The 60,948-nt window shown below is 40.8% G+C and overlaps 2 protein-coding genes across 6 annotated transcripts; one reads left to right on the top strand and one right to left on the bottom strand.

The window, feature by feature from the left end:
- The first annotated feature begins 407 nt into the window (after nucleotides 1-407).
- On the top strand, nucleotides 408-15,167 carry LOC115062104 (cohesin subunit SA-2). Of its 3 annotated transcripts, XM_029530723.1 has the most exons (33): nucleotides 421-544; nucleotides 648-765; nucleotides 1,492-1,588; nucleotides 1,704-1,791; nucleotides 2,311-2,469; nucleotides 2,915-3,011; nucleotides 3,119-3,195; nucleotides 3,273-3,344; nucleotides 3,871-4,075; nucleotides 4,179-4,330; nucleotides 4,412-4,485; nucleotides 4,581-4,704; nucleotides 4,855-4,953; nucleotides 5,867-5,946; nucleotides 6,021-6,128; nucleotides 6,212-6,332; nucleotides 6,485-6,593; nucleotides 7,019-7,122; nucleotides 7,283-7,375; nucleotides 7,502-7,588; nucleotides 8,292-8,492; nucleotides 8,898-8,974; nucleotides 9,067-9,154; nucleotides 9,266-9,346; nucleotides 9,641-9,733; nucleotides 9,813-9,987; nucleotides 12,620-12,756; nucleotides 13,219-13,320; nucleotides 13,419-13,570; nucleotides 13,668-13,796; nucleotides 13,878-14,068; nucleotides 14,148-14,223; nucleotides 14,310-15,167. In XM_029530723.1, the coding sequence occupies exons 3-33, from the start codon at nucleotides 1,539-1,541 to the stop codon at nucleotides 14,443-14,445; spliced, it is 3,537 nt and encodes a 1,178-aa protein (XP_029386583.1). In that variant the 5' UTR covers nucleotides 421-544; nucleotides 648-765; nucleotides 1,492-1,538; the 3' UTR covers nucleotides 14,446-15,167. The 3 variants fall into 3 exon arrangements, with proteins under 3 accessions (XP_029386582.1, XP_029386584.1, XP_029386583.1); XM_029530722.1 differs by lacking the exon at nucleotides 648-765 and having other exon boundaries at nucleotides 408-544; XM_029530724.1 differs by lacking the exon at nucleotides 648-765 and having other exon boundaries at nucleotides 408-544; nucleotides 8,292-8,500; nucleotides 8,906-8,974; nucleotides 14,148-14,225; nucleotides 14,300-14,445.
- An 827-nt stretch (nucleotides 15,168-15,994) lies between these two features.
- Nucleotides 15,995-34,522, bottom strand: ppp2r3b (protein phosphatase 2, regulatory subunit B'', beta). Of its 3 annotated transcripts, none has more exons than XM_029530903.1 (14): nucleotides 34,350-34,522; nucleotides 33,525-33,910; nucleotides 24,582-24,767; nucleotides 24,101-24,204; nucleotides 23,331-23,433; nucleotides 21,882-21,956; nucleotides 21,683-21,769; nucleotides 20,965-21,121; nucleotides 20,307-20,355; nucleotides 20,082-20,171; nucleotides 19,306-19,481; nucleotides 18,328-18,446; nucleotides 18,148-18,254; nucleotides 15,995-16,409 (listed from the first exon to the last, which is right to left on the bottom strand). In XM_029530903.1, the coding sequence occupies exons 2-14, from the start codon at nucleotides 33,870-33,872 to the stop codon at nucleotides 16,271-16,273; spliced, it is 1,740 nt and encodes a 579-aa protein (XP_029386763.1). In that variant the 5' UTR covers nucleotides 33,873-33,910; nucleotides 34,350-34,522; the 3' UTR covers nucleotides 15,995-16,270. The 3 variants fall into 3 exon arrangements, with proteins under 3 accessions (XP_029386763.1, XP_029386765.1, XP_029386764.1); XM_029530904.1 differs by having other exon boundaries at nucleotides 16,283-17,319; XM_029530905.1 differs by lacking the exons at nucleotides 33,525-33,910; nucleotides 34,350-34,522 and adding an exon at nucleotides 27,577-28,076.
- Nucleotides 34,523-60,948: the final 26,426 nt, after the last annotated feature.

The raw sequence follows: 60,948 nt of genomic DNA, 5'->3' as shown, positions 1-60,948 counted from the left end.
GAGATGAGCCAATGGCTCCCCCTGCTGCTCGTCTCCAGCAAACATGTGAGATGATAAAAATGCCATGACAGCTCCCTGCTGAATTAACAGCCACTGTTTAATTAAATTACAGAGGAAGGGGCCTCCGGGCCGGATCTCCAGGACTCTGCACCGAGCAGAGACCGGGCAGGCTGGTGTCAGTGTACATGAAGGACGGTGTGGAGGTCCCATGAACTCTGTTTTCATCTGAAGTCTCCTCCAGATGTTTACAGATGATATTTGAAGGAAGCCAAACCGGACGCTGTCCGTCTGTGTCAGCCGGTGAGGGGGTGGGAGGGACTTAGCTGTGAGTGACACTCCAACCAAGCCAATCACATAAACCCGTCTAGGTTGGCCAGCCAATCAGAAGGGGCCAGGCTGTCCGACGACTTGCCTGTGAGAGCTGGGGCGAAAGAAGGAGGATAAATCCACCGAGGTGTTTGTGTCTGATTCATCCGACAGCTGCTGGACTTTACAAAACAAACCAACGGGAACAGGAAGGAAGGATGAAGGCGTGTAAAGAAGGGTAAGTCTGGGAAGTTTTTCTCGGAGCCGCCTCTCAGCTTTGATCCACACACCTTCAGGAAATGACGGCTGACATTTCACTCTCCGTTTACACAAATACACAGTCTAACAACGACGTGCGACAAAAAGCCAACCTGCCCAAGTGTCCTTGAGCAACCAAAGACAGCTCCTTCCAGTAAAAGGGGGCATTTAGCGTCCTGTCTGCCCCGGACTGCTGCTGATGTAAGACAACAAGTCTTTATTCATGAGCGTCTCGTTTTTATGACAAACCTGTCAAATACTGACTGTTCATGGCAAGATACTTGTGCCTTTTTCATTAACACACAAATATTTATTAAAAGGCATCTTATTAATCAATCGTCAAAATAACGGCAGTCATGAGAAAGTATTTGGACAACCGTGTTTGTTTATTCGTTTATTTTATTTTTTTTTTCTATTTTCTCTCATTTAGGAAATCATATTTACATACATTTGCAATGAAACAGGTGATGCTGGTGCAGAAGAAGAGTGTTTGCTTTAGACGTTTATAATATAATTTAATTCCCTCTCAAATTTCACTGGATGTTTTTGGTTTGTATCAAATTATAACTGGCAGTATGTTATAAAAATGTTAATTGATACTTTGTTATTTGTTAAATCAGATTGACATTTACAAGGTAACAGCTGATCACTGCACACAATGGTGCACAGAGTGTGATTAGCACTGTTTTTGTTGATTCTGGCATTGATACTCACAACAAGACTTAATGAAGTGGTAGCAATGCTTTATGGGTAGATTGGCCCCTCCTCATTAGCTGGTTGTTTTTGGCCAGCTAATGATGATCATGGCAACCTCTTCTCTTTATGGAGGTCCAGGATTAACATTGATCAAATATTCCTAGTTGTGGTTGTACACAATTCCTGTTTTCAAACCCTACATCTTCTAACTTCACTGTGCTGTATTTCCAGATGCAGAGACACACACCTGAGCCCTGTGTGAAAATCTGAGGAGGGAGATGATACCAGATCCCACAGCTACAGCTGCATCCAGGCCTTCAGAGCAGAAGTGGGTGTCTATGATCAAAATACAGACAGCTCATCTTGCTAATTGATAAGGTGCCATTGAATAGTAATTTATTTTAATATTCATGTTATCTAATTTGATGATTTTGACTCCCCAGGAAGAGTTCTCATGATGAGGCAAACTCCTCTGGTGCTGTCAATCATTCAGAGGATGAATCTGGGAATGAGAATAGACAGAAAAGTGTGGTAGGTTTTTCTCTTGTGGTCAGATTACTGTAATAGCACAATGGTCAAATGTACATTATACACAACCTTATGATGCCTTTATGTAGACATTTTGTCAACATAAAGGCATATATCATATACACATCAAAATATATTTTACATGGGTGATTTGTTTTTATCAAAACGTTGCAGAGGATATTATCTTTTGTCAAAAGAAAGACCTGCTGGGATGGGATTGTCTAGGTGTTTTTAAGATTTATCTGTTAAATTATTTAATTACTTTAATAATCACAAAATTTCATGGCAAACATTATTTCATTTCGGCTTCTCCAATGTGACAATATGATGCTTTTCTTTGTCATATATGAGAATAGTCTGTATATATTTAGCTGGATAAAACCAGGAATTTCTAATCTTTTTTTTTCAGTTTAGAAGAGTAGTTTATTATCAGAAAAATTATATTAAGGTTGATTTACGATGAATGTAATAGTTAATCAATGTGCTTTGTTTTATATTTGTTCCATCTTCAAAAACCTACAGAGAAGAAGGAAAAGAGCACACGATGGCTCAGAGAACATCAAACACAAAAGTGCCTCAGCCAGTCGCAGCAGTGTTTGCAGTGGCAGAGGAAGTAAACAGAGGCATGTGGAGGCCGTCACCCTGTTTGAAGTGGTCACCATGGGCAGGAGTGCCATGCAGGTGAGGTACCAAGCCTCAGAAACTGCCTCTTTTCATAAAACAGTGTCTTGGAATGAGATTACAACTGTGGATTCTCAAAGTTTTCAAAGTGTTCATAAAGCTCCAAATCCGTTCAGATTAGCTAACCTATGTTTGCCAGTGAAACTAAAGATGAAGGGAAACTGACAGTTTGCAAAGTAGATTTTTACTTATTTTGTTTACTCAACTAAATTTCTATGCAGTTTGTATATTTTTGTAAATGGAAAAAAATTGTAGATTTTGTTAAAGTTCAACATAAACTTATCCGGAGTTCCCTTGACATATAGGGATACACTAGGCTTTGGATATTCAGCTTGTGAGTAGCTGCTCAACATAAAAACACTCAACAACACTAGCTGGAATAAGATGAAGATTAACATAAACATCAACACAAACCCACTTTGACTCTTGTGTGATGTTGGAGCAGGCAGTGATAGATGACTGGATTGAGGCCTATGTGACCGACAGAGACTCTGCTCTCCTCGATCTCATCAGCTTCTTCATCCAGTGTTCTGGGTGTAAGGGTAAGTCATCACTACACATGCACACTTGCCAACACGCGTGCACACACACATGCACGCATATTCTCACATGCAAAACAGACACACTCACTTCCTTCTGTCTTTCTCAGGTGTTGTCACGGCAGAGATGTGTCAGAGCAGAGAGGACAGTGATGTGATGAGTAAGATGGTGGAGAAGCTGGATGAGGTAAGAGGTCTTCACTCTTAAGTCCTCTCCCATTTTTCTCTCACACTTTTGCATCACTTTGAGTGTGTGTGTTTCAGGCTGCCAGTCTGCAGTATAAGAAGTTTCTGGCCTTTCCATGGATCCTCACAGTCACCTGGCCGATGGATACGGTCAGTAGCTCTATCTGTTATCTTCCAGTTCTCAGAGGGTACTAATCATTTCTTTAAATATTCAGTAATGATGAATATATCAGTTGTATTTAATGATTTCAATACAGACTGATTGAAATATTCAATACACATAAAAATGTCAGGACATTTTGTAGTGATTTTCATGAACAAATTGAAGTGACCTGACTTGGCCTCTCTGTCATGTCATGTCTGTAGGCCTGAATGTGACCATGAATGGTTAGTTGTCTCTGTATGGTTCTGAATCTGAGTCTTGTGGTAGACAGAAAAGCAGCATAGATAATTGAGGAATGGTTCACTGGGTATGAAAGAGTTCACCATCTTGTACTAATTCCTTAATTAGTACCAGTTTTCCATCTTTTGTTTTTGTTTGCCCTCCTGTCTTTTTTCCCTCTGACTGTACTGCTAACAAGCTGGTTTAACCTCCTTCACCGTGTCATCTCTGAACCATCAATAAAGATCAGAAATATTTGAGTGACTGGCCTCTCCCTCCTTCACTCCACCTTAGGACAGTGTGGAGTATCCTCTCACGCAATCCGGCCCGCACGGTCGTTGGTTTCACTCGGAGTTCTGTGAATTTGTGTCTGTGCTGGTGGCTCAGTGTCAGCACAGTGTCATCTTTGATGGTTACTTGATGAACGCACTGATCTCGCTGCTCACAGAGCTGTCAAACTCTTATATACGAGCCTTTCGACACACCTGTACCCTGGCAGGTAAGGAACATGAAAAGATGGCCCCACTTACATACAGATTTCAAAACGTGTTGAAGAAACTCATTTGTACTCTGGTTTGTGATGTGTGTGACTTCTCTATTAGCGATGAAGCTGCTGAGCTCTCTGGTGGGCTTAGGTCTGAGCCTGAGTGCCGGGATTGAAAATAGTCAGAAGCTGTACAAGGTGCAGAAGACGAAGAGCGTGAGGCAGAAAAACACACCGCAGCTAGAGAAGATACAGAGGAAGATCACAGAGGTAAGAGACATTACTCTGTAGCTGACTATGTAAAGGGGAATTGAGAAGATATTTCTGAGAAGTCTCCTTGTGCCCCTCCAGTTGCAGGAGAGGAGGGTGGAGATAGAGAATATGATGGATATCATCTTCAAAGGAGTTTTTCTCAAGAGATATCGGTAAAATGACTTCACAGTTTCATGACAGTTAATGTTCATGGCAATATTATCTAAGTCATGTTGAAGATTAAGTATGTGTGCGTGTTTCTGTACAGTGATGCACTTCCAGAAATTCGTTCTATCTGTGTGGAAGAGTTGGGCTTGTGGATTAAGCTCTACAGCTCTGTATTTCTCAGTGACAGCTACCTCAAATACATGGGCTGGATGATGTACGACAAAGTAAGTACCATCAACGACAAAACACAATGCAACCTAATGTGATATAACACAACGCTGAACATTGTTTTGACACCCATCCACTGTAATGAGCCTGGTAAACAGCTGAAACTGTATTTGCTTTACCGTGCTGGTGTGTGATTCATCTTTCAGATACCAGATGTGCGTCTTAAGTGTGTGTTAGGTTTGCAGGGTTTATATGGAGAGGCTGTGCTGCTCTCCAAACTAGACCTGTTCACCAGCCGATTCAAGGTAACCAAACTCTCTTAAAGATGCATCCAGGGATTATGGTCACCAGGGGGCAGGAGAACAAAACAAACACAAGAAATTCCCAAATAGAAGTCCAATATTCACTAATCATGAAGCGCTGTTTCAGATTAGTTAGAATTTGCATTATGGTTTGTAACAGTAGTCAACATCATGGACAAAGTAAGAGAATAAATAGATACATAAAACCGTCAAACACACAGTAGATTTCTTTATGTTCGGTTTTCGTAAGATATTAAACACTAACAGGCCAATGACTTGCTTCAAAACTCAAGTGCTGAAGGGTCAAATGGTCTCAGATGCCTGTTTGATTTGGCTCATCTGGGGAAAGTATACGGCTGGAGCCTTTGCATATCGGGGCTCTGCCAAAATGACCTTTGCCCTCTGAGTGGCTATAACTTAATAAACATGGCTGAGATTATTCAAGTTGGTGCCAATGATCTTGATTGATTTCCCAACCTCTATCTGTTTCCAGTCCATGCTAAAATTGACTTGATACAAGATGAATAAAACATTTTTAAGAGTGGTCTGGCAACATTGAAACCCCTCCACTTTCTCAAGAAAAACAGTCTCTGATTGGTCTTTTTGCAGATGAAGTCAATGTTGGCCTCTAAAGTAATTTTATCATCCAGAATGGTGCCCAAGAACTTATGGTTTTCTTTTCCAAGAACTTTCTACTAAGAATATTTTTAGATTAAGAAAACTGAAAACAGAGTCCATAAAACCTAAGCTAAAATAGGATAACAAGCTCACTAGAGCTCAGTGTCACTAACTGCGTAATAAATCTTCTTACACTGCAAGTAACAAAAGTAACCTGTCACGTCATGCAGAGTTGATGTTTATCGTTGGTAACTACTGAAATGTTCTTTGTTCTTCTAAATTATGTTTACTGTTTTAGGAGCGAATGATCTCCATGACACTGGATAAGGACAATGAAGTGGCAGTGCAGGCCATGAAACTACTGGTTCTCATATCCAAGTTAGTCACCAGCAGCTTCTTGCAGCCGTTCCTTCACCTTACTTGCTGTTTGCTGAACTTCTAATGGTTTGCAGAACATCTGATGACGTGCTCAGTCCAGGGGACGTGAAGCAGCTGCTCCAGTTTGTTTACTCTTCGCAAAGACCTCTTGCAGCCACCGCAGGGGAACTCCTCTTCTCAAGGTACGTTTAGCTCCATCACTTGAAATAAAACGAACAAACATTTCAGTGTGAGTGTTTACCTGGATATTGTGAATATCTCTCAGGCTTCTCAAGACTGTTGCGCCTGCTGCTGATACTCAGGATGAACTAGATGGGGAGGAGGCTCATAAACAGCAAACATCTGCCAGACTGAAGGCTCTGCTACAGTTCTACCGGGAGTCTGAGGTGAAGCATTATGGCTCTTTAAAGTAAACCACCTGGACTACTTGTGCCATAGATTGTCTTTATATATGTTCATATCATGATGCCATGTGTGCTTCTCTTATGTTTCATTTTCCCTGACATGGGTGAATGAACGTGTGTCTGTACGCCTGCAGCTGCACAAACATGTGGTGTACTTGGTGGACAGCCTGTGGGACTGTGCTGGAGCTCTGCTGAAGGACTGGGCCACACTCACATCCATACTGCTGGAGGACCACAGTCCAAGTAAGGAAATATGTATGTGTGTGGAGCAGGCAAGTGTGTAGGGACATGTTCTTGATAAATCTTTTCAGTGTTTTGACCGATTAATACGGGCGCCAGGAATGATTTTTTTAAACCTAGATTTTACCGTTCCGACTGCCATCATTTAAATACTTCTATAATTGCTAATTGACGCTTGAAAAACTAGTGATTATTATCTATTTTCAATGTGATGTGTGCATCTTCATGATGTTAAATCAGTTGGACACCCCATAGGCTTGGCTTTCAGTGAAGTTTATTTCAACCATGACATACCACTCCCAGATATTATCCTCATCCAAATGCTGCACCATATTTTCAGTGAAATAAACCTTCAATTCAACCCTGAAGGAGACAGCAACACAGCCATAAATTCAGTCATCGTAGTGTGTGTGTGTGTGTATTTGTAGGTCTTATCCTGGCAGAACAGGCGGTACTTGTAGAGATCCTGGTGGCGTCAGTGCGTCAAGCCTCAGAGGGACCAATCCTGCCCGGGAGGAGTGGAGCGAAGAAGGTTTTGAAACAGTAACAAATAAAAATTACATTACCTTGTGGTAGAAATATTGGATCATGAAGCTTTTAAATTGTATTTTGTATCTGACAATATATTTTGGGCAAACTCATCAGCCAAATGAATAGAATTGTAAATGTCCTGTGGTATTTTTACATCCCAGGCAATGAGTGCCAGAGAAAGGAAAATTCAGACTGATGACTGTGCAAAGCTCACTGGACATCTCCTCGTGGTGCTGCCAAAGTTACTGTCCAAGGTATTTAACCCACACACAGTTTTCATCATAATATGACATTTTGTTTGGAAAACTTTCTGTGCATCACAGGCTGATGCTGAGCCTCACAGTCCCCATCATTTGTCTTCTTTGTTGGTGTTGATGCAGTTCTCAAGTAACCCGGACATTGTTTCCTCCCTGATGAGGATCCCCCAATACTTCCTCCCTGACTGTCCTGAGGCTGATAACACACAGGTCCGTTCTCAGACTTTCAGCTTTCAACACAACCGCAATATGTGAAATGAAATGAAAAATGAGATGTGAACAAGGTCTTACATCACTATTAACTATAAAACGAAGTTAGGCCAAAGAACCGGAGCCTAAATGTGATTTTTAAAATACTGAGCCATTATTATTGATTGACAGGTTGTGATAAATGTCTTGTGAAAACAGAGATAATAGACATAATGCTGAGAATATTTCTCATGGCTCTTAGCTGAGCTGGTATTTACGTCTTTATGGGCAAAATTTTAATGGTGAAATTACACTAATTTTAGCTGAAATCACAAACTTGGGACAGAAAAGTATCCAAATCTCTTTAACTATAGCAATCATTTGTTGTTTGATTATTGATTTATCTCCTAATATCTTTTCATTAGGTTATTCATCATGTTGTTTTAAAAATGCCAAAAAATCTTTGACCCGCATGTGGTATCTTGAACTTTTTATCTTAATCAAGAAAATGAAAAACAGTTCTTGTAATTTGAAACAGAGAAAAGCAGAATATTCACACTATACAAAACATGTCTGTGTCTTCAGATGAATTACTTGATCAAATAGTGAAAAAACTTCTGTTTACTGATCATATTTGGATGCTTTCAGCACGGAGAGGACAGTGATCTGTTTTATTTACTCAGCCGTTGGGGGGTGTTGGGTGCTGCTTTCGTCCTCCTCTCAGGCGGTGTCCGGCCTGATGGCAGCGATGGCAGCTGTTTTAGACCGCCAATCTGGCCCTGCTGTCCTGGAGTCAGCAGCCCGCACATACCTCAGTCTGTGTACAGAGGAGGCAGGCTGGAGCTCCATGGCCCGGACTGCCAGAGCCTCTCTGGTCCAGACCTGGGTGGACCACCTGACGGTCCTGCTGGAGGACTCGCTACAGGTGAGGTGGCTGAAACTATGTGGACGTTTGTTTTGTAAGAGGGATTTTTTTTTCTTTTCAGTCCATGTAGTGCAGTTACGATGGTATTTTCTTATCCAGGGAAGTAAATAATGAACCAGTTTCACTGAACTGAATTTAGGAATGAGCCTAATGACATACGCTTAGTATAATAAAGTACAATTTTCAGATTTTTATCAACCTTTTAAATTTCTTTCTTGTAAATATACGGGGGGGACTTTCCCCTCCCGGTCTCAGATTGTTCAATGAAATAATATTCCTGCTATCATTCCATCATCCATGGTCACAGAGGTCACCACCCATAATGGTGGACATCTGTAGGTGTAGAGAGAGACAAAACTCATCTTGGCAGAGAATAAAGATCCTGCTCCTGTTTGTATGTTGCAGGGTGAAAGTTTCTCTGCTGATGAAGAGAAAACTGGAGACATTTTAGTCACGTTGAAGAAGCTCAGAGCTTTCCACAAGTAAGACTGGAGATCTAGCCTCAGTGGTGTGTGGGAGCTTACACCATTATTCCAGTGATGTGTGTTCATGTGTTGTATCTGTGTCATTGTAGCTGTCACGACCTCTCTCAGTGGAATCTGTTCAAGCTGCTCTCTCCTCTCTTGTCCGTGGAGAGCAGCCAGGGAGGCGCGCCGCCTGAGGTTCCACCGCTACCCTCTGAACAACCACATGATTTCAATTCAGCTTGAACTGGTTTATCCTCTGACTTTCTGTTATAACTGTCTGTCTGCTCTCCTCCCCTCTGTCTGAAGGTGCTGCTGGAGGTGCTGCAGTGCCTGTCTTACTCCATTCTCTGGTCTCTCAACATGAGCAGTGAAACTCTGAACTCCAGAGTAGGTTACATCTGTATACATTTGAATAATGAAGCCATCATTGATAAACAGTACCAGTCAAAAGTTTAGACACAATGTGTTCAAACCTTTGACTGGTACTGGTATGTTTTAATAACTGGAAAATACTAATGACTAATAAAAGTTGTAGTGCAGCCCATATTAAGTGACACTATTGTTGCATGATATCTGCACAGACGTCACTGATTTTGAAAACTTGCAACAACAACAAAATTAACATATTTGCCGTTGAAATGGTGCAGCGATGTGTCCCTCATCAGTGTGTTTTTATTGTAGGAGAAAGCCGTGGCCCAGAGGCTCCAGCTGTGTCTGTTCTGTGAGAGGAGTCACCACTTTCTCTCCTACGCTGACCACAGTGTACAGCAGCAGGTAAGGCAGCAGAGATGGCGACATTTACTCCTTTTGTCTTTTTAAGTCGCGTTAATGTCCTTTCATTTCTCTCCTTGAGGCTTTTCTGGGTGTGTGTGACGTCCTGACAGCTCATTCCTACCAGCTCCATTTGTGGGACCCCATCTCGTTCGGTCCGCTGCGCTACACACCCAGTCCCAAACTGCAGAGGGTGCTGTTGACCTTCGTATGCATGCAGGTCTTCGTAGGGCCGGACTGTGAGAGCCAGAGCAGAGGTGAGTGTGAACCCTGAAATGATTTTGAGCCATTGCAAAACTTTTTAATTATACATCTAAATCTGCTAGCCATTAACTCTTGAAATTGAGCTGTGTTTATTACCAAGAAAATGTTCCTATTAAACTGTAAATTTCCAAGAAATTTTCAAAATAGGCTGATGCTGTTTAGCTCTCCTAATAAATGAATGGAGGAAATGTGAGTTGCTATAGTTATAAAGGACATTGTATTAATTTATTCAAGTTTTAAAAAAAAAATCAATTTTGCAGATACAGATATAGTTCATCATGTCAATGTCCATAAGACTTTTCTAGAAAGGCTCAAGCTTTATCATTTTCATTAATAACTTTGAACTGTCCAGTATGATTGATGGGGTTGTTAAGAGTCAAATATGAATTTAACTGACGTTTAATATTGTGCATATTGATTGAATTACATTCAAATCTGTAGTATTCAGCTGTGCTGAAAATGATGTCATGTTCCAACAAATAAAATACACAATGTGCCATAAAATTTTACTGACTTTGCAGTTACAAACATATTCTCCAGTTTGGTGCAATATCAATCAATTTTCAGACTTTTTGTTAGTTTCTCTTAAACTCTTTGATGGACACTGAAGTGTGTGCCTTTTTGTGAGCCTTTTTTCAACAACACCGGTATATCAGATGCATATTTAGTAAGTGTAGCTTTTCTCCATTTTCCTAATTATTACAACCAAACTGCGTATGCTCTTAAAGAAAATGTCCTTATGATTAATATTTAATAGAAGATAATTTTGGGGGGGTATTGAGAAACTACTTAAAAAAAAGAGTGTATGAAATAGTAAATCAATATTTTCAAGGAACTAATACAATTTTTATTTGTGCAAAACAGCATATAAATTAAACATTTAACATATCATAATATAAATGATTATTTCCAGAGTTTTTATATGTTGGACAAATGTCTTGACGTAATTAGATTGATGATGCTGATGCATCGATGCATAAGCAGCATTTTACTGCTGTAGCTTCTCAGGGCGGAGTTTGTTTTAAGTGCATTTTATAAAGTCAGGCCAGCTTTTGGGATCAGGCTCTTCCACAGGATATCAAGATAAATCTGACGTGTTGTAATCAGGTTAATACGAGAAAAAACAAGAGAAAGCTAATTTCTGATACACAATCTGTTGCTTTGTTGTAGACTTGCTGTAGAATCTTTCACTAAGAAATTAAAAAAGATGTCTTCTAAAGACTCAAAACTTGCAACAACAGTGTATTTTATAAGCTTTTCAGACATTTATTAATTTATTTCAAGTCTCAATCAGCTCAATCAATCAGTTTTCAGAAAGTCCAGTCCAAAGTACTGTAAAAGTCCTTTGCTGGAACTGAGGTGTTGTTGTGATTACTGCACATTATTATAATTTTCTTCTCAAAATCTTGGTTGTTCTGAATCTGTTAAGGTCTACAGTAAAGAGATTGATTAAAAGAGACTGTCCAGATGAATCCGTCATATTTGGGGACCTTTGCATTTTTCCTGGTCAGCTGCTTTGTCATGCCGTATTTCAGAAATCTACCGTTTGGGACAGCCAGAAAAAAAAAAAAAAAAACAAAACATGTTGCAGTCATGCACAGTAGATGGCACTCTCCCTCTGCCTCTCAGAGCAGCGTCCTGTTTCTGCGGCCTTTGCTGCTCTGAGTGAAGCAGCAGCTCAGCGTGGTGAAAACATGCAGGTATTAAATGCTCAGCGACTCGTTTGGTTTAATAACTCACCGCAGAGCTGCCTGCTGACTGTAAATGGGGCCTGATTTCCAACCTGACCTGACAATTGACCCTCAATTACAAAGAGAATGCCGTTAATATCCTCAGACTGAGACAGTGTTGACTAATTTGTATGAAAAGGTTGTTATTTAGCGAGGCGTGGTTATGCAAAGTGATGCAGCTGGAAAATTGATGATGGCAGTATGATCTAAAATGAAGAAAACATGTTGGGGGGGGGGGTTGTTCTCTTTGTAAAGTCCTGCAGGTAAACTGATGAATTAATTCATAGCTGACTATAACTAAAACATTTTATCTTTACAATAACTTCTTCTTCAAGAAACATATTGCATCCAAATATGGGGGAGTCCAGAGAAGTTAATAACTGTCCTCGTGGGAATCTCTTAAATGTTCAACCAAATACAATACAGGATTATTGGTTTTTGAACATGTAATAAAAAGCTATTGTTTTATTAGATTTGCCTGGTAACGGTTTTGTTCTATAGACAGTGTTTTCTATTAGCTGTTGGATCAGAGATCACTCGGAGGGCAAGGGCACTGAGTTAAATCATAAAATCAGGGCAATCTCTTTCCGTGAGAAAATTCCATTAACTCTGGCTCACCTCCGAGCCTATTTTATTAGCCTTGTGAAAGATTGAAGCCACATGGTGTCACAACCATAACTCTAGTGTTATGTTATCTTTGATTTCCACCTGCTAAAGCCATTGTCCTGAAACTAACTAAAACTCTCTTTTCCGCTTGTGCTTTGTTCTTTTCTTTCTGTTATATCATTTCTCAATGATTAATCACTCTTCTTATGTTGCCCCCTTCCCCTTCGCTCTCTCGCTCTCGACCACTTCACATCCGGCCACGTGTCCCGGCTCCATCTGGCTTCCTCAGTGAGTGAAGTGTCTGAGGTGGAGAGGCTGGAGGAGCTTCATAAACGCAGAAATCTGCTCGCGGCCTTCTGCAAACTGATAGTGCATGGGGTGCTGGAGATGAGCATGGCAGCTGAGGTCTTCATGTACTACATGAAGGTAAAGGCTAATTCCTCACAGGAGGAGTTGAGTATTTAGCTTGACTGAAGAGAGTCAGCTGAGAAGATGTGTGTTTATAAAGCTGGTTAGCTTAGCTTAGCATGGAGTCAGGGGTCAAGGGGACGCAGCTGGTATGAGTGTCCAACAGTAACACAAACAGGCCTCCAGCACCTCTGAAGTTTGTCTGCGTGACACAAACAACAAGTAAACTGTCTGCACATGGTCTCAAGTATCCAGTAGATGCAATATTTTATAAAAAAAAATAAAAAAAAATTAAACTCTTCCTGTAATCAGAATTGCTCAGAATGTGTTTCCCAGATCACTGGGTGATTATTTTCTGGAAAAAATTTGGTTTAACGTATGCTGCATCTGTTCATAAAACTCCTTTTTCAGGAAAGTCGGTGCCACGCATTATTATAGTCTGATAATTGCAGCAAATGTTTGGGATATTTTTTCCCTCAGTATTACAACGACTTTGGAGACATCATCAAGGAGACGATTTCCAGGACCAGGCAGATAGATAAAATAGAAAGTGCTCGCACGCTGGTGCTGTGTTTGCAGCAGGTACAGTCGCTCTGTCGCATGCCTGAAAAAATTCAATTCAGCCACGTGCTGGTGTTGGCAAACAGAGATGCTCATGCAGTTTCCCCTGCATTTGCCAGCTGTTTATACGTCTTAGGAAGGAGCAGGAGAGCAGCGGCAGGGCCCACCCAGGGGTCCAGACCTTCACCAGCATCAAGGAGCTGGCCCGGCGCTTTGCTCTTACTTTCGGTGATCTTGTCAAGTTTCGCGAGTGCATCGTTGTGATCCACAGGTCAGCACAGGTTCTTATTTCTCCTGCCTTGGATTCAGTGTTTTGTTTCAACATGTTTTTGTTCCTGAAGCTTGTGTTTCTCTGTTTATCTGTTTAGGAACAGCATAGAGTTTGTATTCCAAGAGTTTAGCCAGACCCCAGAAACACCGACGCCACCGTACCTGTCCTATCTGACCATCCTCAGTGAGTTCTCCAGCAAACTGCTAAAACCGGACAAGAAGATAGTGTAAGTGCTGCCAGCAGGACAGCAAACTGTTTAAAGAGAATGTCCAAAGCGCGGCTTTTTGAAATGTTTCTGTCTGTTCAGGTTCTCCTACCTACAGAAACACACTGCAGAACACATTATTAACCTCAGAGAGGAGTGCTGGCAGCCGCTGATCTACTATCGGGCTTCTCTTCTGGCTGTAGCTGAAGGAGAAGATGCTGTGTCTTATGTCAGCTCTGACAGGAGACCTCACCCGCCCAAACGCTCCCCCCTCGCCAAACAGAAATTAGAAGGTGCTGCATTACAACTGTCCAACATAAAATGGTTATATACGTTATACACCATGTGAGTATCGTCTCTCTATTATTTCAGGAGGTAAGTCCCCCTGTCCGTTCAGCCCTGCAGACTCCAAAGTTGGTAGAGGTCAAAGGTCAAACTTCAGTCCAAGGTGAAGATGATGTCTCAGTTCATTTTATTGAGTCGAATCCTAAATGTTATTGAACTCACTTCTATAAACTGCTCTAACCTCCTCAGCCATCAGGAGAGGACAGCTGATACAGATCCATTTTCCTTTCCACTCGAACCTCCCGCAAGAAGACGGAACACTGAGGGCTCTGTCCTCAGCCCGAGCCACGAGGTGGATGATGACACTGTGGAGGTCGAACTTTAAATGCGAGACAGTTGGGGAACATTGGTGCTCTTGTACGAGCGGAAACACGTCTTGGGACGTCACAAACTCTGAGAGAGACGGTTTCTGTTTTTGTTTTTGTTTTTTTTTCGACGTTCTGACTGGAGTCCGCTGTGTTCAGACATCCCACAGTTCAGGCTGTCTGATTCTCCAAGAGAAATTCCTTCAGTGTGCTGTATATTAACTTTTGAAGAGAACATAAGCTTTAAGAAGGGTGGTGATATTCTATATTTTTCTTCCTGTCAAGAAACCGCCCCCCCCAAAAGTAACAAGAAAATGATGAAAGTGTTACATACAAAGGCAAAAGCATGATGTAGCTTATTTTTGTTTACCATTCAGTCAGAAACACATTAATGCACTTTGGAGTTTTTTGTAAGTCAATCCCAAAAACACAGTCCTGCTGCCATGAATACTCCTCAGTGCATCTAAAGTAGATAAATTTGATTAATCTGCTTCTGAAAACAGTCCCAAGCTAATTCACTGTTCACTCACTGTTTGAGTACCGCTTGCTTAGACCTAAACCTACACTGTCCAACTGTTTCAGGGAACAACTCAGCTCATTCAGGACTAGTAACTATATATTTGTGTTTCATGTTTGAATTTTCATCTTCATCCTATCCGCCTCCTTAATATTGCTCCTCATAGGAAATGATTTGGTTAAAGTTTGAAAAAAACTTGCTGTAAATTAACTTGAATAAAAAAAATCTATACAAGTATATTTTCCTCAGAAGAAATTTATCTCAACATTTTTAAATTGTGTTCCACATCATGAGAACTTATTTACTTTGCTAGATGAACTGAAGTAAACAGCAGGGTCCGTTTTCTTTACTCTTCCATTAAACATAGCTTTATTATTAATTTAAAGAGAAGCAAAAACATTTCAATTGATTTCTTTTGTTCTGTCAAAGTACATTCAAAAGTACTTCATAACATAGAAAAAAAGAATTTGTCTAAAAACTTGACCCAATCATTTACAACACAGCAAGCACCAGATACATATTTACAGTTATTTATAAATTCATCTCAGATAACTTAGAACCTCATCTCACACATACAACAATAATAATCCATGTCATAACAAATACAGACCTGTACATCATACGCTGTGTGTGGCCGTCTGAACTGTGTGCTCGTGTGTGTACAGCAGACTCAACGGTGGCTTGTTTGGCATTTACAGTAACTTCTTATTTGGACAAACAAACCATTAACGAATTTATAGCCTCAAAGAAAACATTCAGTTATGATCACTGGAATGTAAAATCAGCCAATAACTACGGATGATAATTAATGCAAAACCTGAATCAAATCAACATGGTTTCTGTTCAACGGTTCAGCTCCGGCGTGTGAAGAGTGCGATTCAGCCCGTATAAAATAAAATGACACAACGCTGGTGTTCAGATGAAGACATTCACTCCGGACATTATTCAAAGCACTGACATGCAGAACACAACTCTTCCTGTTACATGGTGAGGCAGAAACAAAGGTGGAAAACGTGCTGCTTGTGACATCATGAAGGCCCCCCCCCCCCCCCCCCCCCCCCCAAACAACAGGTAAGAAAAAGAAAACTTCTAGTACAGTGTAGTGAAGAAGGACCTCCTGCTGAGGCCACGTCACATCTCTTCAGTCCAGTGTGATGATGTATCCGTTTGTCCAGCACAATCTGACCCCTCCACTGCTGAACTGTGTCTTCTGGTTTTCGGTTCTCTCTCTAGTTGTTGAAGAGTTGCCTTAAATGCAGGAAGGGAACGGGGCCCAATGCTGCAAAACTCCGACTTGATTCCACCGTCGAACGCTATGAAATCCAAGGTCATTCAAAGTCATCTTCATACTCGTATTCCTCCAGGTCCAAGTTGCAGTGTGGACTGGGGATCTCAAAGAAGTGTCTCTTTGTCAGACCCAGCTCAGTGGAGATGTGCTGCCCTAAAGGGCTCAAAGGGTTATCATACCTAAACATGGAGAAAAACATTAATGATTAAAGTATAAAACAACAGCGTGCTCATATGAACACTGACACAGGTTTTACTTGATGTAATTAAACCTTTTAATTCTCCTTCTGATTTCTGTAGTGGAGGATAAACTCCATGGACATCAAGACTTCAGCAGTGCGAGTTACAAGCAGAAACCTGTTCAATGTGCATATGGAGATATCCGTGTTGTTTCAAGACAGACTTGAGAAGGTGTAAACATGTTGATAATGACGGACAGATTTTTAACAAAGTGGCTCTTGGAGTCAAGAGTTTGTGTTAAAGGAACAGTTTGACATTTGGGAAATAACCTTACTCGCTGCTCGTTGGACTGAATCAGGAGGATTTTGATACCATTAGACAGGCTGATGGTGCTGACATCGTTTTTACTCAACTTGAATTCCTTTTCTCATCAAGACATACTCAATAATAGTCACAGTTCCTAAAATGTTAAACTATGCCTTTAAATAGACAGAGGCAGTTTGAATGGAAAGGACACAGGGGCACCACATGGAGGCACAGAGATGGTGCAGGAGAAGGTTTGCTGTGCAGAAGAGGAAGGATAAAAACAGAAACTGCCTGGTTCCCAGTTTGAAGACATGTCCACATACACATGATACTGTGATGTGCTGAAGAAACAACTATCTGGTGTCAACAGTATGCTGAGACGGTGGGGTGTGAGTCCGAGCTAGGAGTGGGTTTTGGACTAGACTTGCCCAGAGAGGAGGAGGAGGAGGAGGAGGAGAACACTTAGTTCCTGCTGATTACCCTGAGTGTCTTACCTGCTCTGGTTAGCAGCCTATCTTTAGAAGTCAGGGGTGTTCCTAAAACCGCCACACAACATACCTGTCAACAGCCTCATCTATCATTGACTCGCTCTCACAGGGCTCTGCTGTGGACATAATCCTCAGTCTTAGCTATGAAATCATCAGACTCTGTCAGAACATTCACCAGCTAAGACAGAAAACAACCTGATAGCAGTTATTTCCTCAGCTGACCTTGTAGCTTGTGCAAAAACAGCAAATGGACTTTGTATTAAACCCTGACTGTGTGGTTCTTTTTTAAAAGGTTATCAATTAAACTTGACCTTGATGTGTTGCAAAGTCGTAAAAATTGTCTCTATACTCACAAATTGACTGATTCATATTTCTAAACACAATCACTTCACAAAATATTGGAGCCTGGATTAATTGAACATAGAAAATGTACTAAACAAAACTCTCTAATCTCTTCAACTATTTTGATGCACAAAATTCTCCACTTTGTAAAAGGAAATAGATGTTTTCATAAAGAGTAAAGACAGGTAAATCGTTATTAGATATCTGTTATATGGAAATACACAAAATTAATGCAAGGGCTAGTTTTAAATTATGCATAAACGAAGGTCATATATGCACATAAAAAATTAAGTCAAGGTTAAATGAGTCCCCTAACTGTTACAGAGGTTAGTCAACAGCCACCATATATTTGATTGTTCTCCTCTTAGTTAATAAAGGGGTGAATGAAAGTTGTGTCCTTTCCATGTTTTCATCCTCAGATGATCAGAGGTCATACACACATCCCTGTTTTCTGTACTGCAGTCAGCTGGCTCTCTTATATAGTAAAACAACTTACAACCACGAGAGAGAGTGGAAATGAAGGAGTTTTACTTTTATCTTAGGTTCAGCCCAAAACAACACTTTGAACCTGGGGTTGTAGCTGCAGCCGGAGTCAGACTTACATGTCATTGCACTGATCGTTGGCGGCCTCCTCTGCCACAAGGATGTCGTACTCTTCTGCAGCATATTTTTCCCAGTCTGAAGCTTCCTGACCGTCTGCTTCCAACTCCTTAAATACACAAAAAGTTACACTAGTTCTAACATGAAAATTTGTCACATCTGGTAACTTTAACGTGCCGTACCCTTATAACAGAGAAAGGGTCCTTCTGCTCGTGGTCCAGATATTTCTCGATGTTGAAGAAAGTGTCGAAGAAGATGTGGGACAACTTGCACCTCTTAAGGTCTCGCAGAGTGATCTTACCTGGGTGAGGCGGAAGGAGTCACTTTAGAAAGCTTCCCAAAATCAAACTTACTGACTGGCAGATAGTTTAATAATAATAACAATCAAGTCACTAACAGTGTAAAAGATCTGTGACAATTTATCAAGTAATTAGAAAACAGAACCAGAAAATACTGAATTTATTAAATTGAGACTTCAAATTAATATAAATAAAACATTTTATTTATCTCTGATCAACTGACTAATTTACATCCTACTTTCTTCTTCTGAAACAGCAAAAAGAGACTTCTGCTTGATGAAAGAGTTCAGTTTTTTTACAGCAAGACACTTTCTGTTGTGCTTATGAAACTGGTTTGATCTGATCAACCAATTTGATTATCTTCAAATTCACGTTAGTACAATAGATCCCAAACTTCACAAACAATAAAATTTAAACTTGTAAATTTGTTCTGTCTGGAAGAGATAGAGTTGTTCAAGAAAACATCAGCCTCAAATACTGTGAATGAGTTGTTGCGGCTCATATTACAAGTTATATTGCAGCACTCCACCAGTTCCACTTACCAGCAGGTCGAGCAGGGGTCACATTCTTTCTGCGGCTATCAATACTAAACATGCACACACTCAACAATGACTAACATCTTCTAAATAGCAAAGTGCTAAAAGCCAAGTCCTGCGGGATATAGTTGAGACTGTGGGTGACACAAGCAGCTGGAAGCAGGCATCCCAGATCAGTCGGTCAGTCTCATCTATGGCTGCTCCTGCAGCTACACCCTGCTCTTGATATGAGACTGAGTCTTTCACTGCCACCAAGGAAAAAGTGGAACGTGCCTATCTTAGTGCGTGACCTTCTGAAAGTGTACAGATGTAAAAAGGGTCTGACCTTCGACCTCAGGCTTGACAAGGTCAAGCATTTGGCAGAGGCAGTCCTCGAAGGGAAGGGGCTCAATAGCCATGGTCTCCAGCTTCTGACACTGCTCCTCATAGAAGTACTCCAGTTCGTACATGCTGAGCACCCCGTCCCCATCCAGGTCCATACAGCGGAACCAGTACTCTATACTGGACACAAAAGGAACGAGCAGCAAGCAGAGGTTCATGTTAGAAACAGAAAACGCAGGTGGTGTGCCTCACCGCTCACTGTACAACAGGCCTTTTACACGACAGACATTTTGACTTGTAATTGTAGGAAAAGCACAGGTGTTACTAATAATATTAACAATGGCCGTGGTTTATTTTATTAAAATGTCCCTGGAAGTCATGTTCAGTTTGACAGTGAGTTAATACACATAGAATCCCGACCCTGACCCCTCCTCCCACCCCAATAAAAAAAATTTAATTCAGCCATCATCAATTTTATCATTCACACATGGGATTTTCTCACAACGTCTGGTCAAAGTGTCTACAGTGAAAGGGTCTGCAGACAATATCTTATTCTATAGCGAGCAGTGAATCAAGGTTTCAGACATTCATGGATCATTGTGTTTAGAGGCGTTGCCTTCAGATGTAGCCTGAAAGTCATTTTCATATCTTCAAAATGAGTATTGTGACTTTGTTGGCAGAAAGTGATGCATACTCCCTTCAATCAAACGCTTTGTGACAAACGTGGCACACTCTATTGTAAGAGGGATTATTTCGGATGTTTCCTGTGTACCTAGATACCTGGTGTCAGTCTTCTTGTCTTCCTCGGAGATGAGGAACCAGACAAAGTCGGCATAGCTCAGCCTGCCCTCCTTATACACTCGTCTGTCCCTGATAAAATAAAAGACACAATTAGTATTAAAACCTCATGTGAAACAAAAATCATTTCTTCTTAACGGATCTTCTGTAAAAATGTTTGATTATTTTCATGAACACAATTTAAATTCAAAGACATTCTTGACTTGCCTTGTTACTGTTCCTGAGAATATTCTCTCAATCATCTTATGTGAGATGGCTGTAAAAATATATAGCAAAGAGATTAGTTACAAGCCAAACTGTTGGGAAAAATATCATCATTTTTCTGTTAGACAACAGTGCTCTCAGTTAATGTACATTTCTTTTTTACAACACATGTAATCCATTCTCACAGACTGTAAATCCAGACTGGCCAGAGTAGCTCTTTTTTTTATCTTGACAATACTATAAATCCTACAGTCATCATTTTGACCATACAGTGGTAGAAATTGTTCCAGACATGGCGTCATTGGAGCAGAGTATATATGCTGCTCTCTCATTGATCTTGTGTCTCATTTCCCGTGCCTCACTCACAGACCATCAACCAGGAACATGTGGTGTGGAGTGTGTGGAGAAGAAGCAGCAAGACTTTTTCCTGAGTGTGTGTTTGTGAGTGACCGGTAAACCTTACATCTACTCTTTGTTGTTGCATGTAATTTCAGCCTACTGACTGCACCAACAAGCGGCTGATAGATTGAAGGAAAGGTACAAGGGGATACCTCTGCTCTCACAAGTTTTGCTGCAGTTTTTGCATATATTTTTCCACCATGCTTCAAGCATTCAAAAGGAATATTATAGATTAAGGAGAGAGTGGGGTGTGTTCCTGCACCTTGGTCATTATGCCGGGCCAGGTCCTTCTGGTCTATATAGAGGTCATGGTCTGTATCCAGCTCCCAGAACTTGCAGTAGATAACATAGAAATGTTCGTAGGAGAAGAACTCCGTCAACTGGTTCACATCTTCTTCCTGTTCCAGCAACATCACATTCTGGCGCAGCAGAGAGCAGATATTATAGTCAAAACTGTGTAAAATATATTCATTAGTAGTCATTAGAGGTGAAAATATGACCCCCACTGCCCCTTTAAATATCCATGGCCGCTTATAGACTGCCTTCCTGGTTTACCTTTGACCTAACTTTTCCTCACTGGCTTGCTGCTTGTGCGTCTAGAGTTTTGTTTTGCAGTAAGGCACCATTGTGGTGCACTAATGTTTGGATTTGGATTTGTTATCTTTCCCTATGATTTCATGGAGGATACAAATGATGGCTGAAATTAGGAAAACAAGATCCAGGTGATATAAACGAGGACATCTTATTGACTACTTTACATTCACTTGGGATAGAAAAAAGGTACTTATGTAAATTATGTTAATCTTATTTAAACATCCAAAAATGAAACAGAAGAACTCTTTGTGCTGACAGTTTAAATTAAATTTGAAAAAGACTTGGTTTTAATTGCAGAATTGAATTAAAGTTAAATTGAATTTTAACAGTTTCAAGGACTTAAAAATAACCCGAGCAATGCATGTGAAATGAAAACATTCATTCACCTGAAGAAAGTTACTTTTCCTGAGTTCGTAACTTGTTATTTTTCCCGTCCACGACCGGTTCACATTGTAGAATATCCTCTGAATCACCTGAAAAACAGTTAAGTGTTATCATGACAAATAAATTATACACAGCGAAAACGTTTCACAAACTGAAAGTGTACATTAGAGATGTGATATCATGTGCAGCATAGCTGTATACCGTGGTGATGTATCTTGAGTGAAAGTCCGGTGCCTCCTTTAGGAAGGCTAGGCCTGCATGTGAGTTCACCACATCCTGAAAACATAAAGTAAATCAGCTCACTTTTTTTTTTATTCTGATCTAATTTCCATAAAATACCCCACAAAACTAAGAAACTCAAATGAAACAGAACAACCCAGTGACATGCTGTGCTGCAATAACAAATACATATGCTCAGTTTGATTCTGCAGTTACCTTTAGAGATGAGTTAAATGGCAAAACACATCTGTCTTTCCTTTACGCTCAAAAGAACACATGACATTCAGCGTAGGAATATAAATGCAAACTTATTCAAACAACAGAAGTTGTCACTGTCTATCTACATCACTCTGTTACACCATATGCTTAAAAAATTGTGCTTCATAAAGAAAAGGCTCCAGGCTTTGTTGGAAGAAGCCATCAAATTTAAATGTTTCTTTGAAGCCACAAAACACTGGGCCAATTTTGGGATGAGTTTAAGGCTTTCTGATTTGACAAGTAAAGTGGTGGGAAAGCTGGAGGAGACGTTTGGTAGTGACTGCCCTTAACCTTTTCTCCTTCCTAATGCCATAAAGTCAAAGGAAGTGTGCTGCATTCCAAATAAACTGGAGCTATATTCTTGCCATCAAACTCTCTTGTGTCTTTTCTTTACTCTGCCCCCTTTTCTCTTCGGATGGGGGAAGAATTGTTGACATAAATGCGAAGGCGGCAATGAAATTAAAAGGCCTTATTTCAGGGCAGCCGTCGTGCCTCTTTGACTCTTACTGTGAGAAATTAAATCATAGAGAAACACATAAATCACAGGGCACAGGAAACAGGCGGGGACAGTCAAATCTACTCCACTGCAATCCCCCTTTCATTCATCACAACAGTCACAGGCGATTCGCTGTGCAGACCCATACAAATTAAACAGTGAGTGCCACAAGGCATCTCTGCTGGTATGCTAACGGGTGTTCAGCACAGGCTGGCCGCTCCTGCCTGCATGAAAATGAATCAGGTGGAGGGTGGGGCCAGTGAGGAGCACGGCAGCATTTCAGGCCAAGCGAAAATACAAACAGCTAGCACAGCAGGTCCACATGGTAAGAGTGACCAAACAGTCAATTAAAGTATTCTCAGGGAACAATCTGACAAATATGAGTGCATGCTTTCTTGGTGCAACACATCAGACACATTTTCATCTCCATCTCTCCATGGTTAATTTCTGCTGAGCTTGAATCCTGCTCAAGTGGAATCTCTTTTCTGTATACTCCCACCCAATATATTAGTGGCTTACAGTAACATCCCTAAATTAGTCCTTCACCACATGAAAAAGCACTGCCTCAGCAGGCTAGTCCAAAAATTAAGTCCAGTTTGCACCACTCAAGCCAATGCGACTTTGGCATCCCTCTTTGCCAAGTCCAACCCTCTCCTTGGGTGTGCTGTGGCCAGTACCTGCAGGAATGGAATAAAGTCGTCTTGTTCCAGGTAATTACAGCCAGGCTTGGCCAAGAGGTGCACAAATTTAGAAGCATCATTGTGACAGGTCTGCAGAGTTCTGGAGAAGAAAAGAGAGAACAGATGGTTGCGAGGTTACTCCCTCTTCCACTTCCATGCTTATGTTTTCTCTTTTCTTTTTATCATTCTTTGGGCAACACAAGTTTTAGATTGTTCCACTTCAAAGTGGAAGTGCAGGTATAATACATTCTGAAATTAGGATTCTGAATTGCTGCCTGGTGATTATAAATTTGGAGTGTTATGGTAGTGACATGGAAATAATATAAGCGTCAGCTGTGGCCTCTCATCTAAGAATGGCCCAGTCATGAGCTCAAGTCAAAGGCCAGGTCTGTCCAATTCTCTGGAGGTTGTACATTAATACAAGACCATGCCTAGTGCATGCAACATAGTTCATCACAGTGTACAGCTACCATTACAAAAGCCCTATGGTATTCCTTTGAAAGTCACACATAAAGACACTGAATGGATGTTTTCATTTAAAACTGGATGTGCACAGCAACTATTTCCATGAGGATGTTTACAAAAGCTTTGTGATCAAAGATTTTTGTTTAGGAATGAAAAGGAAAGTGTTATAATAGCATATAGATGCATGCAGTGTCTGTGATCCCTAGCGAGTGGTCATCATTGTTGAGAGGCTGGTTTGAGCCATTTGGCTGTGAGTGAATGCACCAGTGGTCTGGTGAGAATAAGAGGAACTATTGTCTTACTTTCTCCACATAGCGACAAACTTGTGAACAGACACGAAGCCTGTCCTGTCTCCTCCAGCTGCGTTGAACAATGGCACTTTCCAATAGAGAGGGCACTCACAGGCCTGAGGACACAAGGAAGCAAGAGTGATGGAGTCGAGTGTGGTGAGGACATAAAGAGATAGAAAAAATTTTAATTTAATAAGCACTTTACACACGTAACATTCGATGCAGAAAAGAATGGCACAATAACATATGACACTGGTATGAAAAGCAGTGGTGCATCACTTAAAAACTTCCCTGAGGAAATCTAGCTGTCATTTCTCTCTTCACTCAGCTTCCCCTCCGGCCATTTGCTCACATTCCTCAGGGAGATGGAGATAATATTTTCCGTGGGGTTTTAAAATCAGCAAACATTGGTAAAGTCAGGAGCTAAATGGCACTAATGAAAAAAGTTTGCTGGGTGGCGGCTGAACCTCCGTGCTACAAATCACATTCTCACCTTGGCAACATGCCCCATGTCCTCAATGGTGGCCCTTTCATTTGGGAATTGAGAAAATATTTTCTCAATTTTGGAAATGAGGCTGTCAATGTTGAGGTTGGCTTGGGGCCGGCCCTGTGGGAAGTAGAACTTCGGAATGCTTTCACTCAGCGCTGTGGTGACGGGCTCCTCTGTCCTCACCTGGGCCTGAAACAAACACACGGAATAAAACAAACAATCAAAAAAAAAAAAAAAAATAAATAAATAAATACCCTGTCAGCCACTGATGCTAGCAAACGCGACCACTTCTCAGCTCATGTGCTAAGGCTCGCTTAACACAAATACTGCCCTGCTAGATCTCATGTAACCGCACCTCTCAGCAGCCCAAGGGCCCATTAGGGAAGAGAAAAACTACTCAGCAAACATAATCATTATCCATTTATCTGTAATAGATACCCCTGTTACACATCCCCCTATATAGTAGTGTCACTGTAATAGGCTTCAATTAAGATGCATAAACTGACATTACTATGTGAATTATGTTTTGATGGACAATCTTACTGGCCTAGTAATGTTTGCAACTAATTCATCTGTTTATGTGTTTATCAAATTATGTATAAACTCATCTGTGGGGGCTTTAGAGAACCAGATAATGCCAAAGGATATCATCCACAAATAACATCTACTTATGATGATCCACCAACAGATACACAACTCGATTTTAATATGATAAATAGCACAATCTCTTATCCATCCATTAAGAAAACGATAGCTCTAATCAATATGACCTGTGGTAACACAGTTAAAACCACCGTTTACAGATGAAAATTAAAGTCTGTTTTTATCCACACGGCTAAAAATCAATGGTTCCAGTCATTAGTTGAGAAAAGGTCAAAAATTAACTATAAACAAATAAATAAATGCATAGTTCTTACATTTCAAAGCTGAAGTGATTCATAAAACCAAATTTAAGAAGTAGCTATCAAGATAATTGGTTAATTGTTTTATTATTTTTCAAGAAAAAAAGTGAAACATCTGCTGCTTCCAGGTTCTGAGACTTGAGAATTGCCTGCTGTTTTATGTAATACATCAGGGTAAGCTGAACCATTTTTACTTGACAAAGCAGGAGAAGAACATGTCACAATGAATAAAAATGGCCTCAACCACCAAGTCTGAAACAGCATGAAAAGTGAATGGACCGCAGAACTAAAACATCTGAATAGAATAATTGCACTTTTAATTACACCATGGCTTTTCTCACTACGTTGTGCCAAACATTTACTGTAAAAAAAAAAAAAAAAAGGCCTGTGGGTGAAACAAGCTGCATCACGAGTAGTTATATAAGATTATCTTCAGTTAGCGAAAATGCCAAAGAAATGTGTCTGCTTCAGAAACATGAAGCAAGTGAGTTACTGGGTAGAAAGAATGAGCAGGGCAACCTTAATTTACACAGTGTGCCTGGTCACATGCAAACAGTAGCTGTCTGGACATAGAAACAGACCTGGCATGTCATGCATGTGTGTGTTAGGTTTAAAAAGACAGGTACAGTAGTGGCTTTGAGTTTTGAGTCATTACTGAATGCTAAGCTGAGCTCAGTTTTTTATTAAACCTCTACTCTCTTTATCCAACCAAATTATTTAACCAGGGCAAGTGCCACACTTCTAATATAGGAGGGCTTGTATTTTTGTGTCATTTTAACCACTTCTGTCAAGATAACACATTTCTATGTGAGGGCTTTGTGGGATGTGCTATGTAGTATATTAAACAACAATGACTTCATGAAACATGGGTGCCAAACCTTTATGTCATGGTAAATCTGATTCCTCACCAATATGATATACCATACCAACTACCAACTGAGCACAGCTGACGTGCTATGACAAGATCATATTAACTAAATACCCATGGTATGCCTTGTTGGGGACCATGCTGTGGAGTTACTCCCGCAGAATGAAAGAGCCTGAATACATCAAGGTTAGAGTCAAACCTACGATACTGCAGATATCAGCCAGTTATTAAAAACTGTTTGAGCACATCATGCTTCATTAGAATGCCATCTCATATTTAAAGACTATTTAAATGACACAAGAACTTGCTGACTGGATCATTCTTGTTGCCCTTTAATAATCACATAAACACACCCACTTAGTCCTCCGCTGTGAGATAAAAATACCACATTGGTGTTTGTTTTGGTCCAACATATTCTACCCATTGTTCACCCCTCTTGTTATGGCTCACAGATTCTTATTGCAATATGGGGTCTGCAAAAATGTCATATTTAAAATGATGGCGTGCCATATGAACTGAAAATGCTTTGCCATAATCTGTCAGCGGTAACCTGCCGATCTTGGCTGCTAAATGATAAATGCTGCTGATCGTCTGCTCCTCTCTGTCCTGTGTGTTGGTGTCAGCCATGGCTATAAAAGGAAATAAACATCTCCTGTTGCCCTGGCCTGCACTGTCCCCACTCTCTCTCTCTCTTGCTCATGTGTTTTCACCACTAGCAGAGCTCTTGAGCACAACTGGTAAGCCACATGACATTTTGCACATGTACAATGATGCAATGGTGCTCTGAAAGAAGACGGGAAAGCAGCTAAGCACAGCCTATCACACAAGATGAAACATCAAATCATACTCTTAAACAAGGGTCACATCTCATGTCTGTTTGTATAGATAAACACAAACAAGTGTAAAATTGATTCACAATCGAATGGATATAATTGCACTACAGTCATGATTCACTTGGCACAGTGTATAAACACGCCTGGACAAAGCGCTCTAACTAGTGTTCTCACTCCACGCCATTCCAGGATGCACCAGATCTTAGCATGGATCCATCCTATCATAACTGTCAAGATTCTGAACAATTACTGTAGTTTATATGTGGCCTATTTAGTGGATCCGTACTACAAACCATTCGGAGTACATTACAACGTTAAACCCTTAGATACCAGTCCACTGGCTGGCAGGCCAGCGGAGCCTGTGCAGTAGAGGGGGCACTCATACAAACACCTGCCTGTCCTTGTTGGAAAGCTCTGAGTCTTTTCTTGAACCGAGATGGAAGAACAAAGTCACAGCCGCGTGCCAGCAGAGCCAACTCCTTCCTCAGGTCAGGGTCCTGACGTAGAGACAGCTCCTTCATCCTCATCCTTGCGCCAGACAATATGGGGGACACATATAAACAAGCACAACACTCAATCCAGTCTTATCCTTTTTTTTTTATGGAAATCACCCAGTTGTAGTCTGCCCTGTGGCCAAGAAGTTGTGGCAGCAGTGAAAGTCCTCAGTGTCTGTGTCCCTGTGATTGTCCTCTGTCAGAGTGAGAGCCTCTTAATGCAAGGGAGCAGCTGCTACTGTGACTCTCTCTCCCATTCCAGATCTGGTCGCACAATCTCAGCTCTGCCTGCCGCTCTGTCCCAGTGTCTACACAACACACAACTCACACACAGACACACACTCCACAGGGTCAGGGAGCCCTTGCCTCAAAGCTGCTGAAGAGATAAGGAGTGACTGACTGTATGTGTGTGGGAGTCACTTAGTGTATGTGTGGGATGGGAGGGGTGTGTGCAATGGATCTGCCCTTTCCAGTTTGCATTCCTGAGTGCTCATAGAAGGTTATGTAAAGAGACAGACCTGTTGTTGCAGCTTGCAACAGAAACATAGGCCAACTGAAGGATGCACCTCAATACCACAATGACATCCAGCTCAAATTCACTGGCTTCCTGTCTAAAAATCTTCCTAACTACCAAATACTTTTGAGAAAGTTTGCTAATGCTCTGAACCATGAATATGGACACCCCATCTTTTGGACAGTACATCATGATACTAAAGGGAAAAAAAGAAACCCCAAGTGAAATTATTCATGAGTTACTTTATTAAATCTGTTCAAATCCACCTGGAAAACAAAATCATAAGAACAGCAGCAGGCAGATAAAATGATAATGAGCAACTGAAGGAAGTAACCACAACCAAATAAATAGCAATAGATAAGAGTGTAGGTCATATCAGGAGATGATATATACCGCTGCAAATATCTATTCAACTTAACTGCATCCTATCTTGTGGTGGTCTTTGTTATGTCGTCTCTTTGCAAGCCTGAGCTGCCAGCCATTCCACATCTTATTATAGTTGATGGGCATTGGGGAGGGGGTGCATGTCAAATTCAAGGAATGATGTCCGAACCAGTCAGTCTGTGGCTATTAAAAGCACGAGCGGGAACTGTTCGGGCAATCCAAGAAACTAGCTGTAGACTGTAACTATAATGTATCTTTAGTCCTCAAACAAACATCTGCTTCCGGTTGCTCCTCTTCTGGAGGGATGGCAATTACATCAATTCACCATAAATATGCTGATCTAAAAGCTCTGGGGTTGCCTTCAAATCAGTGACTATACATCGGGAAAGCCCAACACCTGTATGTCGACTGCACCTACTGATGTATACGTTAATCAAACAGAAATGGTACAGAGATGTCCGCATAAGTGGATGATTTAGATACCTCTATATTTGTTCATGTTATTGTTATTGTATACAGTAGGTGAAAGCACACCCACTGTATTTTTAGATGACAGAATCACACAGTCCACAGCTTTCCACTGGTTTCTGCTCAAACCCAGTTCCTGTTATGCTCCACACAGGACACTGCACATGTTTGATAAGCAGTTTTTGTGATGGCATTTTACAATAGCTGCCTTTTCTTCATGCTAATCAATTCAAACCAAATATGGAAAGAAAAAGTATCAAGACCCGAATAAAAGCTGTTAGATCCAATGAAACTGTCAACTCAATGGAATACTGTTTGTGTACATTTTTGTGCTCAAGCAAACAAATCCTGATGTCTACTCCACAAACAGATGTGTCACAACACAGCAGGAATAACAATGTGTTGCTTCAGATATGTGGAAACAGCTCAGTGGGTGTTAATTTTTTTTTTTTCCTTTCAAATCATAAAAGGTCTTAAAATTCAGGCACACATGGCAAAAGAGCAGTGTGCCCCCCCCCCCGCCAACAAGCAAGCAAACAAACAAACAAACAAAAAAAAAATAAAAAATATTAATAACAATCCACACACACTACCTCTAAGCTTCAGCTACAGGAAAACAATTAAAATTGAGGTGGCTCCATAATATGTCTAATCTGGAACCTGCTTGAGTTGATTTGTGCAGAAACATGTGCAGTCATGCTCAGTTTATTACATAACAGATGACGCTCATATAAAACGTTCCATGTGGAGATAGTGCCGATTGAGATCATAATTTCAAAGTCCACAGCACATTATTGAGGTTGTATTTTAATTAAGTTTTAAACAGGGTGTAATCCCATACTGCTGATCAACAACTAGTAAGGTAAACTGACAACCACAGTGAAAAGCAGAAGGGTGGGGCAAATCCAATCAAAATTCCCCTGAGGCTCACACCTCTCAAACCAGAAATATGTCCTTGAAATAGTTTCACTTCAGCATGCTCAATAACATGTACTGCAGTGTTTCTCCACAGATGTGACCCAAACTATAACCTGAATGGGGTAGAGCTGCAGCTACTTCACAGCATGGGGAAAGAGCTGATGCTGCTGTGAAATCCAGAAAGCTCCAGCTCAATCCACCACAATCAGATGTCTGAGACAGGGATTTTGGGATACATGGGAACATGGACCAAAAATAGGTCTGATTTACTGATGACATGGTGGGCTCAGGGAAGGCAAACAAGTTGAACATGTGTGCTAAGCTGGCTTGCATAAGAGTAAAAATGTGAAAACACGGCCAATCAGTTTCCATAGAGCTTTGCTGAAAAACCTATGTTGTCTACATGGCACCAGAAGTGGAGCAAAGGGTCAGACCACTAAAGAAAGACTCTGCAGAGATAAGGAGTGACAGCACACACTGGCCCCAGCTCTTACACAGCATTATTATGGAGCGAGATAAAAGTTTATAGAGACAGCAGTTTCGAAGGTGTGGTAAATATTAACCTATTTTTTATAATTCTACTTTCACTTTCTTAAAAAAAAAAACAAAACAAAAAAACCCCAACATATTTAACTTTGATTCTATTTGCCACTATTAAATTACCTTACTTTAAAGTATCCCAGAATGTCGCCACCAAGAGCCTAAATAATGAGAGTATTTAAGGAACAATTTGGAAGACATTTTTAGTTGATATATTTATACACATTCATCTGATTTCATTATAACAACAGGTTGGTTAATGAACTGGGTTACAGTAAATATTAGACCCGTTTTACATACTTAAAAATGAAACAAAAACAAAGTACATTCTACAGAGAGGTTTGAAACACAAATAAAAGCACTTGTGGGGAACAGTTTAACACCTGATTCCCTGACAGGTCAGAGAACTCATAATGCGACCATAGACCCTGCTTCAAATAGATTCTATGTTCCTGAGCCAAACCAAGCATGTTATAAAAAGACATCTTGAGAAATAAACTGTGATCTTAAATGTAGATATCAAGAACAGAAAGACAAATAAACTCCAAAGTAAATGTACAAAATGTATCTACTGCTCTGTGTTGCCAAATTGCTGAATATCTGTGTACATGACCTACTGCACTTATAACATAGAGATATTTGCTATTGGGCTGCATAGCAAAACTAAAGAACTAAAAGCTCCAGTATCATAGGGTTCAGACAGTTATAGTCTATATTGCAAAGAAAATATGTGCCACCCCATATTCTGTTTTGAGGAGTATCTAATAGAAGCAGTTTCAGAATAAATTACTCAGAGGATGAATGTGCTGCCACACCTCATCTCACTGGCAGAGTTCTGGGTATCTAATGCCAACACAAGAGAACCAAGGCTATCTATATCAGTGTCTGATGTCAAAGTTGGACCAGCTGTTCCGGCCAGCATCAACGTGACATAAATTGAATTTTTGAGTAATCCTTTGAAGAATGCATCTGTATGCAGGAATTCATTTTGTTGTCTTAAAATAGAAGTATTACTTAATAACACCTCACAATCCCTTTAATATTGAGTGATATAGTATCGCTGCATGCCAATGACACATCACAGCAGAATACACAAACCTTTGCAGCAGTTCATTTATATCAATCTGGGGCGAAAGAATGGGATCAAGGGGAAAAGGTCATTAGAAGTAAAGAGACATGAATGTGAAAATCGAAAAGTTAAATCAATTTGTCAAGTGTCTTATTGTTCAAATGCAAAGTCTTTTGTTGAATTTAGTCACGATTCAACTAAATTCTTTGTAAACACTGAATCTGAAACTTACACAAAAAAAAAAAAAAAAAAAAAAATCAGTATGTTGCTGCCATGCTTTTCTTGTTTTAACCCCGTTGCTCCTCTGGTCAGGCTATTTTAGCCATGAGATATTACTCATCAGGTCTTAAAAAGCCCATGTTATTCTATGTTTGTAATTTAACCACTGTCTGAAATATCCTGGCATATATCTGAAACTGTACTGGCTGTTTAATTCAAATGTGCTTTAATTTTGATGGTTTGTTATAGAATGGAGAAGAAAACACTGAGAAATGTTCAATGTCAGTCTTCATCTCAAAAACTTTGGTTGGATAAAACTATATATGCTTAGATATTTGCTGTGGATGAGAAGGATTAATATGAATTCCTATTCTTCTGATAATAGCAATGGTTGAAAAGGTGTTCTGGATCAGATTTTTATTCATTTGTGGTGATTTGGAGATTCATAGTTACATGCATAACACACTGAGTAAAAACTTTATCATCATTATCCTCAAGGACGAAATTACCCTGGCCTAGTTCCACAGCCCTGGTGTTGCAGTCACAGAACAGATGTCGCACAACTGACCGCTTGAACGCCTCCCTCGTGTGTCTTAAGCATGTCAACAACATGGAGAAGGCGGAGTCTCTCGGACCACGTGCCTGCAGCTGTTTGGCTGCCTCACTGTCATCACACTCACTAATCTATCTAATATCCATAATCTACCACCATCCTTGGCTGTCATGTTGCACTTCTCATCTTGATGGAGTAGAAATCCTTAAACAAACTTTGGAACCCCTTTTGTATGTTAATTAATAACTTCTTAACATATTCTATAATCAAAGAGCCCAAAGCAAAAATTTCACCGACATCTCAAAACTCCAGTCACAGCATGACAAGACCTGGGAGGACTAACCAGAGTACCCACGACAGGCTATATTCAGACACTCCCGCATCTCATACCACACTAATTCATGGGTGAGGCCTGAACATTTGGAAAGTATTTCATACATATGCTTATAGACGTGCCTTTGATGCCATGGGTGACTCAGCAGCCCCTTGTGGCTAGCCTGGGAAAATAAAGAACCCAGAGGATACAGCAGGGTCAAGTCTAAGAGACTAAAGATTGAAATCTGAAATCTGGTCAGATTAAATAAATGGGTAAAAGCATTTGTGGACTATTAGGGCTTGAAACACTTGCTAGTCGCATTGCTACTTAAATTAAAATGGCTGAATCCAAAAAATTTTTATTTGTCAACCTGGAAATTTGGTTCATTGACATTAATTTTTAACTACATTCTTGGATTAGGTATGTGATGAGGTGCTGACTGTGACATGTCAAACACATCTTCCATTGTAAGGGCTTATTGACAGCACCATGTGGTGTTAATAACATTAAATGTTTTAATGTTAACCTGTCTAATGTTGAATGAATTTTAATATTAATTACATCAAATAAATATACTACACTGCCAGCTGTCCCAAAGAGATATAGCTGAGACTGTAACATAACTTTGAGTCCCACCTATCTCAGGTACCAAGAAAAAAGGCAGGCACACCTTGTTTGTGTTGTTATTCACACCTACCGGTGAAAACCCTGTGGCATGTTGCGTTATGAGCCTTAAAATCTGGTTTAAACCTGTGCACCTGTTTCATAACAGCATGAAAAATATGTCTAGGAAAGCTGGCTAATCATATGCATACATTTAGGAAATCTGATAAAAGCCATTTAAATGTTGCTGAAGTTTGTAATTTACCTTTTTGGTGCTGACGGACCTCCGTAGTACTCTGCCATTGGGCCCAGTCACTCGGGTGTTGCTGCTACTGCCAGAGGGCAGGGTACTGGCAGATGGGGGACTGGAGGGGGTGCTGAGGGCGGCAGGCCTCTTCTCTCCAAGGTGCTTATGGGATGCCACATTGTTGTTCTCACTGAATGACCTTTTGTCCTGGGAGTCCCCACAGCTCGCATCAATACTGTGTCCACTTTTGATTAGGTCAAGATAATCTTTGAGTAGTGACTGCGTTGTAGGATCGCTCAGCCAGTTGAGGAAGAGCTCGTCAACCTTCATTTTGAGAACAGGCTGGAGAACCTGCGGTGACGGCATTTTGCTGTGTTACTTCTTGCCTTCTCCCAAACAGATACCTGCGTAGAAACAAGAGCAGCGTCAACGGCATCTCCAACACCAGATGCACTGACTGCCTGACAGAGGAAAATACTAACAACAGCTTGGCATCAGTCATCCCTGTTTAGAGAGCACAACAAACTCTCAATGAGGTTATTGAATTTTAGCGCAAACCATCAATGCCTTTGCCCCCCGGTAAAGTAAACGGGACTCCACACTGACCCCCGTCCCGATGGCTATTTATAACTACGACATCGGACATACAGATGATATGAGTCTGTGTCAAAATGGCTAAAGCCGTTTATCACTGCTCGACTCCATAAGAACAGAGTAGTCCCGGTCGACAGACATGGTAAAGTCAGTTTAATGTAAAAAAGTATGAGTAGCATGCAACAACAGTTTGTTAGCAACAGTAGCTAGCAAGCTAGCATTAGCTGGCTAACTAACTAAGATACCAACCTTGGGCTGAACGGACGATGTTGACAAGTCCGTTGGCGCGACTCTACATTCCGTCCTGGGTGGATGGAGTTGTGTCAGTTTCGTCTGATTGCCTGTAAATCAACTAAGAAAGTGAAGCTCCGGTGTCTCCAGTGGTCGTTTCCCGGGGCAAGAGCGCAACTTTTCATAATCACGTTCCCCTGGTAACCACAGAGCGCTAACGCGAGATCTTCCGCGGGGTGAGAGTTCATCACACCCAAACAGAGAGGCGTTTTCGTTAACCACCTGCTGTGAAACTTTGTTTTCCCTCTCCATCATAGTTAATATATATATATATATATATATATATATATATATATATATATCCCAGTCTTCAATTTTTCGGAGTATTTTAATTAAATAAACGCTCAGAATATCTGGCAGCTGTGTACAAACACTCATCTTACCTTTACTAAAGTAGGTAAGTACAAATGCTCTGACTGTTAAAACAAAAGGAACCTCCTTTGACACAGAACAACTGGGTTTAATTGTAACATTATTGTGTTATGCAGTTTCTCTGCCATGTGAGAAACTAGATTTAACCACATATTATAGGTAGACATGTTGAATATTGTACTTTATAAGTTTATGTGCTTCTTTATAATCTCTCAAGTAGTAACTATGGCATTCAAATTGATGGAATGGGGTAAAAAGTACATTCAGAATATTGAATTAACGTCTATCAACATTTTACTTAAGTACTGTAGCACACTAAACAATGAAAAAAACAAAACAAAACAAAACAAAAAAAAAAACACCACCAACAACAAAAATAATAAAAACACTAACATTTGTTAAAAATCTGATACTGCAATGAATAGTGTTGATGGATGTGATGACTGCCTGTTGATTGAAATTTTGGCTACTCAAAATTTAAGCAAAATAATAAAAAGAAAAAAAAAATCTACCAGACACTTGTATTCAAATGTGCAGATTGCATCTGTCTGAAATTATAGTAAACTCTATAGTTTTGGAGTTCTGCAAATAATTTTATGACCAAATCAATTAATCAAGAAAATGCTAAAAACAAAAGTAATCATCGATTGTGACGCTAATGAAATGTGGACATTCAAGAATGCTACCTTTGCTACTTTGTTTTACTGAATTCTATTTATACACTATTTTCCTCTCATTTCTAATTATCATCTACATTGCTGTGGTTAATGTATTATTGGTTTCTTATGGTTTGCTTTATTCAATCGGCCATCTAAACTTGAGTTGGTTGTCACTACAGGTCTCCTCTCCAGGAAACCCGTCCTGTGTGTTCAATTTAGCCTCTTATGAACTTGATCCTGACTCGCTTTGCACACGTAACAATGATACATCTGTGCCTGATTCCACTCTCTTTTCTCTTCTCATACCGATGCTCCTGGAAGCAGATGGGCTGAGCACCTGTTGTGTATGGACCTGGACATCCTTATTGAGTACCGTTGGGAGAAGTGGTCCAAAACATCATGGTTCCCTCACTACATCCGCAGCATAGAAAGCAAGTAAAACAAGTAAAGGTCAGTGGAAATAATTGGCACCATATTTGACACTTTGAGCAAAAATTGAGTGAATTGTTTTCAGCTGGGTTTCCCAGCCCTGCATTTAAGCAGACTTGAGCAACTAAAATATCAATTTAATGCATATTTAGGAGATGAGGAGACACATTTTTGGCAGCATTTGAGTGGCAAACATGTAACATGAAAATTACAGATTTCATGATAACATAGTCAGCGGAATAATAATCATTTGACATGGAATTGTTTCTCATCTGAATAACATTGCTAAGAGACTCAGCCATTTAATTGCTTTATGTTTACGTCAATACAGTGTTCCTGGGCATTTATACTTTTGCTGGCAACATGACATATTTCCTTTAAACTAATCTATCCCTTTTGGCAATAACTAATAATGGCTCTAATAACAATTTACATATTGAATTTGTTATGTAATTTTTTGTTGTTAATATTCCCATTTAGTTTTTCATGATCATTATTACTAAGATGTGACACAGATAGTATTACATCTTAAAAAAAAAAAAAAAATGGACCAAAGAATGAAAATTGTCGATGAGACCATCACACAGTTTGCTGACTTAACAATATTCGAGCAACATATAATTTCAAATCTCTATCTTCTTAATAACCACACTCAAACTGCCTGGAGCCTTTTTGTTAAGAGCAAATTAATGGTGGTTGTATGGTGGTGAAAATTATTGACTGAATTCTCCTGATTGCTTCCCTTGATAACACCAGCAAATCAAATCTGAAACGTTCAAAGTTGTCTGAGGCACAGCACGTAATGAGAAACCTTTTTGTTCTTTAGAACAGCAAGCCTTAAATGTGTTTTAGAGTCTAATCAATATCAGGAATGAGAAGAGAAAAAGTGAAGGTCTTGAAACTTTAAACTTTGCAACTTTTCAAAGTGTAATTACAGTGTACAAATAGGATTTTACCCAAAGCAGTGTGCATGTTGTTTTTTCATGCCTTGAAGGACATTTCAAAGGTTTGGCCGAGGCTGAAACCACAGGGGGACAGCTGGTTAGCGTAGGAAAGTGTTAGTGAGGAGTTCATATGTGCAGCTCTCCCTTACTGCTGTCAGCTATGCTATATGGGCGCTCTGTGAAGTAGGCGATAAGCAATCTGCTCTAATAAGGAGACTGAATAAAGTTGAAAGTGTTGTGTTGTAGCCATGCAGTATAGAGTTATTTGGATGGTATCATATTCTATGCACCCAATAGAATAGACAACAGGCCATGGTTGATTTAAGTTTGTTTTGTATTGTTTAAGTTTAGGTATAACTTTGTTCTTGTTGTTTTGTAATGCATTTTATTTAAACAAAGGTTAAGCAGATCTTTATGACAAGAGCTAATTTATCCATAACATTTATCTTATCCAGCTGCAATAATGGAATGAATTTATACATAAACGGGCAGTTTAATTAGCTTGTTGGCAAGCATTTTTCACTGTGACTAATTGTGCTCACATTTTATATTCAAGCAAAATGTGATACTTTTCTCCCAGATGGTTGTCATTGCAAAGGTTGTGGTGCCTTTGATTCCTTTCCAACCCTTAATGTCTTCAAGTTATCTTGACATTCTTGTGTTGCTAAACTTCTAGTTCATTGATCTATAATTTTGGTTTTCATATAATAGGCGCTTTTCTAATTCAAACCCCTGTTTAAGTTTGACACAAAGATTACATGTTGGCAATAACTTGGTTTTAGCCTGCTTTCAGAGACAAGACAAACCACAGTCATCTAATATTCAACAAGCATATTCCGTATCTTTTCCAAATAATCTGGAGCTAGTCAATTTTTTCCAGGTCTCTCCAAATCAAGTAAAGAGTAATAGTTTGGGCCAATAAACTAACCCTCAGAGAGGGATTGAATGTACTCTGAGATGGACATAAAAGCTACATTTATTTGAAATGTAATCCTAAACTTACTTACGATGTCAGTTTTTCATGACTTTGGAGTCATACCAGTTTGAATATCATCACTGACATCATTCATCATGATAGTTTTATAGTTTATTGAAGAGTGGATAAACAGAAACCAGCTTTAAGTTTTGTATGTGGGTATAAGTATTGGGCAAGTTTGTTTGAAAATGTAAAATTCTGTGGCCAATTTTCTTTCTGAAAAAAAAAACAAAAACCCCAAAACAAAACAAAACAAAAAAACCCCCAACAAAACAAACAAAAAATCACATACCTTTGAATTAAATCTCCTATCATTCCGTAGTCATTTTGTAAAGTCGCGATCTAAAAGGGTTGAGTAGTTTTGCACAGTTATGTCCTCACTAAATTGCCAGCACATATAAGTTCTCAACTCCCCCACCGTCTCATTCTGTTATCCTGGCTGTGGAGAAAAGTCTGTCTCTGTAAAAAAAAAAAAAACTAATAAAAACAAAACACAAAGAAATACCAAACTGGTGCTTGGACTGAAGATAAGATTGAAGCATTGTGTTTGGTCCAGGGATATAATTTTCACAAAGTAGACTAAATGCACACAGACGTACTACTGAGTTTTTAAATACCACATGTACTTAAACTGCAATGTGGCAATTAAAAATTGCTCTATCTGGAAATTATATTGACAAGGCAGTTGGTACAAATCAAATCAAACAAATCACTATAAACAGATGTACATATTATCCATATCAAGCTGTTATTGTCTAAATGCACCACTTTTTCTTGTACTTCTTCTATGCCAGCAACTTCTTTTTTTTGTTTGCCTACTGAATCAGCAACTCAAGCAAATATTTTATTTTTTGAAACTCATATACTAAAATTAAAAATACAAATTCAAATTGAATCCCTTCTAAGTACTTAAGAGATTATATTTAGGGATGAGAGATAAACAACACAAGACACTCAGATATCAGTTTCATGTCATACAGCAGAGGTACCCAAACCTCACTGAGATGTATTTTAATGTATTCTGCCACTGCATATTCCAGTATCAGTGCACAACCACGATTTGGAATTAGCCAGAAAAAAAATTGATATGATATTTGATATTTCTCCTCTCTGTCTTATTTCCATTAATAGCCAGACACTGTTCAAGTAACTGCTACCATAAAACAGCAGTTTTACATGAATGTTGCTGGTCTCGTAATATTTTTGACCAGATATCACTTTGATCTTGGTCTTAAACATTTTCTTTTTGATATGGCTTTCAAATGAACCGTGGTATGAACCTTAATTTCCGCCTCCCAAAATGGCATCAGGTAGTGATGAGCCATCTCATAGCTCTTTCATGGCTACACTGGAAACACGCTACACTGTTTTTATTCCTCAAGAAAATCACAGACAGAGAATCAAACTGTCTTCAGTCAACATTTAGATTCCTAATACGATACGCGAAATGGAGGAGGAGCAGAGGAGGAGACTTCTTTCATTAGACACTTCACTCAGGCTCTGAAGTTTGCTGCCTCCATCTCAGAGACTTTAAAAGAGACACAATACCTCTGCATATTGTGGTCTTTGGAGAATTTCTCTCTCATCATATATTAATAAAAGAGGTGGCATATATGGAGTTGGAAAACCTGGTTGTAAGCTTGCATTTATGTTCGCAGATATGTGACAGACTTATATATTGTGTATAAGGGACATTGTATATGACCTTTTCTAAGAAATCTTGATGTGGTTTACAAAATACGTGCATTTCTCCTCACAGTAGCATTGACATGCATTTAGTCCATGCACAAGAATGGCGGATGTGTAACAGCTGCCTGTAGAGGGCACACTTCACCTGGGATGCTTCAGGGCTACACCTTCCCCACCTTCCTCACAGGCAGACACGCACGCAGATGCATGCATAATATGTAATCATCTTATATCATGCGCGCAGACAGAATGAATTAGAGGTGAGTTCATGCCAGTTATTTAGATCAATGTACTATACATCACTTTCCCACACTGGCCTCCATTTCTCCTTTAATGAGACAGGCCCATCAAGACAGAGTGGGAGCTTTTTGCTATCCTCAGAGGGGCATGACGCACAGGCACATTAATGCTCATAATTCATAGCAAATCAAGAAAGATTTTGTTGGAACAGAGAATGACACCAATTACCAGTTGTTTATTGTTTGCTATTGTTGTGTTTACTGGAGTCTAATCATATTTGGAGGTCGGCCACAGCACTACATCAGCTCCAAGTGGAAAAGCTCTTTTGAAGCCTTTCATTTCGTTGTGCCATATTAGCTGCACTGAGGAGCCCGAGACAACATGCTGCCTTTGCTTTCAAGATAAAAAGAAGCAAGAATTACATCACTCTCTAAATAACTTTGTGAATTAAGGAAATTGCACGTAAATTAGTCACCTAAAAAAACGACCAGCCCATTATGAAAAATGTGTTTCATCTATTAATTTGCCTCTAGATAATAATCGTTTACATAATGACTTGAACATGGGAACACGATTTTGTGTTCAATTCTGGGCAAATGTTGTAGGCTGCTAATGTTTGGCCAGACAAAGCTCTCTTATTCCTTCCTGCCCCTCCTATGGAATAGCAGATTCGTGGCATGAAAGTAAGAAAATCATGGAAATCAGCAAGGCCTTCATTATACCAAGGTCATTACAGCTGGCTTTTATCCTCCTCTATACTTTTTGGAGGTAAGGGAATCCTATTCTCCATCACCCAAGGCCTCACCTTTGAACACATGCACAAGCTTACACTAGGGCCAACATTGCTCATACACACTCACACACACACACACATGTGCGCATGAGCGCGCGAGCGTGCGAGCGCGCAATACACGCACATAAACACACATCGGTTTCTCTTTCATTTGGCCTCCTTGAATTTCATCATTCATTTTTACATCACATTAGTGTGGTGTGTTAGTGGTCGGCGTGTCTGCATGAAGAGAGGACGCCTGTTACTCCAGGAAAAGACTGAATAATGCACGGGAAAAGGCAGGAGAAGCCTGAGAGGGAGTCGGCATGATGATTGCCTCCTTATACCACATATATGAGACAGGTTGTACATGAAATGAGATAAATAGATCTGGAGCTTCTTGGATTTTGCATCACTAGACTGTACAGTAAATTGATGTATGGCTGAGCTGTTTTTAGGCCATGAAGTTTCCTGATTGAGGCAACATAAGGGTTGAATCGAGTCACAAAAGCTTTTATTTTTATAGTTACGTTCTGTCTCCTTATGTTCATAACAAAATAATTTGTAGATCAAGAAGATAACATGAACAACATTTGAGCTAAGTGATTGAAATGTACCACATTATCAGATTCTTAGAGTTACTTTTGGACTCAGTGGAAAGTATTAAAAGCAGATCCTGGTTTTTGTGAGAGCCGTATGCCATGATTGGAAACAAAGTAGTCAAGGTTACTATTTCAGATCTTTCAGAGATGGCTTAGTATAATAACACATTAAGTTACTGTAATTAGACCATTACTTTCAAAGTAACCCAATACCACAATTTGGGAGACTAAAAAACCTCAACATTTAAAGTTAATATTTTTAATGAGCATCACAAGACAGTTGAGTCTTACTCAATAGCTCCATCAAAAAAAGAATAACTGTGATCTTGAGGGGAAAGAAAGTGTTCTCTTAATGTGCGCCAAAGATGGTCCCTTCTGTCTGTCTCAGCGGCTGTGTCTGATTTGAAACTCTCCATTGATCTGATACCACCAAGAACTGGACTGCATATTAAACCAATGCTGTGGTACAGCTCCTCGGAGACAGATAAATTCTGTGTGTGTGTTCGAATGTGTGTATGTGTGTGAGCAGGTTTATGGCTGTATTCCAGGTTCAGGCTATCACCAAAAAAAAAAAAAAAAAAAAAAAAAAAAAAAAAACCATAAGAAATTTTACTCAGAGTTATGTGATACCCATTGATAGTCATACAAACTGTAGTATCTCTCAGAAGCCCAGCTCAGCGCCTGCCAACACACACTGGCCTTTGGTTCTGATGCTGACATAATTTAATCTTCTGGAAGAGCTTGGGGTTTCTGTCCCAAATCCTTGATCTGGTTCACCTTACAGGATGAGCCCTACTGTCTAATCTCCAAAATAAACAGACTCATTATTGTACTCTCTTTTATCCAAAACACTCAGAGCCTCTTCCTATCTGGGACTCCTGAAACATGTCCGTGCTACAGCTTGTTCACAATGTATATAGATGGATGGATGGATAGATAGATGGATAGATGGATAGATGGATAGATATATATAACTTTATTGTTTCCCAATGGGAAATTCACCTATGTTAGAAAATGCTAGCTAGAAAATGAATACAAATGTCGTGGGCTGCCTGGGAACTGACAACAGGCTAGGAGATATCTTGGTTTATGCAAGCACATGGATGGGCACATAAACACACAAACAAAATGTTCCCCCCATATGGGCTTTGATGGGGTCTTTACACACAGTGTGAAAACAGTCCTCCTTTGTTTGTGTGCGTGGGTATTTTATAAGCAGCGAAAAGGATGCACACGTCACAGATTAGGTCTGGCAGGAGCTTTCGGGAGACAGTGTCAGAAAAGGATGAACATTACGCACCTAATCGGACAAGATCAATGAAAAGCAATTAGATGATAAGTCTGTGGAGGCTGGCCTGCATGTGAGCGACTGCAGGGGCAGAGACCTTTATAGCAGCAAAGGGAAGTGAAGGCATACACCAGAAAAATGTGCTGTATTTTTGTTTTTAGATCTTAAATAGGATAGAATTAGATATTCACACATGAGATGAAATAGGCTGTGATTATATGCACGGTGTACAGTATTAATGTGTGTTCGTCTGCTTGTGCTTCTGCTGCCTTGTGTGATTTGCGTGTGGCTTATGTGTTTTGCCTAACATCTATTGTCATAATGATGTGAGATTATTAAGGGAGCAGGGTTTTCACAGCAGGGAAAAAAGGGGCTGAGCCGACAACAGGTTGGGCCTCCCTTTGTGTCTTTGTTTGAACGCTCTGCAAATACATATTCATGCTCCCAATGTGCACACAATAGCACACATTTGTTTATAATCTTTGTTTGTTTGGGTTGCATTCATTAACAAAAACACTACTTTTTTTTTTTGGTTTTTTTGCTGTCATATTGCAAACGGCAGGTACAAGGTAATAGCATGGAAAGGTTTCACGTGAAAGAAGTGGACAATGCCTCCAGGAGCCGAAGCCTTGTTATTTCACTACTGTCGCTGGGAGAGGTTAAGCTCTTGCGGCAGGCTAGCTATTAGGGTAGACCAGGGTGCGTTGTGTTCTGTGTGGGCTGAAAAGACACATTTCTCACCATTAATGTACCTCCTGTGCCTCATTTTAGAGCGCAAACGCACATGAGAGTTTTTCTTCCAATGTGTGGGTATAATGATGTCACACAACAAATAAGCTAGAGCTTAATCCAGGCTTTGTTAGTTTATTGTGATATTTTTCTGGTTATCTGTTTAAACTAAAAGACATCCCCCTGTTTGTGGCCCTTGAAACCAAGTGAAGGTGTAAACATGTTGTGTGGGCTGCAATGAAGTGCTTTCTCCCGTCACTGGATGTGTGAATCTGCCCTTTTCCAACACTAGATGGCTGTCTGTGCTGCCGTGTATCAGCGGAGTGCAGCCTTCTCCAGCTGCTTTTATTGGCCCTGGAAATGCAATGCTGAGCAAAAGATTTTTGTTAATAATGCTTTGAGACACATGGGTTATGAAAATACACAGCTACACAGACATAGCACCCAACTTAATGTTTTGATGTTTGAATTTGCCAACCCTTCATTTTTTTCATGAAGTCATGAACAATGGATTAAATGTACTGTCAGGTACAGATGCACACTCACTTGAGGTGAAAGTGCATTTGAGTAGATTTAAAAATAAACTCTATGCAATGTCAGTTTGAATATATGTTCCACAAATCGAGATTTTTTTTTGTTTGTTTGTGGATCAGGAAAGACTTCATTTGACAAATTTCCAAACAAGTCAAGGGTACCATTAGTGTGAAATAATACCACTGAACACATTATTTATCATTCCAGTTATTGTATAATTTATCCAACTGCAGCACCATTTCCATGCCCTTTTTATATTAGTATATCCACTGTGTGTGTTTTTATACAAGAGGCTATTTGTAGTTTCATTATGTGCAGTAAATGCAACCACATAGAGCACTTGGTTGTAGTATTGACTTTGAAGATTGCCTTTCTTCTTCTTCTTCAGAGGCCGTCCGTCTCTCTAGCCCGAAGCTCCCAAACCGCACTGCCGGGCAGTTCACGGTGGCCTTTTATTATGATGTCAGCACTTCGCTTAAGGAGCATTCAATATCTACAGAACTCCTGTCGGTGGAACATCAATAGAATAAAACAGACATGCGGTGAATGGCTATTCCTAAAAGCTGGTCAGTTCATTTGCTCATTGATTTATTGGTGGCTGACAGTGTAATGGAATTAAGTAGCAGTGATTATCACGGACAAACAGGTTGTTTGTTTTTCCTGCATCTGTTTGCGGTGAGTTTCAACACCGGCCGCGTAGGGATAGACAAACACACACACAATCTGAAAATTCATTCATACATGCACATAAAGCAAGTTTTCATGAATTCTGTTATGAAAAAGATGCAAGATACATTATCTGATTTCCCATTTTACCCTCCAGAGGACAGAAAGTACCGAGGCTAATAACTAGCTAATTAAAAGATGGAAGAAAGGAAGGAAGGAAAGAAGAGAAAAAGGAAACCAAACAAGCAGCAGACAGAAAGAGAATGTTATTAATGCCCAATATGATTTGCAGGCCTATTAAAAGATAGGGATATAGAAAACAAAGACAGCTTTGTAAGACTGTTGCACCAAAATCACCCACATAAATCAAGAGTTTGATTACTTCATGGTTTGCAACAGAGTTATTGGGTGCAAACATTATTGTGCACACTATTTAACAATATTAACACTCTTAATAGTGAGTGACAGTTGGCAACAGAGGCCTTGTGTAACCCCGATCTGTCTTTTACAGTCCTGAAAGCTGAAGCAACAACAGGAACCAAAAAAGTCAGATTGACTCAACTGGTGTTTTATCTTGATGCAGTCGCCATGATGTTGAACTCAAAACCTTGTACAATTTAAAGAAGTTTGATGATTCAGTACTGACTGCTTTGTCTGCTGTTTTTGTGTACGTGCGCACACCTCCCCTTCTCTATCTACTCCAGCATCTCTGGCTCTGTAATTCATGCAAACTGAAATCAAAACCTTCTTTGCAATATGCAGATTTCTTTATGCAAAGCAGCATTACCTATGGTGCGCGGCCGGCAGCTAATGCCTTTGATCAGTCTCTCTGACATTCTCTAACTACTGAGAAGAAAAGAACTTAAAAATTGTAAAGGCTCTTAATTGAAGTGAACATAAAAGAAGATACATGGTGTTAATTGGTATACGCTAAGAATAATCTAGACCTTGGAGACCACTGTCCCTTACCGGCCCCCCTGCCAAAGTGTCAGGATTTACATCTTTAATTCAAGATTTCCCCACATTAATTACCTCGCAGGCAGTGAAATGCGAATTACTTCATTTTAAAGTATAATAAACATCCAAATAGCCCCCCCCCCGCCCCCCAAAGCCATGAATATCTATTTTTGTTCGCGTGCAAAAGCCTGGCTCTCCTGTTCTTAAGGAGTCTGTGTGGAAAGCAGGTTGTACATGTGGCCCAGAAAGAAGATTACAAAATTGAAGATTAGTAAGTGTATAACTGAAGTGAACAATTTGGGGAAAACCTTACTTTGGTAATTTTTAGTTTTTTTGTTGTTGTTGTTTTTTTTTTTCATTTGAATATAGTTAATGAGGGCTAAATGAGTTTTGTGCTGCACTGTCGTTATTAGAAATACAACATTTGTGTAAAACAGCACCAATAAATACCTTCAGAGGAGCATAATTTTGTCAAGACAGCAAATTTCTGGGCATGTGTGTGTGCTCATGCATTGAACCTGTGTGCATGTGCATTTGCACGTGTATGTGAGTGCCTGCTCTACAGTGGAGTAAAGCAATTTGAAGACTGGGCCCCTCGTGTGACCTTTGATTATGAAAAGAATACAGCAGTGCACATATAAGAGGCCTCTTGTTTCACTCTCAACATAATGAATGGGATACACACACACACACACACACACACACACACGCGCACATACATGTTCTGGTATGTGCACACACATAGAAATGCTGACAGAAAAATGACACCAAATCCTTAAATGTCACAAGCAGCAGCACACATTACAAACCTGCACTTTTCTCGCTCGTTTAAAGCATGTTTAACACGCTACTGCCCTTGAAAATATCCAGCTAAGTTGAAGCTTTTAACTTGGGAGCAGGTTCATGTATAGAAATATTAAGAGAAAATAGAAACATTTATTATGGCATATTGAAACGTCTCAAACGACCGCCAATGTGGCTAATATTATGCAGTTCATTAAAAAACAATATGCAATTTATGTAAACACAGTTCAAACGAGCGCTGCTCCTGTACACTTTAAAATCCTACTTTTTTTGAAGTGGTTTTATTTTAGGGTTTCGTTGTAATTTATTGGCTCAAAGTGCACGATCCAGTGTTAAAGCTGATTTGATAAAGAAACCTGCAGGGACATATTAATTAAAATAGCAATCTAATTATCATTCCACTGTGACCTAAAAGTTGAATATTATTAGAGTTGCAACCATCGACTGTGATGAAAAGAGCTTACATGACAGTGAAATTGAAATTCAAAGAGCTGGAGATAATGTACACGCAGATCAAAAGAACAAACGGTGGGGAGAAAAATAACACACCAAGAAGTTTCACGTTTCCTCACAAGGGTAAAAACCAGCCTGCGCCCACATACACACATGCGCACAGACGGGCACACGTGTGCCTGAGAACACACACCCAGTATTCAGTATTAGGTTGGCTGTTGTAATTCGGTCCAAACATCTGCTGGATACAAATAGTGCTGCTATGACAATGAGTTGACACCAGGAATTTAATAGAGGGCAAACCCCCTTATGCGCTAATTATTTGTGTTTGGACACCAATTTAGGCTGATTTGAATTGTTCCTCAAGACATTAAGTGATTGTAAATGCTCCTTGGAGTAGTACAATAGGACCGACTATTAAATGGTTCAAATTTGTCAGTAATCAGTTTATAAAGTGATTGTTATTCTATGCACAGTGATCAGTGATGGCTACATTCAGTAAGGGTTGTTGGGAAAGAGCTTTAGCTGTTGATTGATTGGCTGATGTTAACCAAGACACACATCTGCACTAGAAGAAGTGATCTCAACAAACAATTTAAAAATATGGTTGTACTCAGAATTTCATTTAAAGTCAGTAAGACAGAGCCCATGGCCTTTCAGAGTAATATGTCACTGTGTAATGTATATTAAATGATTTGATTATAATATTCTTGCATTGTGTAATCAGTGTTTTAGTGTAATAGCTGGTCAAGACTCTTAATGCTCTTGATATTAATACACTGCATCCTATTGAAAAAACTGATCTGTAGAATAACTTTGATTTTTTTCTACAATGCAGCAGAGTTTAAAACATGAAGTAGCATGCAAATAAAAAGGCTTGTAAAAAATGTACATGCTCTTTAATACTCCACAAGAGTAAAAGTAGCTCAGCATTGTCTGACACATTAGAATAATGACAGGACACACACACTCAATTTTAAATCCTCATCTGGTACTCACAGTTTTGTCCACATTTACCAATCAATCGTATTTCTGTGTCATACAGAAAAATGAATTTCCTGACAATTCGACCACACAAAGTGTTGCCATGCTTTATGGCCATTGTTGACCTGAGGTCAGAGACTGCCAACCTTTTTATTTGTCACTTTGTCTCTGGTTGAAACCCAATAACAAATCCTTTCACAGCCATATTGGAGTGTAGCCTTTCTACAGCGCAGCTGGAGGAATGCAGAGTAGAGGTTAACATTGCTCCAACCGTTGACACTATATTGAGGCTGACATGTTTCATCATATCGCCAAACAAGCTTCTGTTTACAGTCTCTAAGCGCCTGGCTAACCTATATCAACTGCCACAACATGTCCTGATTTACATTAAGCCCTATACAGGTCATGGCAATCAAAACAGTCCTCACAGGGGTCAGTGCACTCCGTTCCACTCAGTGTTACTTTTATTTAACCTTGAGGGTTTCTGTGTTTCCTCTGCATCCCTTTTGGGGGGGGGGGGGGGGGATTCTTCAGATTCCTACAGAGCCTTGTGCATCGAATGAGTTGCCTTTTTTTTCCGGGTAACGGCCTGTATGCTTCTCTTGCAGCTCTACAAACGAAGGTGTTAACATGTGTCCCTGCAGTGGGCCAGCGCACCAGCCAGCCAGTGATAATTATTCATTAGTATTCATTAGTGTGAGGTGCTGGCCGGTGCAGGGCTCATGTTGAATCAGTGTTCTGACGAGGCCTCAGCCCAGCGTGGGTCAGCGAAGAGCCAGTAATTAGGCCCACCAGTCAGGAGGCATTTTCCTAAGCACAACACGTGAGGTTGAGAAAGAGAAGATGCAACCATCAGGAGAGAGGCTGGGGGGCGCGGCTGTTGAGAGAGGGGTATGTTTTTTTTTTCTCCTAAAGAAAGCCAGCCTTGGCCTCCTTCTTTTCCTGGGTGGGTGCTTTTGTCTACCTTAACCTCTCTCCATCACTCACCCCATCAGTGGTAAAGATCCAGATAACCTTGGTTGTCTGCTTTGTTTGGCTCCTTCTTTCTTTGTTTCACATATTCCTCTTTGAAGCTTTTTCATCTGTGGAAAAAAATGAAAAATACAAATATAAATATATGTCTGTTTCAATCTAATGTGTCTACTTTTGTTGTTTGTGTGTATTTACGGCTCTTTGCATGTGGCATGGTTGATGGTAACAGCAGTTAGTATCACTTGCAAACATAATTTTGTAATGGCTTAACATGACGGAGTGGCCGCCTCCAAGGAATGCTGCTAGTATTGTAAATGCAACTGAGGCCTAACAGAATTAGTCTAATAGGAAGATAATTACGCTGGCTGCAACAAAGCTGGACCAGATTTATCAACCTGTTTACTGCCCCCATGAGCCATTAGAGGACGGGATCTACCAGCCTGGTGAGGTTAAAGGTGCCCGCCGCACCTCAAAGCTGGCTGTGCCACAGCTGTCAGTACACATCTGACAGGGGAAAGAGGTTTTGACGTTGACTGACAGCAATTGAGAAAACAAGGGGGTCAAGTGTTCCTGTATCACAAGTACTGTTGTGATACAGGAGCGAGGAAACAACCCCCTGCCAACGAAATCCAGATCCCTGTGGATGAGTAAAATCCAAGGAGACGATAACTTGCCCTGCCAACTTATAACCTCAGTTTACCTTTAATTAAAAGAAAGCCTAAGTCATTGAATTGCTCTGCTTCTCGCTCCGTTTCTCTCTATTGTCCTATTTTTCCTCTTCTCATTCACTTGTGTACAGGCGAGGATGCGCATGGGAGGGGGAGAGGGAGTGCCTTGCATAGCCTTGCTGTATCCTGACATGATTCCAAATTAGACAAATTCCCTAAACTACAAGCGGATGGCATGACACCTTCCTCTTCCCCAACATCCCCCTTCTTTTCCCCGCTCCCTCCCCCTCTTCCTCCTCTCTCCCCTTTCGTGCGCATTTTTCTCCTTCAGATTTATGACACGGGCATATAGGTGCACTTGACAGCTCTCAGATTGGCGCTGTAGAAGAGGGAGATCCCAAAGCGAGACAGGTTAGCTGGGTAAATCTATCAGGGGTCTGTCCGGGAGGAGGCAAAGGGGGAGGAGGAGAAGGGGGGGGGATGAAGAGGGAGCGTGTGTGGAGGGGGAAACCAAGTGAGAGGTGGAGAAGGGGAAGAGGAGAGCGAGGGAGAGAGGCTTGGTGGGTCCCCGCTGAGCACATGAGCTTCCATGCTGAGCACAACCGTGGCTGGCTGACAGTTGTGCTCAGCCTTCACTGTAATAATGAATAAAAGGAAACTCCCTGCAGATTACACATCTTCCATGTTTTGACATTGACCTTAATACATAATTTAACCACAAAGCCTGAAGAGTGTGTAACGAGATAAGAGAGGACCAGAGGATAGAAAAAAGATGCCCGAGCTAAAACATACAGGCCAAAAAAAAAAAAGAAAAGAAAAGGAAAAGGTCTCAGCTGTAATGGCTCTTATATGATCAAGCCTGAGAAACTCTTGCCACCTCAAGTTTTTTTTTCTACAGGTACAGGAAGTTTGGGGGAGGGAACTGGAAGATCATGGATGTTTGTTTGTGTGTGTGTGTGGAAAATGCACTGATTTTCCTGCTTGTTCAATTCCCAGCGGGATGTGAAAGTACTACGGCTAAACCTCAATAGAATAGTAATGCACCAGCCCCAGCTGTTGTGTGTGCGTGTATCTCTGTATGAGTGTGTGTGTATGTGTGTGTGTGTGTGTTCCCCCTGTTAGTGTACTTCCAGAGTGTGTATGTGTGCAACTGTAGACTGGCTGAATGTGAAATCTGAAAGAGGTATTTGTCACTGTCAATGTCATGTCTTGGTTTGTGTGTGTGTGTGTGTGTGTGTGTGTGACTTTGTTTTTGAATGTTTTCCTCGGGGTGTGTGAGTGTGATGATTTCAGGGACTGTTTAGAGCTGGGTTTGCTGAGCCAGCACTCTTGCCACAGATTATGTCACTCCAGCTGAGGTCACCATGTCACACACACTGTCAGGAATGTTTTTTCTTTAGCCAAATTCCTTTAGGACAAAGCTGCCAGATTCACACAGCTCATAGGATATGTCCACTACAACCACAAATATACACCCAAAGTCAGTGTTTAACACCAGATGCTTTTTTTTTTTCCTTTTACAAAAGGACGTTATTCTCGTCTAGTTTGTACATTTGGTAAATTCATTTCTGTTTTTTTTTTTTTATCTAAATGGAAATGCTACAACACATGATTCATGCATTAACAATCATTACCACCCAATTAAGGAGGTGATTACGTCACCGGTGGCCTGCTAGGTGCTGTGAAACACAGATGCAGATATTAAATATGAATTACAGAGGCCGTATCTGCCCCCCTCCTCCCCTTGTTCTCTCATCCTCTTAACTCCTTTCGTCTTTGGGCTCTACAAAGACAGGCTGTTCTGTAATTGAAGCAGCATGTCAAAGCCGTCTTCCTGTCTGCGTGTAACCCTCTGATTCACGCTCTTCTCATTAGTGTTATAATTACTGCTGGTTGAAAAGCAAGGGTCTTAGTGAGCCCCTTGGCGAGCGCTAAGGTGAGAGTGCGGACACGTTGTGCCCTCACTTTGTCGAGGGGGGGGGTTCAGGCTAACCTCCAACCCAGTAGGGGGCAGTGGAGATACTGACTCCAGCCTGCGTCGTGTCCACAGCTTAGCACATGAGATCTTTTTACAGCCTACATGCTGCCATGCATGATGACAAGCTGTTGATAAATGAAGCATGAAGAATTACTGGGTGAAATTCACAAGCAATGCTGCTTTTCTTTTCTCATTTTCCTTCCATGAATCCGTCCGTACACCCACTTTTCTGGGTTTTGTGACTCTCTTAAGATTCACGCACCTGTCAGTCTGTCCCCAGGCCTTGGCCTCAGCCTGTGTCTCTGGGCTCTCCAAGCTCTTCCGGGAATTCGCTTGGCTGCAGCCTAACCAACACTGAATGGCCTCCAAACTGGTCCAGCTGGGTTGGATGTCTCGTGTGTGTGTGTGTGTGTGTGTGTGTGGACTTGTGCCATCGTGGCTGAGTTACCACACAGAGCCACAGCTATGACTGTGGTGGCTATAGCACTTTGGTGTTTTGCCATCAGGCTTCCCTCCAAGGGCTGTGTCAAGACAGAGAGAGTCTTGGTGGGAGTATGCATGCATGTGTTTGTGTGTGTGTGTGTGTGTGTGTGTGTGTGTGTGTGTTGGGCAATGCAGGGCGGTGCTCTACTTCTGCAGCAGTAATCTAATGAGCCTGTAAACACACTCATTTGACATCATTAATTGGAGGAAGATCAGAGATCTGAGAGGGGTGTGGGTACAGGGTGTGTGTGTGTGTGGTAGCGGTTTGAGGGTTCTCCCATCAGAGAGGGTTCTCCCAGATCAAAGATTTAGAGTGTGAAATCCTTGATTATGCGACAGAGAGACACATTAGAGGCAGTTTTCTGCCAAGCTGAGAGAGCAGCAGAATGTTTGGTCAGTGCCAGCAGCAGGCCTTGATTTCACCAGTGAGAAGAGCTCAAGCAACGCACATGAAGCTGCCCTCTGTTTTGTCAATTTTAACGATGAGTAGACAAATCAAAGTTGAAAAATGGGGAGCTTGTCTGCTCCCAGATTATTGATTTTCAAGTATTGTAGCAATTTTAACCATATGAAGTGAGACTTTGGACGGAGCATCTGCTGGCACTTTTGAGAAAAGTTTGAGTCCTCTTTGTAACTGTCACAGAGGGTGATCCATTAGCCATAATTGTGCTGCGATACTGATTCCATCACATTTGTCAGATGGATCTAAGCTGGCAGAAGCAGAGGTGCAGTGCCAGAGTTGCCAGCTAGTATAGTCCTCTGCTCTGACTGTAACCCAGTCCAGTCCTTAATGATCTATCTGTCTACCACCCGCATAATGGCCCACACCGCTGTTCGCTTTCATTTACAGAGTGCCACTCTCTGAACTCCCCTCATCAACCCTTTGTTCCTGGCCGTTTCATGTTTTTTTGGGGAGTTGAATGGAGTAGCTGTGTATGGGATACTTTTGAGCGGTTGGTTGAGAAAGACAGCAAGAGCAGGAATTTTCCAGTGCAATACATTATGAAGATTTCACTTTCTGCCTTTGATTCTGCACTGACAGTTATCCTTCAGCCCTCCTTTAAAGTCCCACTTTCAATCCCTAATGGCTGTCATGTCGCTGCGCTCTCTGGACTCTTACTCAAAGTGTCATTGGCATAATGGTCGGCAGCCGTTGGCCTCTTTTGATCATCCATGCTGTGTGCTGGAGCAACTGGAGCCGAAACAGTGAGGTGTACGGTGTGTGTGTATGTGCAGTGCTTGCACCTCTGCTCAGCTGCCACTCCCAGGCAAAGCTTCATGACCGGAAATCTAAAATTCACTTTCAAATAGTTTTCCTCCTGTTCTTGCTGCCTAATAGCCAAGCAGTGGAGAGTGTGTGTGCATCTGTGTGTGTAAACTCATTAAAGGGAGAGCACAGGTTTCTACTGTATCAGCATCTCAGGTTCAGCCCAGTTTGGCACTCCTTCAACAGTTATGCATACTCCAACAAAGGGAGGAAGCCATGAGGGAGCAGGACCAGGAGAAAAAAATGAAAATGTGTGTGTGTGTGTGTGTGTGTGTGAGAGACAGCGAGCTGAGACCTTGGACAGAACCAAACTGCACACAAGTTCAAACACCCCAGCCTGCGTTCAAATGTATTAAGCTGGTCCAAGATAAATTCACATTCACCTTGCCAGAAAGAACGCATTCCAAGCTAGATGATGAGGGCCAGAAAGCATCCGGAAGAGCTCTGATACATTCAAACAGGGATGTGCCTGCAATACGAGCCAGTATGTTCACAGAATGACATTGTCTGGATCCAAGAAGAGTCAGCCTTCCAGGACCGGCATCCTCTCATTTGTTGCCTGGTTCACCTGCTTTTCCATCAGCAGCCCAGGCCCTGATTCAGGTGTTCGCCAGGCTGGATTCAGAGCTAGTGATGCCCAGAGAACAAGAGTCCTGCAGGGCAGATGCACATCAGAGTGTGCGGTTTCATGAAACAACTAGAATTATTCTGCTTTGATATATTTCACACAGAACACAGTTATTGAATTTAACAGAGGCGCCTTATAGTGCATACATAGAGGGTTGGAGGGAGATCTCTTCTGGCATTGCAAAATCTTTCTGTGGCTGCCTTTTGACCCTTTACAGCCGTTCTTCTGCATGCATCATTTCCTCTATTCTGTTCATGCTTACTTTTGTTGCTTTGTTTTTCCAAACCTAAGATCACGTTGAATTATACAACGCTTACTTCCTCCTACACTCTGAACTTCGAACTCAGTATATTTGCCACCAGCATGTAGAAACACAGTCCTACATTTTACATTCTATCCATCCATCCATATTGCCTGTCTTTCAGGGTTGTTAGGACGGAGACAATTCCAGCCGACGTTCGGCGAAAGCGGGATAGAACCCGGCCATGTCTGACAGTTTGTTGCAGGGCTGGTGTATAGAGACATACAGAGACATGTGCATGTCTGGACATTCAAAAACAATAATGTTTCTAATGTGGTTCCTCTTTAAAACCTTTCATTTATCTTGCCATTTGTTACTCTTTGGTGTTAATCAATTTGTCTTATTTATTTAATATACTCACTTGCACACATACATGTGCACCCCCCCCCCCCCACCCCTTTATGCACAGAGGGATCCAGATCAGAGCGCCCGGCCAAGATCGCGTGTGATGTAAAGTTCTGGAGAATAAAAGATGTCTCTTCCAATAACATATTTCCTACATGTATTGAAAGACGTGTCAATTTCAGTTACACCTGGCGCAGCGGTTGGAAAACAGAGTGTTCCTCTCTTCTAAAAGACAATGCCATACCAGTCGCTCCCCACCTGAATGACTGATACATTAAACACGCAGAAAGCAGCGGGAGGACACGAGGGAAGGAGCGTTCAAAGACGAAAACAACACATCCAAAAACAAAAAAACAACAACAACAACAACAACAACAACAAAAAAGCAAAAACAAACAAACACAAAAACAATAAATAAATAAATAAATAAAAAACAGTGTTGCTCACTGTACAACACAACACAGCTGTCTGGTGCTGCAAGCTAGCACCAAAACTGAAACCTGGCCTTCCCAGGTGCAGTATTTCGTTATACCGTACATTGTGCATGACTGCATAATCTCTCTTACTTTCCATCTGCATCACGAATCCTTTTTCTGTATCTGTAATATTGCGGCAATGTTTGACTTCACAAAATTGAGCATTTCTTAGCTTTCGATACTCTGAAAGCTATTCCACAGAGGCAGATGATCACACAGACTTTTGTAAGAAGAGTAGAGGAGCATCTCTGCCTTCTAGTTCCCTGACAGGACTGTCAGAGTACATTCGAGTATAGACCTGACGTGGTAAAATCCGCAGTCCTCGCCATTGCGAAATGCTGACACAGCTGCCCTAGGCCTGCCCTGTTGTAGAAAATTAATTCAGGCAAGTAAGAGGACACCTCAGTCAGTGAGACAGACAGACAGAAGGGGTCCTATAAGGCAGGCGGTGTGAAGAGGAGTAGAGTCTGTGGTCTTTGTTCACTGCTGGACACGTTAAGACTCCATTAAGGAAGCCTGACACACAAGGCGACGGCTGTCTCTGTTCTGCCTGGGCAAGCAACTTATTAAAATGCTGGGAGTTCTGCTCTTTCTAACTCTTTTTTCTTTCTCACTCGCTCACACAGAAACCCACACAGAATTTACACAGCAGTGTTTAAAGCCAACAAGGAGATTAAAATGACTTCTTGCCAGGCAATCAGTTTCTATGCACTTTGTTTGTTTGGACTTGTGTACTTATTTAGGCAAGATTATTATTACAAAAAGAGGAAATTTTAAAGTGCCATTTAAAACTTTTTGTGCCACAGTCAGAATTAACATTGATTGCTGTTTACACTTTTACCCCGAGACATTTATTTTACTACACTCACATTTCCTCCAGACTTTGTCAAGACTTTGGATTTTCATCTCATTCTGTGTTTTACCCTTTTATTTGTTAGCACAATGATAGAGAGGGAAAAAGAAAGGAAAGTGAGGGTGAGAGAGGGTGGGTGTGTTCGTGGAATAATGTACAGCATGACATGGATACGAGACAACTTATTGCTGTGAGTTATGCCAGTCCAGATCAATAAAAATCCAGACAACTAGCACTATCTTGAACCAATCTGAATCTTAAAAAGTTTCATCTGCTTTGGAAAATCAGAGTGTAGCAGAAATGAACCCCAAATTCAAGAAATGACTGTGAATTTTAACACTTCTGGTTCCCTCCAGAAGTTTCTAGGCTTCTAAAATTGGGTTTTTGGTCAGATGGCCGAAATAAGATGAAATAATGAAGAAAACTGAAATTAAAAACCAAAGTTGAGTTTTTTTTTTTTTTTTAAATCTTAAAGTTTGTGAAGATTATCCTACTGAACACAATGTGCAAATATAACTATATTTTGATTGTCACAGAATTTACAGAATATATTCTTCAGCAGTCCAGTGGCCCATCTAAAAATCCCGTTGAATCTTTATTGAGGAAGCGAGGGCGATGCTAACAAAAATATTTCATGTTAATATTATTTTACTTTGCAAAAACAATTCAAATTTCATTTTCATTGTATTCAGTTATATTAAGTACTTTATTTTTGCCACCATTTGATGGACTCAATAGCTATCGATTGCTTTCAGAATTCAGAATTAGATCGCTACCACTAATTATGTCTAGCTGGCAGTAATTTTATCTGAATATAAAGACGTGATTTTTTTTTTTTTTTTTTCTCAGCTAGCGGCTCCTGTTGCTAGACCTACATTCAGATTGGAGTCTTAATCTTTAGTCTTTAGTTAGGCCTTGGGGAATCCTTTTTAATAGATCCACTTGCTTAGGGCCTCTGGCTTAATCCTTGCCATTTTGCACTTCCTATGCTGGTTTGCTAAATACTCTCAATTAGGTGGCTGGCAGAGCATTTTGTATTACTCCATGTCCTGACCACTCCTCTTTTTCGTCTGGTAAATTTTTGGAAAAGGCGGGGGGGAGGCTTGACCTTGTTACTTATAGAAATAGCCACGATGGGACCTTGGGATCTTCAATATTTCTCTGGATATACTGCTAAGTTCATAGTGAAATGATAATTAACTCCCAGCATCAATTAGCATTCAGCTTGTAGATGGGTAACGAGGAGCCAATTATAAGAAAATATACATAATCAATTATTTATTCACTCTTAATTACAGTGAGTTTTACCCTGTTACAGCAGCGGCAGTTCAATTAATGACCTTCAGCTATCTTAATTTGAAATTGCCACGGAGCAGAGGAATTTACCCAAACCCCATAGTGAACAAAGCAGCAGAAACATGCACATAAGCACACACGCATGCACACACACACTTTCGCAAACTCAGAAAAAGAAACTGAACAAGGGAAAGCAAGAGATGGGAGGCCGGGGGTGTGGGTGAGAGGGGGGAAGAGGGAAGAGCAAGAAAGAGATGTAGCAAGAAAGAAAGAGAGGGAAGGGAGCAGAGGAGGGAAGGGACTGGCACTGTCTGTCAGTCAGATGCCCAGAGCTGTGGTGTACATGGTGTCACCCACACGACCGAGCCGTCTGTCGAGGCCACCTGCCTCATTATGGGAAATGTATGCATCTGGGGCAGGCTCGGGCTGGCTCATCCTCAGCATGGGCAGGGAAAATGGCACGCTGGCAACCATTATTGCATTATGTTAGCAAGCCGTACACACTGTCTGCATACATACTGCACTGTGAGACAGGAAAGTAGTGAGCCAAGAGTTTTACTGAATGGGCTGGAAAATTTTGGAAGGGACTCTGTGGATTTCTCACACATAGTTCAGACTGAGGTACAACATGTGCCACTTTTATCATAAAAATATAGTACATGATGAGAGAGAATATATGTAAAAGGTGCCTGGTCTGATCTGAGTGTGAGAGGCCGCGAAGCCAGAGAGCAGGTTGAATATTAGTGGCTGTGTAAGTGTCCCTCTCTTTTGCCACAGGGTCTTCCAGAGACCAACACGCACAAATGGAACAAGCTGATCACGACACAAAACTTTCTCCCTGTCCATTCCTGGTCTCCCCCGCTGCTCCCGCCTTCCGCCCATACCTGGCCTGCATACCATTAGACCTAATGGAGCGTGGTGTGAGGGACAGCCAATCATGATGGCGTCCCGTCAGTGACACCGACATGTATCTTGGTGCTCATTATCATCCTTGAACAGCGCCAATTTACATCTGATGCTCTGACTAATTCTGCTCCAGTGTTGTCAAGAGGCATAGGAAGTGGCCTGGCCGTGATGACAGCGCGGCTGTCAGGAGCCTGTGGATGGAGGATTCCTCAGGGCATGATTTAATGCCCATGTCAAGCCCCGCTGTCAGCCTCTCTCTCTCTCTCTCTCTCTTTTACTCTCTCTTACTCTCCCCCTCTCTCTCTCTCCCTGCTCCTTGCACTTCTTCTCTCCATCTAGCCATTAGGATTCAGCCAGCGGAGAGATGGGGCTATAGAGCAGGCGATTGGCCTGCTTAGGATTCACACTCTGGGCAAGAAAATAACATGCCCTGTTTCACAAGTGATTACCCTTTCCTTGTAAACTGCAATTAAGGCTAAAAAAGAAAGGCAGCAAAGAGGTGATGGAAAAACAAAACACGTATGATCGCCAAGTAAAGAGGAAAACCTTGAGTGCTTTCCCTGGCTGGTTTATGGCTGCTCGTTTGTCTAATTTCTATAGACAACCTTTCTGTGGTGTTTTGCTGAGTTGTTTTGGCTTCTGTTTGGTTGTATAACTCCACAGATATCATGGCCCCTCGCCCTCCCTCCTGTAGAGTGATTATCATATTGCATGATGTCTCTGGATAGTTCCACTTGCGCTATGCAATGCCTCTCTGCTCTTCATGTATTTATTTTGGTCAGGGTAGAGCAGAGTTTGTGTGGAGTATCGACCAACTATTTTGTAGAAGTTTGTTCAGTGTTAATTACCAAAATTCGAGGCATGTTGTGGAAGTGAGGATAAAGCTGAGCATATTTTTGAATGTGCATGTTTTTTGTTTTTTTTTGTTATTTTTTAGAGTGAGAGTGTTTTTGAGAGCAACCGTCTGCTTATCTGAAACAATTGCCAAATGTGAGACGCCTGACCTGCGTTGACCTCTGACATAGGTCAAAGGTCTCAGGGGCCACAGATGGCTGGAGAATGTTGGCTGGGACAGAGAGGACAGAGGGACAGGTGCAGACATTTTAGTGTCAAAATATGAGAAACTGGATGTTATCTGAGTCTGATGTATAGATCTGCTAAAAAATATACTTTTGGCCAATCTGTGTGTGTGTATATGTGTGTGTGATGGTATTCCTACAATATGCTGCTGCAATATGTTTCCCTCTCCCCGGTCTCCTCTCTAACAAGGCAATGATGGATGAGCAGAGATTTTGCTGCCTAATGTGCAGAGTGAGGCGACATATGGCTCAGTTTGGTACGTCCTTGTCCACTCTCTTTAAACATGACCATCACGCCACATGCAGAAGAACACTGCAACTGTCTCAAAACACAGGCCAGCATGTCTTTTCGTGATCCACCAGGCTTTAAGATCACAGTAGCAGAAATTAACCTGGCCATTTCCCCTTCTTTAACTTTTAATGAACATTAATTAGATTCGGTCTGCCTTGTGCATGCTTTGGCTCAGTTTCATATCCTCTTTGGCCACATTAGACTTGTCCTCGGAGCCGCTGATTGCGCCATTTACAACGCTTCAGCTGTATGAGAAAAACACTTTCACTTCACGGCATTAGCACTGGAAACTGGTCAAAAAACAAGGAATGTTTGTATGTGATTTAGGTGATAGATGATCGGCAGTTTTATGAAGTGCATCATTGATATTCTTATTAAATGTGGCTCTGCAGTTGGCAGGTTGAAGGCGGCAGCCAAAGGAAGTGGGCTGGACTGGTTTGGGGCCGGGGCCAGTTCGGCTTGGCACTGTCTGGTAAGTGTCTGGTCTCACCCTGTATTGGTTGTTATTCAAAGAACTGGGAGAAAGATCAACATAACCATGGATCAATAAATGAATCCATCCAGACCTGTTCGAAGTAAGAAAGAAATACATGTGAGCAACCGGGACAAGAATTCATTAGAAAGCAAATAAGTAGTGGAATTTTTCAATTTGAGCAGAAAAGTTTTAAAAGGAGGTCTGGTGCAAGGAAGGTACATTCCTTTATTCTCTTTTGCAGTCCGATTGCAATTTAACTTTGCTAACATTCCCATCGAGCCAAGTATTTCTATCTCCCCCATAATGAGAAATTAAGTGGACACACTGCGTTCAGGACGAATTTCCTATTATTGGAATACCTTCAATTTGGATCACTTACAGGAATTAAATAAATAGACATGTAGGAATAAGGAAAAGGATAAAGATTAATGTGAAGTGTATTGCTGTTTCTAAGAAAATTTGAGTGACACATTGGACCACCCATTCTTACTTCTAATTTACAGTGATCAGTGATTTTCCTGAAGAAAGAAACATGTGTCTTTGAACAGAATGATTGAGTCCTCTGCTCTTCCAGATAATTAAACAAAGGCTTCCACTTGTCTGCATCTGCCAAGCTATTTTAGGCTTTTCCATGGCCCATGAGTAACACAAAAATGGTGATATGAAACCAATACAAATTGTGATCGAAAATACAAAACGCACCTCTCCATGTTTAACTAACTCCATCTCAAAATACAGATTAATTTGATTTTTTAATTACATTTTGCAAAGGTGCTTTTTTTTTTTTTTTTTAAGCACGTCTCCTCTATTATAGGTCTCTACTTTCCTGATCACTCTGATTAGTTGGTGATCTTTATCGAGTCAAATCATCCTAAAGGAAAGTTTCCAGAAACTCTACCACAGTTTATTCTGGCTGCATAACTAGAAAGCACAGGGGGATATTTCACTAAATTTACTGTTTCATTATAGCTTGTTTATTGTGCGTGTAAACCATGTCTCTGTAAAGGGGCGCGATATCACATGTATTGTGTCATTGGGAAGAGTTGTTGTGGCAACAAGGCGCCAACTAACAGACGCAGTTATTATTTCCAGTTTGTGGTTAACATCCTGTCTGAGGGTTGAGATTGATGGATACTCAGAGTGCTCCTGTGTGTCTTGAAGGGAACTATTGATTGCTGTTGCCGTTGGTTTCAGCCTCCATTTGTTGATCTGCCCATGAAAGCCCAACTACATGGATCATAGAAATGACCCCAGCTCTTTTTAATGATGTTTGTGAAAAAAAAACAACAACTGCTGCACCCACTAACAGTCAGACCAGCCGCACTGCATTTTCTCTCCAGATGGACATATTATGTTTGTTTTCTGTGATTTCTGGTGAACAGCGGCTGTACGAAATTGGGAAATACTTATGTATTCACAGACATAAGAGTGCCCCGAAAA

This window comes from Echeneis naucrates, chromosome 21 (assembly GCF_900963305.1).
Source record: "Echeneis naucrates chromosome 21, fEcheNa1.1, whole genome shotgun sequence".
Lineage (NCBI taxonomy): Eukaryota > Metazoa > Chordata > Actinopteri > Carangiformes > Echeneidae > Echeneis > Echeneis naucrates.
The sequence above is the reverse complement of the archived record's forward strand: the minus strand, read 5'-3'. Positions and strand labels throughout refer to the sequence as shown.

What these genes read in the sequence shown, in the direction of transcription:
- LOC115062104 (XM_029530724.1), top strand. Translation starts at nt 1,539, where the DNA reads ATGATACCAGATCCCACAGCTACAGCTGCATCCAGGCCTTCAGAGCAG. An exon ending in AGGGAGGCGCGCCGCCTGAG is followed by an intron (nt 9,155 to 9,265) that starts GTTCCACCGCTA and finishes CTCTGTCTGAAG; the next exon opens with GTGCTGCTGGAGGTGCTGCA. An exon ending in AAACCGGACAAGAAGATAGT is followed by an intron (nt 13,797 to 13,877) that starts GTAAGTGCTGCC and finishes CTGTCTGTTCAG; the next exon opens with GTTCTCCTACCTACAGAAAC.
- ppp2r3b (XM_029530903.1), bottom strand. Translation starts at nt 33,872, where the DNA reads ATGCCGTCACCGCAGGTTCTCCAGCCTGTTCTCAAAATGAAGGTTGAC. An exon ending in ACTTTATTCCATTCCTGCAG is followed by an intron (nt 21,957 to 23,330) that starts GTACTGGCCACA and finishes TTATGTTTTCAG; the next exon opens with GATGTGGTGAACTCACATGC. An exon ending in GGAAAAGTAACTTTCTTCAG is followed by an intron (nt 21,122 to 21,682) that starts GTGAATGAATGT and finishes CTGCTGCGCCAG; the next exon opens with AATGTGATGTTGCTGGAACA.